This window comes from Anastrepha ludens, chromosome X (assembly GCF_028408465.1).
Source record: "Anastrepha ludens isolate Willacy chromosome X, idAnaLude1.1, whole genome shotgun sequence".
Taxonomy (NCBI): domain Eukaryota; kingdom Metazoa; phylum Arthropoda; class Insecta; order Diptera; family Tephritidae; genus Anastrepha; species Anastrepha ludens.
In genome coordinates, this window is record NC_071503.1 from 15,134,857 (window position 1) to 15,201,804 (window position 66,948).

The window sequence follows — 66,948 nt, forward strand, 5'->3', positions numbered from 1 at the left end:
CCGCAGTCAAATTTAGGTCGGCTGTCATAGAGTAACTATATGGATTGGTAACGGTCGGATACCCTCCATAAGGCATATTTAAGTTAAAGTTAACATTTGGATGTGAAAATCCTGAAGCAATCGATTTTGGCAAACTGTGCAAATTGTGCATTGATGTATATGCAGAAAAGTGTTAAGATGAAGATATAGCCGAGACTGTTTTGCTGTTTGAGGTTAAGTTGGGCAGCATGGTCGTCATGCCGTTTGTAGTGGAAGGATCATATACAGAAATGTTATCACGTTAGCAAGGTTAGGGACGACATTGAATGTGGTCGACGGAATGTGTGTTCTTGTTATACCTGCAGTTTGGTTGCATTGTAGTTCTATAGGTTGTGGAACGCTACATGCGTATGGCTATGCTGCACTGTAAAAGTGTGTAACCATAATCCCCGAGGTGCCTGAAGTGCAAATGGTGCAGTTTGACGGACAGGTGTAGATGCGTGTCGATCTGGCACGGTGTCCGCAGTAAACGTTTGGGTGCCAATTGTTACAGCATGGCCAATTTTGTCAGCCTCATCTAATAGAAACTCGACTGCGCTTATTGTAGCAGCGTCCGCGTTTCCCCGCGGCGATGCAGCTTTATACACATCATCCATTTTTACAGCTTATTAAACGGAAATCTCTTGAAAACAATTTTTTCACAATGTTGACTACGGCAGTGTGACGCGCGGCTAAATTCCTTTTTTTCCAAGCTCTTATGCAGTAAGTAAGAGTGCGTTTGTTTGTTTCGAAAGGCTGAAAACTTTATACAAATAAATAAATTTAAAATTAATATATGGAAAATACAATTACAATTAATATGTGAAAAATTTGTCTCTTACAATGGTTTTATGCGCACCCATGCGCTCTCATTCTCCCTTCACCCGCTTCAAAACTTCATTTATGTTTCTTCGTGTTTAGTCTTTGGCCGAGCGAATGAGTTTATATGCTCGTCAAAAAGATTTCGGGCGCTGTTTGTAACAGCTGGAGCTGAACTTCAAAAATTTATTGGCATTCTGTTCTTCACGTCAGTCTATCGACATACATTTGCTCGCTCATATTAGGGAAAACATTGATTTGAAATAATAAGGAATACGATGAGTGGAAATAAATTTGATGAACTTCAAAAGCGACTACATTTTAACGATAATTCGACCGCCATTCCCCAAGCTCAGCCTAGTTATGATCGATTATTTAAAGTGAAAACACTCTTCAAACACTTTAATGAAAGATTTCAAGCTGTTCCCATGCTTCAAAGGCTGTACGTTAATGAATAATGGGGAACAAAACATTTCTCTATATGCGAATTGACTATGCGAGTTAATCGTGTGCCAAACTGCAAGTTCTCTTCTAATGCTGCACTTGCTACAAAAAATGGTTGTGTGCCTATTCCGAATTAACCAATTCTTGTCTCGAGATACAGATCCTCAATTGCAAAGAGGGACTCGTGGGGATCGAAAAATAAGGGAAATATCGAAATAGATTGCCCAAATGTTGCGTGGATTTGATGGCCTTATTGGCCGTTACCATTTACGTATGAAGAAAGTGGAAAAATCGCATATTTTATCATATCTTGGATACGGCAATGGTAAATACGTATATTTTATATCATACATTAAGGATACACATGCTGTCAGCTGCCTAACTTTCGTAGTGAAATCACTGAATCAATGTTTTTATTTGGTTCTATTTCGTAGTGAAGTCACTTAATCAATATATTTATTTGGTTCTCCCCAGTCCCCTGATCGGTGTCGAAGAAAACCTATGACCGAACATATGTATGTTCCTTGTTACGACCAAATTGGTCGCTGGTGTAAAATGTTAGATCGATAGTCCGAAAAAATGTCAAAAATGAGCGGTTCAAGTCTGAAGCTCGGGCATTATGTTCAAAATGTAACATTGATTTATGCAACTCAAGTACAAAAACAAATATTTTGGAGTGCCACAACCAAAAATAAAGAATAAAATAAGAATTAAAACCCAATACAAAAAAAAGCGCTAAAAGGCGCTTTAGGTATTTTTACTAGTACAAGGTAAAGTGAGAGTCTAATAAAGAAATGGACCTCATATTCGTTCATTTTGACCCAAAATTAGTCTAAAATGATTTTTGGAACGTAATAGAAAAATCGGAATATTTGAGGGGCCGTCACGCTGCACATGCTGCTGCTTCTGCGCCTATAAAGGTATTTTGTTTCTGTAAAATTTGGAAGCATGAAGAAGAATATTTGGAATATTGACTTCTTCTTCCTCTTCTTAATTGGCAGGATAACCGCTTACGCGATTTTGGCCGAGTTTAACAAAGCGCACCAGTCGTTTCTTTCTCGTGCTAACCAGCTCCACTTGAACACATTAAGTGAAGCCAAGTCCTTCTCCATTTGATCTTTCCAACGCAGAGGAGGTCTTCCTGCTGCTACCGCATCCAATACTTTCAGAGCAGGAGCGTTTGTATCCATTCGGACGATATGACCCACCCAACGTATCCGCTGGATCTTTATTCGCTGCGTTATGTCTATGTCGTCGTAAAACTCATACAGCTCATCGTTCCATCGTCTGCGATATTCGCCGTCGCCAACGTGCAAAGGTCCAAAAATCTTACGCAGAATCTTTCTCTCGAACACTCCAAGCGACGCTTCATCGGATATTGTCATCGTTTACGTTTCTGTGCCATACGTTAGGAAGAGCAAGATGAGAGCCTTGTAAAGTGTTAGTTTTGTTCGTCGAAAAAGGACTTTACTACTCAATTGCCTACTTAGTTCAAAGTAGCACTTGTTGGCAAGAGAGATTCTACGTTGGGTTTCCGGGCTGACATTGTTATCGGTGTCAATACTGGTTCCTAAAAAAACGAAGTGTTATCTTTCTTATAAAATATTGTGCCTGAGCGATTAAGTTCTGCGACTGGTACGATCTTTTCCAAAATCAGGTTAAAGAAGTCACACGACAGCGAGTCACCCTGTCTGAAACCTCGTTTGGTATCAAACGGCTTGGAAAGGTCCTTCCCAATTCTGACGGCGCTCCTGGTATTAAGCAACGTCATCTTGCATAGTCATATTAGTTTTGCGGGGATACCACATTCAGACATCCCGGGATATAGGTAACTCTTTTTCGTGCTGTCCAATGCAGCGTTGAAGTCGACGAAAAGATAATGTGTGTCGGTTCTCCTTTCATGAGTCTTCTGGTCGATGGTGGACTTTCCAGGTCTAAAGCCACGCTAATAAGGCCGAATCAGCTGGTTGATGGTGGGATTCAGTCTTTCACACAATACGCTTGCTAAAACCTTATAGACGATATTTAGAAAACTAATCTCCCGATAATTTGCACAGATTCGACTATATTTTGCATAGAAGCTGATGCATGCACCTTACCAGCTCCTCGCCGCCGTGTTTGAATAGTTCAGTCGGCAGTCCGTCGACTCCCGTGGTTTTGTTTTTCTTTAACCGCGTTATCACTTTATCGACTGGGGACAGCAAATTTCATTTTATAAATAATGAATAAAGGGCATACATTTATGTACGAGGAGTGTTCAAAGAGTATCGCAAATTTTGTGTTTTTTCAAAAATTATTTATTTATTCATTAATATCTATTTTGTCCCTTTCAAAGTAATCCCCATGTCATATTATATACTTGTGCCAACGTTTTTTCCAATCTTCGAAGCACTTCAAAAAGTCATTTCTTTTAACTTGTTCAGCTCCTCCTTCGATGCCGTCTTTATCTCGTCAATCGTAGCGTAACGTCGTCCTTTCATGAGTCTCTTTAGTTTCGGGAAAAAGAAAAAGTCACAGGGAAAAAGATGGCTGCGGCATCATAAGTGTTGTTTTTCGCCAAAAAGTCACGCACAAGCAATGATGTGTGAGCAGGGGCGTTATCGTGATGCAAGAGCCAATTTTTGTTCTTCCACAAATCCGGGCGTTTCTGGCGGATTGCTTCGCGCAAATTGCGCATAACTTGTAGGTAATATTCCCTATTGACCGCTTTACCCTGTGGCAAGAACTCATGATGCACAACGCCCCTGCAATCGAAGAAAACGGTAAGCAAAACTTTTACATTCGACCGAACCTGGCGCGCTTTTTTCGGTCTTGGTTCGAGCGGCAACTTCCATTGAGATGATTGAGCTTTGGTTTCCACGTCATAACCATAAACCCACGATTCGTCACCAATTACGACCCTCTGGAGCAACATCTCATTAGCAATGTTCATGCGATGCTGCTTTTGGTCGAAATTGAGCAGTTTTGGTACGAATTTGGCGGCGGCCCGTCTCATGCCCAAATCTTTGGAAAAATCGAATGGCACGAGCCAGTCGATATGTCTAGGTCCTCAGCAACTTCTCTAACGGTGATTCGACGGTTGGCCATTACTATTTTCTTCACTTCATCAGTTTTTTCGTCTGTTGTTGAAGTGCTCGGGCGTTCGGCACGCTTTTTGTCGTTCACATTTTTTCGGCCTTCTGAGAACATTTTGTACCACCAAGAAACGTTGCTTTCGTCCAAAGCAGCTTCCCCGTATGACACAGTCAACATTCGGAATGCATCCGCGCACTTAATTTCGGTTTTCACACAAAATTTGATACAGGTCCTTTGATCCATCTATTTGAATAGGTAAAAATCGAAGACGAGCCAAAACACGTGCAAGCAAAACAGCTGTCAATAATTAACTGAAATACGCAATACGTTTTGAACACACCTCGTACATATATTTATAAGATCTTAATATGTCTGCAGTAGAGGAACCTGCACGCGTCTTCGGACATAAACGCGGCTCTACCCAGATGCTATACTTTTGTGCGGGGATTGCTATAGTGGAGGGCGATAGGGAGGGCGAACGACGCAATATTTTTTATTTTTCGCTTGTCATTTGTAAACTTCATTCGTATACATTTCATCATGGAACGCTACATACTTGAGCAACGCTTGCAAATCATTGAATTTTATTATAAAATTGCGTATTCTGTTAAGAAAGTTTAAAGTCGAAAAATCATCTTCAGTGATGAAGCTCACTTTTGGCTCAATGGCTTTGTCAATAAGCAAAATATGCGTTACTGGGCAGAAAGCAATCCACACGTGATTCATGAGGCACCGTTGCATCCCGAAAAAATCACTGTTTGGTGCGGTTTACATGCCGGCGGCGTAATTGGCCCATATTTTTTCGTTGACGAGAACGATCGCCACGTTACTGTGAATGGAAATCGATACCGCGACATGATAAACGATTATTTTTGGCCGCAATTGAATGGTATGGACTAAGACGACATGTGGTTTCAACAGGACGGCGCCACAAGTCACACAGCACACGCTACAATTGATTTGTTGAAGAGTAAGTTCGATGAGCGCATTATTTCCAGTGATTTGACGCCTCTAGACTATTTTCTTTGGGATTATGTGAAGTCATTGGTCTACAGTAACAAGCCGGCGACGATTTGTGAGCTCAGAGTCAATATTGAACGCGAAATTGCTGGAATTTCGGCCGATTTATGCAAAAGAATGGTCGAAAATTGGGTTCAACGATTGGACTTCGTAAAACGTGCACGCGGTGGTCATGCAAAAGAAATCGAATTTCATACTTAAATGTATATGTTCAAACTCGATAATAAAAAAAAATTAGTTAAAAAAGTCAAACCGTTTGTGTTTTATTCAAAAAAGTTCAAAAGTTGAAGCGCTCTTACTGAAAAACGCTTTATTAGTGCGTGCCCACATACCATTCGTGTGACGGCACCTTTGAAATGTTTCTGATATTTTAATTTAAACCTCCTTATAGATAAATACAGATATGTATGTAAATGTGTGTATATGTATGAAGCTTTATCTAAGGGAAAAGCTTAATTTGTATAAATATATACAGCAGAAACTCGATTCTTGCGCGTAATGAAAACCGGGCTCAGTGCAAGTTTCGACGTTGTCGAAAGTACTGAGGTTCTTTTTTCCACAATTTAATTTAATAATGCTTTTATTATAAAGGGTGGTTAAGTTTCAAGGGCCGGTGTTGATTTTGAATAAAATACAATTTTCAAGGAAATTATTGTCATTTCTCTTTATTATGATAATATTGGTATGGTTCAATTATGCATGGAGCAAAATATTGGCCAAATGGCCGCGGCATACCTCCATCCGATGGTCCAAATTTTCGATGACGCTGAGGCATAATTGAGGTTCTATGCCGTTAATGTGCCGAATTATCTTATCTTTTAGCTCTTGAATTGTTGCTGGCATATCGATGTACACCTTTCCTTTCAAATAACCCCAAAGAAAGAAGTTCAGCGGTATCAAATCACATGATCTTGGCGGCCAATTGGCATCGCCGCGACGTGAGATTATTCGGCCTCAAATTTTTCGCGTAAAAGAGCCATGATTTCGTTAGCTATGTGACAAGTGGTACTGTCCTGTTGAAACCACATAGCGTCCACATCCATATCTTCCAATTCGGGCCATAAAAAGTTCATTATCATCTCACGATAGCGAACACTATTCACAGTAACTGCCTGACCGGCCTCATTTTGGAATATATACGGCCATGAACCGCACCAAACAGTTACTCTTTGTGGGTGCATTGGTTTTCGGCAATCACTCTTGGATTATCATTCGCCCAAATGTGGCAATTTTGCTTATTGACGAATCCACTGAGGTGAAAATGTGCCTCATCACTGAAGAGGATTTTCTTCGAAAATTGGTCATTCACTCTTGCCATTTCCTGCCATCATTCTGACCATTGGCGACGCTTGAAATGGTCAAGAGGCTTTAGTTCTTGAGTCAATTGCACCTTGTAAGAGTGTAAATGCAAGTCTTTATGCATAATGTTCATCAACGACGAGCGTGAGAGGTGCAATTGTTGGGCACGCCGACGAGTTGAGGTGGACAGCTCTTCAACCACACTATCGCAAGCAGCAGCAATATTTTCTGCAGTACGAGCTGTAAGAGCATGCACTGGAGTTTTCACATCTCCTACAGACCCGGTTTGCTCAAACTTTTGCACAATTTTTCCGATTGTACACACATTTGGACGATTAAATGACCGAAAAAATCACGAAGTGCGCGATATGCATTTTGATTTGAACGCCCGTTTTCATAATAAGCCCGAATAACTTTAACGCGTTGCTCGATTGTACATCTTTCCACGGTTTAAATTGAATTAGTCTGAAATTGACAAATATCAAATGAAATGCAGAAATAAACTTGACGTTTAGGTGTGGTTCACATTCAACATCGGTCTTTGAACTTTAACCACCCTTTTTAATTAAATACACTATAAGGGAATAAGTCACATTTTTTTAGTTTCTTTTGTTTTGGTATCCCTTAATTATTGTTTCTATCTAAACTTAAAATATTTAAAATTTTTCTTTCTTTTGGGGTTTGAATAATATTTAGAAGTCAAGACCAGTCGAGCTCACGAACACCCGCTGGTTGGGATTTTCCAGCCAAATATAGGGTTTTTCAGTAAGAGCGCTTCAACTTTTGAACTTTTTTGAATAAAACACAAACGGTTTGACTTTTTTAACTATTTTTTTTTTTATTATCGAGTTTCAACATATACATTTAAGTATGAAATTCGATTTCTTTTGCATGACCACCGCGTGCACGTTTTACGAAGTCCAATCGTTGAACCCAATTTTCGACCACTCTTTTGCATAAATCGGCCGAAATTCCAGCAATTTCGCGTTCAATATTGGCTTTGAGCTCACAAATTGTCGCCGGCTTGTTACTGTAGACCAATGACTTCACATAACCCCAAAACGGGACGGCTTGTTAAATGGACCGTAAAATGGCCGTAATGCTCTTAAAGTATCAGCAACAGAACGATTATTTTCATAAAAAATTTGCACGATTTGCAATCGTTGCTCAAGTGTGTAGCGTTCCATGATGAAATGTATACTAATGAAGTTTACAAATGACAAGCGAAAAATAAAAAATATTGCGTCGTTCGCCCTCCCTATCGGAAAAAAGTTGAAGCGCACCTATTGAACAACCCATAATGCAATCACACTATTACGTTTGAAATCCATTACAGATTTTGTTTTTTCGCGTTTGTTCGGTAAAATGTCGTGCATCAGCTACGCGAGCGGTCTGAAGTTGGTTACACTTTGAATGCCGAACCCTGTAATTTTTATATGTGTACTGCTTGCATTTCCCCAAAACTCTGAGCCAATTTCTATATTGGTGTTATACGAGTAATTATTTTGTACTTATATATTAGTATCTTATTTTCTAGTAAAAGCGCTGCATTTTTTCACAAAAGCCAATGAAGTTGTTAAAATCTAGTTTTGATTTCGCGTCGTTTTTGTCCGATGTGTAACTTCCAGTTATAATCATACCCAAGTATTTTGCTTTGTGTCGTGGAAAATTTTTTCATTTTTTATGAATGTTGGATTGTTTTTTCTCTTGTTAGTGTATGTGATGTGCACTGTTTTATATTCGTTTATTTTAATTCCCCAATCCTCGAACCATTAAATGGTGTTGTTAAGTAAGTCCTGAAGTTTACAAGCAGCCATCCTTGGATCGGTGTCTGATGTTAGCAAGACAGTGTCATAGTTTCACAAATGGAGTGACCTACAGATTGTCTGCCGAAGGGCAACCGCTATTAGAAGAATATTTTTCTTTATTTTAGTGTTCCACGGAGATTTGAACCGACGTACTCCGAATTCCAAATGGTGGTCACGCACCAACAAATTCGGCCACGGCTTTTCATTTATTTTTAGTAGTTTTTTGGGAAATAATTTAAGGATAGTTGAAGAAGTCCTGTAGGCCATACTGTGTCAAAAGCTTTGGCTACGTCGAGTACAGCTTCACACGTTTTTGCCTGAATCCGAATTGGTAGTAAGGTATTATTTTATATTTTTGTATAATGGGCTCGACTCTGTCAAAAAGCAGCTTTTGAAATATTTTCGATGGAACTGGCAGTAGACTTGAAAAAGTTCCTTATATATTAGTAGAAATGCCCCTTCTCTGGAAGTTATCTTAAAATTTTACCAGTTATTGCGTCGTTTCCTAGATACTTCTTACGATCGTTGCTCTCCCATATGCATTATTTTATTTCTTCTAATGAGACATTTTTTAGTTTTCATGAATTTTTTTTTGCGTTAGTCGGAGAAAGGTTTCCATTGAGCGTATTATTGGAGAAAGTACTTTTGAAGTATTTTGCGAGAACTTTATCCTTGTCAAGATTCGGTCTAATCCAGCGACCATCATCTCTCCTGATAGGTGGTTCGTATAAAATTTTATTTTCGATTTTATGTGTAGCCTTCCATAGTGAATAATTTTTGGTTATACCAAGATTTTTGATGTGTCTCTTAAGCTTTGGGTATTTATTGTCAAATAGCATTTGTTTGACTTCTTTTGCTGCTGCCTTCAGCTAGCTTATTTGCCACCGTTTACGTAAGCGGTTTGATTTTGATTTTTTCTTGGATGTGTGCAGTTATCTTATAGCTCGCGGAACTAAATATATCCCAGCAAGTTTTTTTCCTATATATGTTTCTGTTTGAGAACTCCTGCGTATATGTGCTCTGATATATCACTATTATTGGGAAATGGTCAGCTGACAATTCAGTGAACGATTTAATTGACATACCTCCGTGGTTAACTTTTTTTGTTATAAAAAAGTTGATCAGTAGTGCGGTTCACTATCTTTTAACGATTCTTTTAATTCATTGTATACCTACATGTATATAAATTCATATATTTGTATTTGTGCAATATGATTATAAGTTGAACTTGCCTAACGTAGTATACTCAGTTGTTTTTAATTTAATTAATGCATGCTTCATATTTCATGAGCTGCACAAGCTGACAACAAGGATTTTTCGGCTTGTGCCTACATTGTTTGTCCGCACACTCAGTGGAATCAAATTACATTTCTCTTTGTTGCTAAAATTTGTTAAATAAACGTTAAGTAAACATGTGTTATAGAATATGTAGAAATAAGTAAAATAAGTGTAAAAATTTCGACCATACCTTAATGATCAATCAATAAATATTTGACAATACAACCTGCCGGTTATCCAGCATTGGTTATCAAACATAAAAACGTCTTTTATTTATTACATGGCGATCCTGCCAGCTTGAACATTGATTTTGCTAAGCTGTTAAATGCAAGTTTCTTGCACAACCAAAGTGCAAAACGTTGCATGAGTGCTTACCATATCTGCACCAAAAATTGCAATATATTTGCAAGTGCCCTAAAAAGCAACAAAAATTCTCAAAATAAATTCACTGATCCTGACGTGATCAGCCAAAACGATCCGTCAGTTGCGGAAGGAAGAACCTGATTAAGCCAATACAACCAGAAGAAACATAGATGTCCAACCCAGCGCAAGGGCCGCAACCAATCTCTTTGGAGGAATACAGAAGACGGAACGGCCTTAACATAAAACCAACAGAAGTTTCCATCCCAAAGGTGAGCAAACCAAAAAGAAGAGGAGGCTACACCACCAGACTAAAGAGGGAATTAAGCTTACTCATCAGGGAGATAAACCAGCAACCACCACCATCCTGGGAGAAATCTAGCGCAATCTGGGGGCGCATAACCCAACTAGAATTCCTGCTCCAGCAGAGAAAACAAATCAAGTAAATGTATATCTTTTAAATAAAACACTATGCATGATTGAATAGTTAGAGTCTGTAAGCGTTAACCGCTCGAGACAAAAATAATTCTCCAACAAATTTTTTTTCCTATTAATATAGAAACAATTTAAAAAAAAAAATGTATTGTATATAAAATTAAAACTTTCGACATTTGGCAAAGCTAATAATAAATAAATCCAAAATTTTTTCTCTATAAAAGAATTACCCAAAATGTTTTTAAAATAAATTAAATATGAAATAATGAAAAATTATTTTTAATTAAATTGTTTATATAACTATATAAGGCTCCCCATAATAATTTATTGTTCTGAACATTCCAATACTAATTTTAAAGACATATCCAAATATGGGACTTTTGGATGTAAAGACGTAGACTCAACAGCAAACGTTATTAACAAGGTAGACGTTATTTCGCCGGACTTAGAAATAATCACAATTTTATTAATTATAATGGTAGCTTTAAGTAATGAGTGCAAACATTTGTATAAAAATTTATAGAATGCACAACAAGTGCTTAAAGAAAAAATACAGTAATAGCATAGCAAGCAACTTAGAACAAGTCTAAAAACTATAATATTTTTTTAGAAAAAAAAAAAACTTAACAGATGGACAAATGGTTAATTAGACAAAAAAAATTACATTTAGAAAGGGACAACTTTACAAAAGCACATAAATGCATAAGTCAGAATAGATATATTATTAGATAGATATTAATACATTAGAATCAATTATTGTAGAAAAATTATCCAAGAGAATTATAGCAAATTTACTAATATACATCAAGAAGAAACACGTGACTTATTTTGGTAATTAAGAGACTTATTGGTAAAAATAATAGCCAAGTATAATATATATTAAACAAGATATATCTCATTCACTAAGTGAACCAATAACACTTAACTTCAACGAAATTATGTTAACGATCACATTAGAAGCAGTTTCAGAAGAAACAACAGATTCCGATACGAACATAGATTCTGATCAAGAAGTCGAAATGGCACAAAACATAGTAGAATTTCTAAACACAGCCGCAAGGCTAGTGACTGATTTCGACGGTAAGCCAGAAAATTTAAGTTCATTTCTAGATGCTCTAGCACTTCTAGATACAATGAAAGGTGAACACGAAACCACAGCTATATCACTTATTAAAACAAAGTTAAAAGGAAACGCGAGAAACCTAATTGCAGCGGAAACCACTATTGCAGCAGTTATTGCCACACTTCAAAGGACAGTCAAAGGACGGCCAAAATAATGAATATAAGCAAAACAGTAAGCCAGCTAACAATTACTGTAACGAGATCGAGACTCTTACAAAATCATTAGAAAATGCTTATATTACGGATGGATTATCTACTGAATTAGCCAGCAGGTATTCTATTCAAATAGCCGTAAAAGAAATGACCAAAAATTGCAGACTTGAAAAAGTGAAATTGATTATGGAAGCAGGTCAATTCAATAACATGAATGAGGCAATAAGTAAATTTATAGGAAGTTGTACCGAAACTACTGGTCAACAAAATACCAAAGACCATTTAATAATAGATTTCCAAGAAACGCCAGATTTTAGAGAAGAAACAATTTCTCAAATAATCAAAATAGAGCAAAATATAATGGCAACTACAGCAATAACAGTTTTGGCAATAGTAACCAGAACTACGGAAATAGCAATAGAGGTCGCCTCAGACCAAATAGACAAAATCAAAACCGGAACGTAACAAACAATGTCAGATGTACTCAGTCCGAAGAAATTAATCCGGAAAACTACAAATTTCCTCAAAGATATATTCACTCAACCTTAGTTATAGTATTTTCGTACAATTGAAAATATCATACTCAAATACAGTTAAAACATTATTAGTAATCACAGGAGCTGATATATCCTTATTAAAATATAATAAATCCACTTTTCAAAAAATCAATACTGGACAAATAACAAACTTAAGCGGTATAGGACAAGGCAAAATTAGATCCATTGGTACGATATTTTTCGATTTAAAATTCAGAAACCACCTAATACCGCATGGATTTCACGTTATACATGACAATTTTCCAATACCTTGCGATGGCATAATAGGCATGGATTTTATGAAAAAATTCAATTGCATATTGAACTTTACACAAAACCATGATATCCTAATATTAAGACCGGATAATTTGTCACATAACATAGAAATACCGATATCAACAACGTATAACGATGAAATAACCATACCACCACGGTCAGAAGTAATACGCAAAATTAATTTACCATATTCTCTAGAAGACACACTAGTCCCTGGTAAAAACAAACAATGCCTATATCCGTATGATGAATACCTCTCATAACTGATAGCACAAATGACAGACATAGAAAATCGGAAATTCTTAAAAAATTGACAAAAAATTTTCCGACACCACATGAAAAACAGTTAACAAAACTTTGCTCCGGATACAGCGACATTTTTGGGTTAGACGCCGAACCAGTTACAACTAATAATTTTTACAAACAAGAATTAACGGTTAGAGACACACAACCAGTATTCATAAAAAATTACCGTATACCCCACACACACAAGGAGGAGATCGAAAAACATGTGAACACACTCATAGAAGACCAAATAGTTGAACCATAATTTTCTGAGTACAATAGTCCAATCCTACTAGTACCAAAAAAGTCACTACCAAATTCAGTTGAAAAAAGGTGGAGACTAGTAATCGACTATAGACAAATAGACAAAAAGTTAAATTCCCATTACCAAGAATAGACGATATTTTGGATCAACTCGGAAGAGCTAAATACTTTTCCTGTTTAGACTTAATGACCAGATTTCATCAAATAGAACTTGAGACAAAATCTTGGGATATAACATCTTTTTCAACCAATTCATATAGATTCACTAGATTACCGTATGGTCTAAAAATAGCCCCTAATTCATTCCAAAGAATGATGACGATTGCTTTCAGCGGCTTAAAACCTCAGCAAGCTTCTTATATATGGATGATTTAGTAGTCCTTGGTTGCTCTGAACAACATATGCTTTCGAATTTAAAAGACGTTTTCAATTTATGTCGAAAACATAATCTAAAATTACACCCAGAAAAATGTTCATTTTTTATGCACGAAGTAACTCACCTCGGGCATAAATGTACAAATAAGGGCATACTTCCAGACGATAACAAGTACTCTGTAATTAAAAATTATCCAACAGCCACAGACGGAGATAGTGCAAAAAGATTTGTAGCATTTTGCAATTACTACCGAAGATTCATTAAAAACTTCGCAGAATATTCAAGACACCTGACAAAATTGTCAAAAAAGGGAGTTGTCTTCGAATGGACAAAAGAATGCAATGATGCATTTAAATATCTAAAAAAGGCACTAATGAGTCCTACACTATTGCAATATCCCGATTTTAAAAAACCGTTTTCCTTAACAACAGACGCAACCAAAAACACCTGTGGCGCAGTACTAACTCAGGAGTATGAAGGAAACCATTTTCCAATAGCATATGCCAGAAGTTTCACAAAAGGAGAAAGCAACAAATCGACTATAGAACAAGAATTAGCCGCCATACATTGGGCAATAACATATTTCAGACCCTATATCTTCGGTACAAAATTTCTCGTAAGGTCTGATCATAGACCACTGTCTTACCTATTTGCTATGAAAAATCCAAGTTCTAAATTAACATGAATGAGACTAGAAGAGTACGATTTTATGAGTATCTTAGAGGAAAAGACAATCGCATTGCGGAAACTCTGTCGCGCATAACAATAACTGATTTAAAACAAATAAATGAGAATAATAACAAAATATATAAAATAGTGACAAGATCTATGTCTAATAAAAACGCTAGTCCAAATACACAGCAGCATAACAATCATAATAATGATAAGCCCAGTATATATGTTCCTATAAACAACACTGACGTCAGGAAATTTTTTAAATTAAAGATCACTCCCACGAGATGCTACATCAAACGGGGAAAATCTATAAAAGTATATATACAAATTAATGACTTGTTTGTTAACGGAAAAATGTCTTTCGAGACACTCTTTTCTAGGCTCGATAAAGTGGCCGACATACATGGAATTAAAAATTTGCAAGTGGCACCAAGCGAGAAAATTTTCGAATTTATCTCGGTAAATGATTTTAAAAATAAGGGCAATGAAATATTAAATAAAGTAAAAGTAGCGCTACTAAACGAGGTGAACGACATTAAAGACACTAAAGCTGTAAATGATATTCTAAGACAATATCACGACGATCCAATTCTTGGAGGACACTGCGGAATCTTAAGAACACTCATGAAAATAAAAAAACATTACTTTTGGAAGGGTATGGCAAAAGATATTACTAAATACGTGAAGACTTGTGACAAATGCCAGAAAACAAAAATAACAAAGGACCAAAAAAGTCCAATGACTCTAACACCAATACCGTTAAGTTACGATAATATGGGATTTGACAAAATATTTGGTCACAATACCAATACAAAACAAAAACGCAACAACGGTTGCAAAAGCAATCTTTGAACATTTTATTCTTACCTACGGTCCAATGAAGACGTTCATTTCAGACATTATTGTCCATACGAATTAGTTTTCGGAAAAATACCCAACGAATTTCGTCAATTCAAAGATATATACAAAATAAGACCACTCTATAACATATACAATTACGCTAAGGAAGTTAAATTTAAATTAAAAATAGCACATAGGAGAGCTAAAATTATGTTAGAACAATCTAAACTTAAGCAAAAAACTAATTATGATTGGAATACATTAGATTACAACTTTAGTATAGGAGACCAAGTTTAGCTTCCTAAACTAGAACCCCAATATGGAGGGCCTTATAAAATTAAAACAATAGATAATAATAATCATAATGTAATAATAGTTTATAAGAAATCCCTAAAAGAACAAAAAGTTCACATAAATAGACTTAAGATATACCAACAATAATTATATATACACATAGTACCGCGCGGTCCTCAACAAATAAATAATATAATGTTAATTACAATATAATTATATTATAAATCTTTCATTAGAACACTTAAACTTAAATTTGTACATAATATTAATCATTTTTTTAAACGAATGTTCATACAATGCAGTTGTATGAGCATTCTTCTAAAGAAGGGAGGTGTAGTATGGTTATAAGTTGAAGATGCCTGACGTAGTATTTTGTTTGTTGTTTTAAATTTAAATTTAACTAATGCATGCTTCATATTTCAAAGGTTCATTACATGAGCTGCACAAGCTGACAACAAGCATTTTTCGGCTTGTGTCTAAATTGTTTGTCCGCACATTCAGTGGAATCAAATTACATTTCTCTTTGTTGCTAAAATTTGTTAAATAAACTTTAAGTAAACATGTGTTATAGAATATGTTGAAATAAGTAAAATAAGTATAAAAACTCGACCATATCTTAATGATCAATCAATAAATATTTGACAATACAACCTGCCGGTTATCCAGCATTGGTTACCAAACAGAAAAACGTCTTTTATTTATAACATTTGCATATGCCTTCTTCCTGTGTGCATGGTAATGAACCATTTCTCTGTAGAGAATAGGACGATGATAGGAAAAGTAGGAAATGAAAGGGAGTGTTTCGAGGGTAATGTGTCTTGAAAAAGTCAAATCGATGATGGTGCTTCTTAGTGTTGTTGACTTATTAACGTCTGATGCACAATCGAAATTGAACATATCTTTCATGAATTTGATATACGTTTCGTAATTTTTCGCGTTTGTGTAAATGTAACTTGATCAATTCCACTGCAATTCCATTTACCTCCTTCTCTATATCCATACAAAATATCTATCAAACAAATAAAATAAAAATTTCTTTTGAAAAATGCAACCATTCCACTAGTATTGTATTTTCTTATGACGTTGTCACGTTAAACTATCGTCAGTGAACCGACTTTACAGACAACCTCTTTTTTTGTCTACAGTATTTGCCGTTTGCCCTAACGATTTTCCTATTCACTAGCTTATGTTAACTAACACTAAACAGCTGCCTTCTTCTATTTATTCAACTTATGGAGAGTAGCTTCTTTGTCAAATTAAATATCAGAATGAGCAAATAGTTGTGTGCTTGAGTGTTTCTTCAATTCTTCAAGAATTGTCTAAAGATTGGATCTCGTTAAATTCGTGCCACTAGATCGACGAAAATTCTTTATTTCGCGGTACAAATTGGCACCAGATTTGCCGGAAATGTTGTACATTTTTTATAAACTGGCCATTTGTTGTACGCTTATTGCGCAATATTGTTTGTTTGAAATTTCTATTTTTCCCTTTTTTTGTACTGCATGTAGGTATGCGCAAGTCACGCCCATGTCCCCACGCAGCCAGTTTGCGAGCTATGGAAAGCAGTGTTCCTGTGCCGAATACAATTTTATCATAATCCAGCCAACGTAGCGAAGTGCCTGCCACCACCGTCACAGCCAGTGATGTACAGATCGCCGGAGCCACCACTAGAGCAACGGCGGCTGCCGCTTCACGCTAAGACAAAACGTTGTGGTCCTACAGAAGCGCCTAACCGTGCTGGGGAACAGCTTGTCGACCGTACATGCCGTAATAAGGGAACAAAATTTGCGTAATGAAATAGTCAGAGTAGATGAACCAAACAATTAAGTGCACCGAACAATAATATTGCCGCTAAGACTTCAGTCTCACAGGTAGGGAGGACAACAAGTACACAGCCTGGAACTGTACAATTGCCAGAGTTGCAGTCATCATCGTTAGCTAACTGCAGTAGATTACCGATTCCCGTTATTCCACGCCGTTCAGTGTTACACAGAGGTCAGGTCCAAGCTGTTGATTTGTCTTTATCATTGCCATTTGGTTTTGCCGTCAATAACCATGAAGATGAAAAACGGTGGTCCTTTTGTTGCGCATTCGAAACTCGAATTGTATGAAACGACGTGCAGTTTCAAAGCTGGCCGTGTTAGACGTTGATGAAGGTGAATCAGGCTGATTCACGAGGGTGGGGAGTCTGCTTATTCAGTTACGCAGTCTACTTATTTAAGTTATTTTTCGTTAAGTTTTGCTCTTGTAAATTTGCCGTTTATCATTTATCCACGTTATGTAATTCGTTCTAAATCGTTCTTAATGTACCGTAAATGCAATTTGTGAAACCGTTCACTTAACATTGTATATAAACAGGACGAGAACATACTTTAAGCAGTCGCCGGTCAGCCAGGAAAGTGGAAGAACGCATCACGGTAAGTATTTATTAATTATTATATGTGTAATCTATGTATATGAACTTGTGAATTTCAAATTTTTAGAAATAAACGGAACCATAGCGGAATTGTCTATAGATTGGATCTCGTTAAATTCGCGCCACTAGATCGGCACACAATTAAAGATTTCTTTTGCCGCTTGGGTCATAGAAAACGTCACCCTTGCGTAAAACATTGGACCTACCCCTGAAGAGCCCCTAACGGAATTCGAGAGGCATTTGTCTGCTCTTATAAGGGAAGTATACATGAATGGGCACGATTCAACAGCTGAAAATATTTCACTAGAGGCGGTAAGTTTCATGAAGTGTATGTTTTTAAGTTTAAACCCCTTGTAGGTAAATTTTTACGAAATTTAACTGGGATGGAAGTGGGATGTGAAAGCGTGATTTCGGAAGACCCGTTGACTTTGCTACCGCGGAAGTCTTCAACAATCGTACGAATGCTATCTATCGTATATAGATGAGAAAATAATTCCCCAGTTTCATATTTTTATGTATTTATCTTAGTACTTGAAGTTCCTTTTTATTTAAATTTATTGAACAAGTTATGCTAATGTGACTTAATTAAATGAATTGAAATTTATTGTTTGCGGTTTTAAAACTTTTGAATCTCCGTAAAATTATTATATTTAAACTTATATACATACATTATATACACATATGTACATAGACATACCTATATAAAAGCTAACGCTGCCAAAATTAACACTGCTTAAATCCATACTTCCCACAATATCCCAGTCAACAGCCCATGTAACACCAAGAAATCCGAAAATGCACTTGAAGGCCAGCAAACACGAGCAACCTAAGTTAAGCTGACAACGTATCTGTACTTTCCGTGGAATCGCCTTCGGTGGCGTAGGTTAGCTTTAAGATTATTAAATTTTTGTGAGTTATTTCTTTTTTAGTCAATAAAGTGCACACAACGGCATAAGCCGGAAAAAAAAAATTTTGTGTTTTTGTTTATTAATAATACTTGTAAAAAGTTAACTTAAATAAGTATAAATATGTACCTGTAACCTAAAAACTCATGTAAATTTAATTTAAAGACTGAACTCTGGTTATTTAATCTGTATGTAATTTTATTCTGTAAAATGTTTTAACAATATACAATATATAAAAATATTTTAGTTTTATATTCGAGTGTTCGTATAAATGTATATACAGAATAATTATAAGTAATAATAGTATTATATTTATGTAAAAATATAGCAATAAGTCCGTCTTGGATACGTTTAGCTGTTGGGGATGGTGCATGTTGATTTCAAAACTGCTGTTTGTTATGGGCTCTGTGAATTCATTTTCGGTCTGGTATATTCCTTCTCTTAAACGAATGTTATGCATAACTGAGCACGCGTTCACAACTGGTCCAGTAAATCCTGGATCATACGTATATAAAGGTCCTTAGTTGAGATAAGCACCGCCAAATTGCCTTGAGAACGAGACAAATTCTCTCAACGGGGTTACTAGTTTTGCACAATGCATTATATAGGAATTTCGAACTGCTTTCTGGTTGGTTTGTTAGAGAAGTCATCAGCCAAGGCTCCAAAGGGTACCCGGAATCACCTGCAACCAATTTTTGATTTTCAATTCCCCTATTTTTGTTTAAATATATTTACTGATAGATTAAAAAGCCTACCAGTCAAAAATATGTTATGGCTTCTATTTTCAAAATTCCGCACTGCAGAGGGACTCCAAATATATAATCCGTAAAACGGTGAAGTTGCTGAAGTAAAAATTTTTTTGCCGCTTGCCGCTCCACTAGGGTCATAGGAAACCTCACCTTTGCGCAAAACATGGAGCAGTTGATTGCATCTGTTACGCAATGTATGCTACGGCTAACGGACGACTGGCTCATGGATATTCCCCATTGCTCACCTACGGGTCGTTGATAACATCCGGTTGCAAAAAATCGCAGTGGAGCCAGAACCTAGTAATTAAAAGACAGAATTTGTAATGGAATTAACTTGAAGATTACAAAATTTACCTGTTTTTCAGTCGAAATGGCGGTTATTCTGGGACCCCTAAGATGGTTGTCAAGCTGAAAAATTAGGTCCTCAGTCAAGTCTGGAGTTAACCGGAATATTTTTAGAACTCTCCTGCAGCCAAATGGAAAGGATTGGTCACATCCCGGAGCAAACGTCGATTCACTGTTTGCGGTTTCATTACCTCCTCTCCACGCGATAAGCCGTTTTTTTAACAAGTTTTTATTAATGTAATTTCAAAATTTTTATTTAAACTACTAATTCTTTTTTCTCGTTTAATTGGACCACAAAATAGTTGTTGTTGTTTAGTTTGAGATAATCTATTACATGTTAATCAAACAGCTAATTTTTTCTTGTCGATTTGGCTTACCGAATAGCAAAATCGTTAAAATTGTCGTTAAGGAAAGATAACAATGCGAATATTGTCAAAATGTGTTAGTGAATCGCACTACAGTTCCTTCAAATGTTGGCGCCAAGCCGTTTTCATTGCAACCGATTATTTTCAGTTTACTTGTGCTTTCCATCTATTTTGTTAACGAGCAATATCATAATATTCATTATATTTGACATTTGTGTGAAAACCTGCTTCATTATTTCCTTTAATTATTTGATGTCGTCATTTGATGTTGTTTCAGAATTTATCACGCCCGTTTGTAGTTTTTGAGATGTAACTTGGACATATGACATTGTCGTTTTGACATAATGTGAATCAATTTGCCGGTTTAAAGAGTTTTGCTGTTTATCAACATTCAATTCTTTGTTGCGCTGCTCTGAGTATTACTTGATTTTGCATGCTTTGTACACTCCGCATCCTTGTAGCTCGCTGTGTGCTTGCCTCCGCAAAGGGCACATTTTATGTTGCTGCAGCTTTCACACAATCTATAGTTTTGTGATTACCTCTGCATTTTACACAAACTGGAGTTTTTGTGCAAACGTTTTTAGTGTACCTGTATTTTTGACAATTTGTATATTGTGGAATTGTGTTCTTTTGATGAGGCAGTTCAAACCTGTATTTATTCAATTAATTTCTTTACAGGTATTATTTGCTCCTTACTTCATCTCCAATGAGAACAAAGGCAGCTGTTTCTTGGTGCCTTTTTGCATAATACTTTAAATATTTGTCACTTCATAACCTAATTCCAATAATTTCCTGCGTAATTTCGTCTTTATTATGAATACTCTTTCTTCCTTTCATTTAAAAGTAAAATACTAGGTTTCATTCTGCTTTAATAACACTAGTTTACAATTTTTCACTTTCAAAAATGGTCCTCGACCAAAAAGCGTTTTTTAAACTAATTTAAGGTCGCTGAAACCAAAAATTAATTAAAATTTTTTTTTTCAAAGAACGGTTTCCGAGATATTCCCAAAAACCCTGTTTTTCGGGCAATAGTGCAGTTATTACCTGCAATATCGAAAACAGTGCGCGCTATTTCTTTGAAGTGCATAAAATTCGAAAGGCAGACATATAACCTATAACACAGAATTTCAACAATGCCTTGACAGTTCCGAAGCTAAAACTTGGAAAGCTTTCCAAAAAGTTGTTCATGCATTCTTGGGAAACAACAGCGGCAACAACGACCGTCAATTGAGTCATACAATGATGAAATTCTTTAAAACTATTGGTTAGTATTGTAAAACGTACATACTCCAAAATATATTGTATTTATCATGTATGTAAATTGATTGGAAAATTGTTGTAAAATTTACAATTAACTCTGTTTTTGCTAACATGTGCTCGCATGTCGTTAAAAATGCATCTACTTCTCAGTCTTTGGATTTTTTTCCTCCGAATTTGGGGCTGAAAGTGATGAACAAAGCGAGCGATTTCATCAAGATATTGCTACGATTGAAAAGGGATCACGGAATGATGAGCGACTACTGCTGGATGCAACTTCGTGAAGATTCCGTGCAACATAAAAGAAGAAGTTTGAGAGTAAAAACGTATTTTCGACCTCAAACATAGCCAAGTCAAAAGCTGCAAAATCACACGTGTTGACTTTATAGGTCATAACTTCTACAATTTTTCGTCGATTCAGACAAACTTAGGCTTAAAATGTAGGTGAGAAAATTGTATTTCAGAAAACCTATCTTTTGTCGATATAAAAAATTTTTTGTTCCAGAAAAAAGTTAATAAACTTTGATAATTTAGTAAAAAACGTCAAAAATGCCTTTTTTTTAACTTTCAACAGCTGTTTTGCGAAAACTACGACTTCCATTGACACGAATTATATATTGTCATGTAGGTTATATGTGTGCCTTTCGAAATGTATGCACTTCAAAGAAATGGCGCGCACTGTTTTCGAGATTGCAGGTATTAACTGCACTATTGCCCAAAAACCAGGTTTTTTGGGAATATCTCGGAAACCGTTCTTTGAAAAAAAAAATTTAATTAATTTTTGGTTTCAGGGATGCTTCTCTGCCAGCGTCGTGGACCATTCGTGAGTAGGAGTTAAGTTATACGCAGAACTTTGTGGTGTTTTACTGACTAAATTGCTTTGTTTGGTGTATGATGATTTGGAGAACTTAGCAGAATGCATCTGCGCATCTGTACTCTTAGCATCACAATATCAGAGCAGCTGTACTCTCAGATTCACAAGATCAGGAAGGAAAATACATGTGAGGAGCAGGAGTTTTTATGGGTAAATTACCTCACCGTAGATGGTTTATCAAAACTCAAGCAAGCAATGATAAGAGTCAAGTCTGGACTTAACCGGAATATTTTTAGAACTCTCCTGCAGCCAAATGGAAAGGATTGGTCACATCCCGGAGCAAACGTCGATTCACTGTTTGCGGTTTCATTACCTCCTCTCCACGCGATAAGCCGTTTTTTTAACAAGTTTTTATTAATGTAATTTCAAAATTTTTATTTAAACTACTAATTCTTTTTTCTCGTTTAATTGGACCACAAAATAGTTGTTGTTGTTTAGTTTGAGATAATCTACATGTTAATCAAACAGCTAATTTTTTCTTGTCGATTTGGCTTACCGAATAGCAAAATCGTTAAAATTGTCGTTAAGGAAAGATAACAATGCGAATATTGTCAAAATGTGTTAGTGAATCGCACTACAGTTCCTTCAAATGTTGGCGCCAAGCCGTTTTCATTGCAACCGATTATTTTCAGTTTACTTGTGCTTTCCATCTATTTTGTTAACGAGCAATATCATAATATTCATTATATTTGACATTTGTGTGAAAACCTGCTTCATTATTTCCTTTAATTATTTGATGTCGTCATTTGATGTTGTTTCAGAATTTATCACGCCCGTTTGTAGTTTTTGAGATGTAACTTGGACATATGACATTGTCGTTTTGACATAATGTGAATCAATTTGCCGGTTTAAAGAGTTTTGCTGTTTATCAACATTCAATTCTTTGTTGCGCTGCTCTGAGTATTACTTGATTTTGCATGCTTTGTACACTCCGCATCCTTGTAGCTCGCTGTGTGCTTGCCTCCGCAAAGGGCACATTTTATGTTGCTGCAGCTTTCACACAATCTATAGTTTTGTGATTACCTCTGCATTTTACACAAACTGGAGTTTTTGTGCAAACGTTTTTAGTGTACCTGTATTTTTGACAATTTGTATATTGTGGAATTGTGTTCTTTTGATGAGGCAGTTCAAACCTGTATTTATTCAATTAATTTCTTTACAGGTATTATTTGCTCCTTACTTCATCTCCAATGAGAACAAAGGCAGCTGTTTCTTGGTGCCTTTTTGCATAATACTTTAAATATTTGTCACTTCATAACCTAATTCCAATAATTTCCTGCGTAATTTCGTCTTTATTATGAATACTCTTTCTTCCTTTCATTTAAAAGTAAAATACTAGGTTTCATTCTGCTTTAATAACACTAGTTTACAAATTTTTCACTTTCAAAAATGGTCCTCGACCAAAAAGCGTTTTTTAAACTAATTTGAGGTCGCTGAAACCAAAAATTAATTTAATTTTTTTCTTTCAAAGAACGGTTTCCGAGATATTCCCAAAAACCCTGTTTTTCGGGCAATAGAGCAGTTATTACCTGCAATATCGAAAACAGTGCGCGCTATTTCTTTGAAGTGCATAAAATTCGAAAAGCAGACATATAACCTATAACACAGAATTTCAACAATGCCTTGACAGTTCCGAAGCTAAAACTTGGAAAGCTTTCCAAAAAGTTGTTCATGCATTCTTGGGAAACAACAGGGGCAACAACGACCGTCAATTGAGTCATACAATGATGAAATTCTTTAAAACTATTGGTTAGTATTGTAAAACGTACCTACTCCAAAGTATATTTATCATGTATGTAAATTGATTGGAAAATTATTATAAAATTTACAATTAACTCTGTTTTTGTTAACATGTGCTCGCATGTCGTTAAAAATGCACCTACTTCTCAGTCTTTGAATTTTTTTGCTCCGAATTTGGGGCTGAAAGTGATGAACAAAGCGAGCGATTTCATCAAGATATTGCTACGATTGAAAAGGGATCACGGAATGATGAGCGACTACTGCTGGATGCAACTTCGTCAAGATTCAACATAAAAGAAGAAGTTTGAGAGTAAAAACGTATTTTCGACCTCAAACATAGCCAAGTCAAAAGCTGCAAAATCACACGTGTTGACTTTATGGGTCATAACTTCTACAATTTTTCGTCGATTCAGACAAACTTAGGCTTGAAATGTAGGTGAGAAAATTGTATTTCAGAAAACCTATCTTTTGTCGATATAAAAAATTTTTTGTTCCAGAAAAAAGTTACTAAACTTTGATAATTTAGTAAAAAACGTCAAAAATGCCTTTTTTTAACTTTCAACAGCTGTTTTGCGAATACTACGACTTCCATTGACACGAACTATATATTGTCATGTAGGTTATATGTGTGCCTTTCGAAATGTATGCACTTCAAAGAAATGGCGCGCACTGTTTTCGAGATTGCAGGTAATAACTGCACTATTGCCCAAAAACCAGGTTTTTTGGGAATATCTCGGAAACCGTTCTTTGAAAAAAAAAATTAAATTAATTTTTTGTTTCAGCGACCTCAAATTAGTTCAAAAAACATCTTTTGGTCGAGTACCACTTTTGGTGTAAACTAGTGTAATTTAATGATTACAGTATAATTGTGTGAGTCGAGTGGCTGTAATTTAACTTAATTTTTATTCAAAGCTTTAAGTTCATATTTGCAATCTGGAATGGTGCTTAGTGTCTGCATTAACTTGCCAATGCATTCTACACTTTGTATGTAAACCGGGGGAGGCTTTCGTTTTTAAACTATAGGGCGTCAGTTTTCTGCAGCGCTTGGATTTTTTCTGCTACTGTTAACGGCTTCTTTTATATTTTCCTGAGCTCTGTATAGAATCATTTCGCTTACTTGGAGAGTTGCGTTATCGCTTTTGTGTAGTTTGATGTGAATACCACTCATGTAGTTATTGCAGCTGAGCAGAATGACGTGGAGTGGTTATACGTGTGCTTGTTGTTGGGAGTCGGCTCGCGTAGTAGCAGTGCTTTTAATGTTGTTGTATGAGTTACAAGTTGTGTTAAATGTAGACCAGTGATCGCTTCGTTATCGCGAGGTAGTTAAGGAATGATTTTAGTCCCAAATAATAAATAAAAATAGTTAAGTAAATTCTAAGTATAATCATGTCGGGCTGAACAAATCCAAACATATTTATTTTAAGAATAACAAAAGATAAACATATGATAAACATATGTATTTTAAGAATGCCACAATATAAACATAGTGTCAGAAAAACAAGAGATGAATATGTTTTTCCTAAACAGCAAACAAAGAAAACTACAAGACGTGCACCTGAAACAGTAAGATGAGGTATAAGTATAAATACGACTGTCAAATATGTTGGCAGTCAATCCAGTACAAACATAGTGTTAAGAACTACCTTAAAATTAAATTCAAAAAAATAAATTTTATATTTTTTCAAAGACAAGCAAGTCTTTAACTATCAACCAAGTCTGTAACTGGCGATCCTGCCAGGAGTATCATATACTTTAATGCTCCAGTGATCGGAGCAAAAAATAGTCATCCTTGTCGCAGCAAGGACATACATACGTAATCCTTCATAATAAAGGACAAAATTTTATGTAAAAAAATAAAGGCTGTAAGGAAAGGAAGGGAAAATACAGTGAACAAAGAAATAAAAAATTTAGTGATGGAAAAACTATTCGAGTTTCTTCTATTAAAAAAATAAAAACAGTGATCTAATTCTCATAGAAAGGAGCAGATGAGAAAATGTTTGGAGAAACGTATTAAACGAAGAAATTTGGACACCATTAACGTTATGGAACAAATCGACGTGAACACCATGATTCAGCAGATGGGAAATTTGCACGTAATGCTTCAGAGTAGCCAAGCAGAAAATGCAACATTAAGAGACCGGATATATCAGATCCAAGTTACCCCAGCAACGATTCCACAAGCAGCAGAACGATTAGAACCAGTCAACATAACTTATACCAATCCAACCGATATCAACCTGGACGTTTTTAAAGCACTACCGGTATTTGACGGCAACATTTCGGTCTACCGCGTATGGAGGGAAGATGTCTCTAGACTTACTTATGGAATTAGTAATCATAGGAATTCCGACAGATACGGAGAAGCTCTATCAATTACAAAAACTAAAAAACAAGGTGCAGCAGCTGACGTGTTGACCAACCATAACACAATATTTAATATTGATGCAATCAGGAATAGATTGGACTATACCTCTGCTGATCAACGGCCTTTATATGTGTTGCAGGACGAGATGAAGAGACTCACACAAAGTAAACACAATTTAAGTTAATTCCATGACAACGTAAATAAATCACGTCAAAAATATCTATGTCTGGTCATAGCCAAGAAGTGATTAAAGTTATGACTGACGAGGCAACACAAGAAGCGGTAAGAATGTTTAAGGATGGAATAAATAAGGCATATATCTGTTCCACGCTATACAGAAATCCTATAAGGGATTTAGAGCATGCATTTGCAGTAGCCCGTACCATAGAACACGAAGACGAACATCGAAAGATACGTCTAGGCTATGCACAACAGAACATTCATCCAACCAACAATAAACACTACTATGAGAAACAACATCACCAGATACGTCCCATGTATCAGCAGAAATACAACTATAACCAGCCGCCATCACAATTACCAAAACCAGAGGCCAGGACACAACGTCTGGAAACACAACATTCAGGCAACCAACTCAGCATCAGAACAACTACTACGACGTGAATAGAAACAATAAAAATTAGAAAAGAACAAGAGGTAACAGTGACCAGTTCACCAACCAATACCAACAACCAAAACTCATGCGGAACAACAACTTAACAACCATGAGGAAGACAAAGATCATAAATCGGATAAGGATGCAGATAAAGATAAAGACAAGAATGCAAAAGATAAACCGAAACACAGTGCCAAGTACAACAAAGATAAGGACAAAGAAAAGGAGAAGGTGAAGGAAAAGGAGAAAGAAAAAAACAAAGATAAAGAGAAGACAAAGGAAACCAGCAAAGATTATGAAAAGAGTAGCGGAGACAAAGGCGTCAAGGAACTAACATTAATTCGGTATAAATCGGGATGATTTAATTTAGGAAGGGGAGAGTTAAGGAAAGATTTCATTCACAAATAAATAAAACTAGTTAAGTAAATTATAAGTATAATCAGGTGGGCCTGAACAAATCCAAACATATGTATTTTAAGAATAACAAAAGATAAACATATGATAAACATATGTATTTTAAGAATATCAAAACGTAAACATATTGTAAGAAAAACAAGAGATGAACATGTTTTTCTTAAACAGCTACAAAGAAACTAATATACAAGTCGTGTACCTGAAACAGTAAGATGAGGTATAAGTATAAATACGACTGTCAAATATGTTGGTAGTCATTCCAGTATTAGCATAGTGTTAAGACCTACTCTAAAATTAAATTCATAAAAATAAATTTTTATATCTTTTCAAAGACAAGCAAGTCTTTAACTATCAACCAAGTCTTTCACTAGGTTCGCTAGAATTGGGTTTTGACGCAAGTTTTATCGAATTTGCTTGCTCTTTTGGTGGACTGCAGTAATTTTTCCAGAAGATTTTCCGCACAATGGGATTATTTTACCTGTTTATTTAAACAATTTTTTATTAAAAGAGGATTCTTTGTTTTGACAAAAAATGAACTTACCTCTGGAGCCAACGTTCTGTGAAAATATTCTTGAAATAAAGCTTAAGTCATCCAAGCACTTTTATTTACTTTGTACACAACAATCAGTAAAATTTTTTAATGAACGCGGATTCCCCGATTTTCCAACAACCATTATTTTTACTTTTGAAACATAATAGTTTTGTTAAATTTGTCCAAAAATGGGTCGATGGAATTACTCTTATTTGATAATTTTCTCTGCAAATTTTTTGCCATCGTATTCCATGCCCCGTTTTTAATTTTGCAACCCAACCACTGCTAGCGTCGAAACCTCCAGGCTTTTCCTGAACTTTGGCATGTAATAACTCGGTTTTCTCTTTTAGCATATCACTTGTAATTGGTATGTGTTTGGCCTTTGTTTGGCGGATTCGAATCGCGTAAAAAACTTCTTTATGGACTGTTATTGGACAGTATTGTATTTATAGACAGCGTAAATATTCGCTTCGCCATTATGAGACCACACCATGCACAAGTTAATGCAAAACTGTCATTTCATCAGCAAATTAATTAGACGGTACTTCCCCCATATTCTGAGTCAGCTGATTCAACTAAAAAAATGTCATTACCAGAATGACATCGTCAATACCAGAATGACGTGAAAAGAGCAAAAGAGAAAGACAAAACAAAAAACGTTGGAAGTATCGAGGTAACATTTTTTTAATGTCGCAGGTTACGAGTATGTTCAAGTTTTGAGTTTCTACTATAAAGGGTGATCAGATTGGAGGTACTTTTTTCAATAGGGGTTTTTGACACATCACGCGTGACTCCTGCTAAACTAATTACATAATTTTTTTAGTATTCAGTGACATTTCATAATAGAAAAAACTTTTACAACGTTTACAAATCCTACAATTGTATTATGAAAGCGACGCTATGTGAAAAGTGTTCATCGCGCGCTAAGGCCAACTTACGATGTACATAATTGTCCTACTTGTTTGGCTTAATAACTACGTCAATAAGCAAAATTGCCGCATTTGGAATGAAGAGCAACCCGAAGCGAATCAAAAACAGCCATTACATCCATTGAAAACCACCGCTTGGTGCGCCCTATGCCCTGCGATGGCATTGATCTTCAAAGACCAGGCTGGCGCTAATGTAACATGAAAGGCGAACGCTATCGTGCCATGATGAATGACTTTTCAATGCCGGAAATTGCTATTTTCCATACAGCCCGTGAAACAATGGATTTACTGCGTCATCCTTTCGGTGAGCAATTTATCTCTGGCGTCGGACCAGTGGATTGGCGAACTAAATCGTGTGATATCACACCTTTGGACTTTTAATTGTCGGCATACATATGGAAAAGTTTAAATGCTTTGTGGATAAACCAGCTCCGATTGAGGCATTGGAAGCCAACATTCCCAAAGTTATTTACGAGACACGGACCGAAGTCCTTTAGCTAGTCATTCAAAATTGGTGTTTACGGATGGCCGAATTTTGGCGCAGTTGTGGCTGATTGCGAATGTCTGCAGAAAAAATAATAAAAGTTACTCAATCAATTTGAATTTTCGTTGTTTTATTTAAATTTAAAATCCGATAGCTAGATGCAACCTAAACATTTCGTTGAAATTTTAATGCTCAGTTGGACTGGATTAGTTCTAAAATGTACTTATTGCTCTTAAGTTAAATGAATTTGTTTTTAATAAGACATTCTTTTAAGAATTATGTTTTGTTTAGAAAAACATTTTGTGTTTTGAGGTTCATGCAAGTACGAAAATTTCGTGTTAAAAAGTTTTGTAGTGAACCGTGTTATTTCAAAATAGTGTAAAACAAAACGTGTAAAAGGAGAGATGGATGTACAATTAATAGTTGGGATGCTCCCCTGCCAGCGTCGTGGGCCATTCGTGAGTAGGAGCTAAGTTATACGCAGAACTTTGTGGTGTTTTACTGACTAAATTGCTTTGCTTGGTGTATGATAATTTGGAGAACTTAGCAGAATGCATCTGCGCATCTGTACTCTTAGCATCACAATATCAGAGCAGCTGTACTCTCAGATTCCCAAGATCAGGAAGGAAAATACATGTGAGGAGCAGGAGTTTTTATGGGTAAATTACCTCACCGTAGATGGTTTATCAAAACTCAAGCAAGCAATGATAAGAGTCAAGTCTGGACTTAACCGGAATATTTTTAGAACTCTCCTGCAGCCAAATGGAAAGGATTGGTCACATCCCGGAGCAAACGTCGATTCACTGTTTGCGGTTTCATTACCTCCTCTCCACGCGATATGCCGTTTTTTTAACAAGTTTTTATTAATGTAATTTCAAAATTTTTATTTAAACTACTAATTCTTTTTTCTCGTTTAATTGGACCACAAAATAGTTGTTGTTGTTTAGTTTGAGATAATCTACATGTTAATCAAACAGCTAATTTTTTCTTGTCGATTTGGCTTACCGAATAGCAAAATCGTTAAAATTGTCGTTAAGGAAAGATAACAATGCGAATATTGTCAAAATGTGTTAGTGAATCGCACTACAGTTCCTTCAAATGTTGGCGCCAAGCCGTTTTCATTGCAACCGATTATTTTCAGTTTACTTGTGCTTTCCATCTGTTTTGTTAACGAGCAATATCATAATATTCATTATATTTGACATTTGTGTGAAAACCTGCTTCATTATTTCCTTTAATTATTTGATGTCGTCATTTGATGTTGTTTCAGAATTTATCACGCCCGTTGGTAGTTTTTGAGATGTAACTTGGACATATCACATTGTCGTTTTGACATAATGTGAATCAATTTGCCGGTTTAAAGAGTTTTCCTGTTTATCAACATTCAATTCTTTGTTGCGCTGCTCTGAGTATTACTTGATTTTGCATGCTTTGTACACTCCGCATCCTTGTAGCTCGCTGTGTGCTTGCCTCCGCAAAGGGCACATTTTATGTTGCTGCAGCTTTCACACAATCTATAGTTTTGTGATTACCTCTGCATTTTACACAAACTGGAGTTTTTGTGCAATCGTTTTTAGTCTACCTGTATTTTTGACAATTTGTATATTGTGGAATTGTGTTCTTTTGATGAGGCAGTTCAAACCTTTATTTATTCAATAAATTTCTTTACAGGTATTATTTGCTCCTTACTTCATCTCCAATGAGAACAAAGGCAGCTGTTTCTTGGTGCCTTTTTGCATAATACTTTAAATATTTGTCACTTCATAACCTAATTCCAATAATTTCCTGCGTAATTTCGTCTTTATTATGAATACTCTTTCTTCCTTTCATTTAAAAGTAAAATACTAGGTTTCATTCTGCTTTAATAACACTAGTTTACAATTTTTCACTTTCAAAAATGGTCCTCGACCAAAAAGCGTTTTTTAAACTAATTTAAGGTCGCTGAAACCAAAAATTAATTTAATTTTTTTTTTTCAAAGAACGGTTTCCGAGATATTCCCAAAAACCCTGTTTTTCGGGCAATAGTGCAGTTATTACCTGCAATATCGAAAACAGTGCGCGCCATTTCTTTGAAGTGCATAAAATTCGAAAGGCAGACATATAAAAAATAAAATAAATAATTGGCGCGTACACTTCTGTTAGGTGTTTGGCCGAGCTCCTCCTCCTATTTGTGGTGTGCGTCTTGATGTTGTTCCACAAATGGAGGGAGCTACAGCTTCAAGCCGACTCCGAACGGCAGATATTTTTATGAGGAGCTTTTTCATGGCAGAAATACACTCGGAGGTTTGCCATTGCCTGCCGAGGGGCGACCGCTATTAGAAAAATGTTTTTATTAATTTTGCTTTCACCGAGATTCGAACCAACGACCTCTCTGTGAATTCCGAATGGTAATCACGCACCAACCCATTCGGCTACGGCGGCCGCCAGACATATAACCTACATGAAAATATATAACTCGTGTCAATGGAAGTCGTAGTTTTTGCAAAACAGCTGTTGAAAGTTAAAAAAAGGCATTTTTGACGTTTTTAACTAAATTATCAAAGTTTATTAACTTTTTTATGGAACAAACAATGTTTTGTTTTGGCATAAGATAGGTTTTCTGAAATACAATTTTCTCACCTAAATTTTAAGCCTAAGTTTGTCTGAATCGACGAAAAATTGTAGAAGTTATAACATATTATGTGAATGAAGACAATTTCATCGTCTGTCGTATATCCTTTTGATGTATACAATACGGTTTCGAACAAAAGTAAATCATGCGAGCCTGCGTATTGAGTCACGCAAAATAACTGTTCTTAGGCTCACTATAATTAAAAACAATATTTATTTTATACAAATAGTATAGTATTGTGTCGCAGAATAGGCTTATTTGCCCATTGTACCAATTCCAGCTAAATAAGAGGTATGACCATTGTACGTCTGTATATATTTTTCGGTGGCGCCATATTTCTGCAAGTATAAATTTGTGCACGACGACAGAGGAAAAGAGACGGACTCTGTTGTCGAGTAAGGTCTGGTCGTAAGGCGCGGAATACATAAGTGAAAGAAAGAGAGCAATAGAATAATAAGATGATGAAATTATACAGGCTCCCTTTCGTAAGTCCGTGAGGCGGTCGGGCAGTTGAGATTGCGCCTTGCACTAGAGCAGAACTTACGTTGTTTTTCTTTGTTTATATCTGTGTTATAAGAAATGTGCAAGCACGCACCAGATAAATTCTGTTTTATTTGTGGTTTATATATCTTCAAATAAAGTACTCGAAAAAAGCTGACCATGCATATATTAGCAGCTTACGAGCAATATTTTGGTTTACGAGCAAAAAGTATGGAGAAAACGTGGACTCCAAACGTGAACCACCAACACCAAAAGCAGAGTCCCTCAGTTATCAAGGAATAACAGCTTCGATTTCGAATGTCAGCAGTTCCCCAAGCACATCGAGTCAGAAGGCAGAGCCAATTAATCAGAGAACATTAAACCATTTATGTCTACGAATATCAAAGAAACTTATGAGACAATGAAAGAGCTACTTCCATTAATTGACTACAGTTCGTATAACTGGAAAATATACTGTGACTTGAAAGTTGTCGCTCTACTTACTGATCTGCAGGGTGGCTATACCAAATACAGTTGTGTTTTGCGTCTTTGGGATAGCAGAGCGGATGACAAACATTTCACTCAACAAGTTTGGCCGAAGCGTGTGGAGCATGTCGTGGGAAAAAACAACGTTATCAAAAAAGCACTTGTTGAGAATTTTTTCCCCCCCTTTGCATATAAAACTTGGGCTAATGAAGAATTTTGTGAAAGCTTTGGCAAAAAAACCGGAAAACACAGCCCTTAAATACTTGAAAACCAAGTTCCTAAGATTGTCAACAGAGAAAATCAAAGCGGGTATATTCGTCGGTCCATAGATAAAGAAATTGTTTACGGACACAAAATTTCAACAATGCCTTGACAGTTCCGAAGCTAAAACTTGGAAAGCTTTCCAAAAAGTTGTTCATGGATTCTTGGGAAACAACAGGAGCAACAACGACCGTCAATTGAGTCATACAATGATGAAATTCTTTAAAACTATTGGTTAGTATTGTAAAACGTACATACTCCAAAATATATTGTATTTATCATGTATGTAAATTGATTGGAAAATTATTGTAAAATTTACAATTAACTCTGTTTTTGTTAACATGTGCTCGCATGTCGTTAAAAAAGCACCTACTTCTCAGTCTTTGGATTTTTTTCCTCCGAATTTGGGGCTGAAAGTGATGAACAAAGCGAGCGATTTCATCAAGATATTGCTACGACTGAAAAGGGATCAAGGAATGATGAGCGACTACTGCTGGATGCAACTTCGTCAAGATTCCGTGCAACATAAAAGAAGAAGTTTGAGAGTAAAAACGTATTTTCGACCTCAAACATAGCCAAGTCAAAAGCTGCAAAATCACACGTGTTGACTTTATGGGTCATAACTTCTACAATTTTTCGTCGATTCAGACAAACTTAGGCTTAAAATGTAGGTAAGACAATTGTATTTCAGAAAACCTATCTTTTGTCGATATAAAAAATTTTTTGTTCCAGAAAAAAGTTACTAAACTTTGATAATTTAGTAAAAAACGTCAAAAATGCCTTTTTTTAACTTTCAACAGCTGTTTTGCGAATACTACGACTTCCATTGACACGAACTATATATTGTCATGTAGGTTATATGTGTGCCTTTCGAAATGTATGCACCTCAAAGAAATGGCGCGCACTGTTTTCGAGATTGCAGGTAATAACTGCACTATTGCCCAAAAACCAGGTTTTTTGGGAATATCTCGGAAACCGTTCTTTGAAAAAAAAAAATTAAATTAATTTTTGGTTTCAGCGACCTCAAATTAGTTTAAAAAACGTCTTTTGGTCGAGTACCACTTTTGGTGTAAACTAGTGTAATTTAATGATTACAGTATAATTGTGTGAGTCGAGTGGCTGTAATTTAACTTAATTTTTATTCAAAGCTTTAAGTTCATATTTGCAATCTGGAATGGTGCTTAGTGTCTGCATTAACTTACCAATGCATTCTACACTTTGTATGTAAACCGGGGGAGGCTTTCGTTTTTAAACTATAGGGCGTCAGTGTTCTGCAGCGCTTGGATTTTTTCTGCTACTGTTAACGGCTGCTTTTATATTTTTCTGAGCTCTGTATAGAATCATTTCGCTTACTTGGAGAGTTGCGTTATCGCTTTTGTGTAGTTTGATGTGAATACCACTCATGAATTGTTGCAGCTGAGCAGAATGACGTGGAGTGGTTATACGTGTGCTTGTTGTTGGGCTTTTGAAGCTTGCCGTGCTTGTTGGATAGGTCGCACGGGTTAGGGTTTTGCTTTCTTCACCCCATGGAGTCGGCTCGCGTAGTAGCAGTGCTTTTAATGTTGTTGCACGAGTTACAAGTTGTGTTAAATGTGGATCAGTGATCGCTTCGTTATCGCGAGGTAGTTAAGGAATGATTTCATTCACAAATAATAAATAAAAATAGTTAAGTAAATTCTAAGTATAATCATGCCGGGCTGAACAAATCCAAACATATTTATTTTAAGAATAACAAAAGATATACATATGATAAACATATGTATTTTAAGAATGCCACAATGTAAACATAGTGTAAGAAAAAAAGAAAAGGTTGTCTGTAAAGTCGGTTTACTGACGATAGTTTAACGTGACAACGTCATAAGAAAATATTGATGGAATGGTTGCAATTTTCAAAACAAAATTTTAATTTTATTTGTTTGATAGATATTTTGTATGGATATAGAGGAGGAGGTAAATGGAATTGCAATGGAATATATGAAAGATATCTTCAATTTCGATTGTGCATCAGACGTTAATAAGTCAACAACACTAAGAGGCACCATCATCGATTTGCCTTTTTTAAGACACTTCTCACTCGAAACACTCCCTTTCATTTCCTACTTTTTCTATCATCGTCCTATTCTCAACAGAGAAATGGTTCATTACCATGCACACAGGAAGAAGGCATATGCAAATACAAGTATGTGAATTTATATACCTACATATTCGCATATACATACATATATATGCTCACTCAAGTAGAACAGAGCCAGATGTCGAACGTTGCCGAACGCGGGGTCCGATTGTGCTCTTTGTCGTTCGTTCCGCGCTCTCGCTTGCAGTTCAAGCACATTAGCTTACATTTGCTTGCGTACGGAATAGATTCGTATATTTGATATGTTCACATGACTTGTATGTATCTTTACATATAGATTTGTTCTTTTTGAAAATTGCGCGAAATTGTATATGTATATGCATGTTTATATACATATATTAGTATACAACATATCTTATTAGGTATATGGTAAATATTACCAACCATTTTTTCCTTCATATATAATAAAAAAATAATAATAATAACATTAAAACAACAGGTATTGTTAACAAACTTGGTTTTATTTTAAATTCTTCAAGTAAATCAAATTACTGGAAAAATATAAATTTATTTATTCTATTCGCTATAGTAAGCCACCTGGAGTGAACAATTTTTTTGGGGTTTTTCTTTTTTAAGCTGTCGTTGCAATGTCCACTTATAATAGCACTACAAATATCAAATAGGTATTTTTGATCCGTACTTAAATCTTTTTCACTGGATATATCTAGTAGTGTGAATATAATTGGTTTATAATTGACGAAAGAAAGCTTCTCACAATCCTTCAATTTTTTCTCTATTTCACCGTTAAAGCTTTCAGACGTAGAGCCATCAATCTATTCAAATAAATGTCTAAGCGGTAGTTCATTGGCGTGTAATTGGCATATGAACCATTATAAGGGTTTTTGAAGACAATCTCCTCCAAAGGTTCAGACGATATCACTGGTATATGTATATAGGTTCTCAACGAACGCACAAGCACTAGATAGGAAACGGAAATAAGCACCAAAATGTGGGCAGTGTTATTTCTGACTAGAAATTGGCAACCACAAGGAAATATATATTTCCTACAAGTTTGCACCAACAACCAAGCGCTACATGGCAGGCAGTGCTATTTCTCACTGGAAATTAGGAACCACAAGGAAATATATATTTCTGACAAGTTTGAGCCAACAACGAAGCGCTACAAGGTATGCAGTGCTATTTCTCACTGAAAATTAGGAACCACAAGGAAATATATATTTCCTACAAGTTTGCACCAACAAACCAGCGCCACAAGGTATGCACTGCTTTTTCTCACTAGAAATCAGCACCCACAAGGAAAATTTATTTCCTACAAGTTTGCACCAACAACCAAGCGCCACAAGATATACAGTGCCTTTTCTGACTAGAAATTCGCACCCACAAGGAAAATATATTTCCTACAAGTTTGCACCAACAAACAAGCGCCACAAGGTATGCAGTGCTTTTTCTCACTAGAAATTAGCACCCACAACGAAAATATATTTCCTACAAGTTTGCACCAACAAAGTAGCGCCACAAGGTAGGCAGTGCTTTTTATCACTAGAATATAGAAAAAGGGCAACGCGTCACTTCCGTCAGCGTACACTTCCGGTGATTCACACGATTTTACTACCCATATTTTTCATACCATGGGCCTTATATATCGTTTCTTAAGGAGTAAACTCCAACAAGAGATGAATATGTTTTTCCTAAACAGCAAACAAAGAAAACTACAAGTCGTGTACCTGAAACAGTAAGATGAGGTATAAGTATAAATACGACTGTCAAATATGTTATCAGTCAATCCAGTACTAACATAGTGTTAAGAACTACCCTAAAATTAAATTCAAAAAAATAAATTTTATATTTTTTCAAAGACAAGCAAGTCTTTAACTATCAACCAAGTCTGTAACTGGCGATCCTGCCAGGAGTATCACATACTTTAATGCTCCAGTGATCGGAGCAAAAAATAGTCATCCTTGTCGCAGTAAGGACATACATACGTAATCCTTCATAATAAAGGACAAAATCTTATGTAAAAAAATAAAGGCTGTAAGGAAAGGAAGGAACTATTCGAGTTTCTTCTATTAAAAAAATAAAAACAGTAATCTAATTCTCATAGAAAGGAGCAGATGAGAAAATGTTTGGAGAAACGTATTAAACGAAGAAATTTGGACACCATTGACGTTATGGAACAAATCGACGTGAACACCATGATTCAGCAGATGGGAAATTTGCAAGTAATGCATCAGAGTATCCAAGCAGAAAATGCAACATTAAGAGCCCGGATATATCAGATCCAAGTTACCCCAGCAACGATTCCACAAGCAGCAGAACGATTAGAACCAGTCAACATAACTTATACCAATCCAACCGATATCAACCTGGACGTTTTTAAAGCACTACTGGTATTTGACGGCAACATTTCCGTCTACCGCGTATGGAGGGAAGATGTCTCTAGACTTACTTATGGAATTAGTAATCATAGGAATTCCGACAGATACGGAGAAGCTCTATCAATTACAAAAACTAAAATACAAGGTGCAGCAGCTGACGTGTTGACCAACCATAACACAATATTTAATATTGATGCAATCAGGAATAGATTGGACTATACCTCTGCTGATCAACGGCCTTTATATGTGTTGCAGGACGAGATGAAGAGACTCACACAAAGTAAACACAATTTAAGTTAATTCCATGACAACGTGAATAAATCACGTCAAAAATATCACCGTCTGGTCATAGCCAAGAAGTGATTAAAGTTATGACTGACGAGGCAACACAAGAAGCGGTGAGAATGTTTAAGGATGGAATAAATAAGGCATATATCCGTTCCACGCTATACAGAAATCCTATAAGGGATTTAGAGCATGCATTTGCAGTAGCCCGTACCATAGAACACGAAGACGAACATCGAAAGTTACGTCTAGGCTATGCACAACAGAACATTCATCCAACCAACAATAAACACTACTATGAGAAACAACATCATCAGAGACGTCCCATGTATCAGCAGAAATACAACTATAACCAGCCGCCATCACAATTACCAAAACCAGAGGCCAGGACACAACGTCTGGAAACACAACATTCAGGCAACCAACTCAGCATCAGAACAACTACTACGACGTGAATAGAAACAATAAAAATTAGAAAAGAACAAGAGGTAACAGTGACCAGTTCACCAACCAATACCAACAACCAAAACTCATGCGGAACAACAACTTAACAACCATGAGGAAGACAAAGATCATAAATCGGATAAGGATGCAGATAAAGATAAAGACAAGAATGCAAAAGATAAACCGAAACACAGTGCCAAGTACAACAAAGATAAGGACAAAGAAAAGGAGAAGGTGAAGGAAAAGGAGAAAGAAAAAAACAAAGATAAAGAGAAGACAAAGGAAACCAGCAAAGATTATGAAAAGAGTAGTGGAGACAAAGGCGCCAAGGAACTAACATTAATTCGGTATAAATCGGGACGATTTAATTTAGGAAGGGGAGAATTAAGGAAGGATTTCATTCACAAATAATAAATAAAACTAGTTAAGTAAATTATAAGTATAATAAGGTGGGCCTGAACAAATCCAAACATATGTATTTTAAGAATAACAAAAGATAAACATATGATAAACATATGTATTTTAAGAATATCAAAACGTAAACATATTGTAAGAAAAACAAGAGATGAACATGTTTTTCTTAAACAGCTACAAAGAAACTAATATACAAGTCGTGTACCTGAAACAGTAAGATGAGGTATAAGTATAAATACGACTGTCAAATATATTGGTAGTCATTCCAGTATTAGAATAGTGTTAAGACCTACTCTAAAATTAAATTCATAAAAATAAATGTTTATTTCTGCAAGTATAAATTTGTGCACGATTGGTAGTCAAATATATTGGTAGTCATTCCAGTATTAGAATAGTGTTAAGACCTACTCTAAAATTAAATTCATAAAAATAAATGTTTATTTCTGCAAGTACAAATTTGTGCACGACGACAGAGGAAAAGAGACGGACTCTGTTGTCGAGTAAGGTCTGGTCGTAAGGCGCGGAATACATAAGTGAAAGAAAGAGAGCAATAGAATAATGAGATGATGAAATTATACAGGCTCCCTTTCGTAAGTCCGTCAGGCGGTCGGGCAGTTGAGATTGCGCCTTGCACTAGAGCAGAACTTACTTTCTTTTTCTTTGTTTATATCTGTGTTATAAGAAATGTGCAAGCACGCACCAGATAAATTCTGTTTTATTTGAGGTTTATATATCTTCAAATAAAGTGCTCGAAAAAAGCTGACCACGCATATATTAGCAGCTTGCGAGCAATATTTTGGTTTACGAGCAAAAAGTATGGAGAAAACGTGGACTCCAAACGTGAACCACCAACACCAAAAGCAGAGTCCCTCAGTTATCAAGGAATAACAGCTTCGATTTCGAATGTCAGCAGTTCCCCAAGCACATCGAGTCAGAAGGCAGCGCCAATTAATCAGAGAGCATTAAACCATTTATGTCTACGAATATCAAAGAAACTTATGAGACAATGAAAGAGCTACTTCCATTAATTGACTACAGTTCGTATAACTGGAAAATATACTGTGACTTGAAAGTTGTCGCTCTACTTACTGATCTGCAGGGTGGCTATACCAAATACAGTTGTGTTTTGCGTCTTTGGGATAGCAGACCGGATGACAAACATTTCACTCAACAAGTTTGGCCGAAGCGTGTGGAGCATGTCGTGGGAAAAAACAACGTTATCAAAAAAGCACTTGTTAAGAATTTTTTCCCCCCCTTTGCATATAAAACTTGGGCTAATGAAGAATTTTGTGAAAGCTTTGGCAAAAAAACCGGAAAACACAGCCCTTAAATACTTGAAAACCAAGTTCCTAAGATTGTCAACAGAGAAAATCAAAGCGGGTATATTCGTCGGTCCATAGATAAAGAAATTGCTTACGGACACAGAATTTCAACAATGCCTTGACAGTTCCGAAGCTAAAACTTGGAAAGCTTTCCAAAAAGTTGTTCATGGAATCTTGGGAAACAACAGGAGCAACAACGACCGTCAATTGAGTTATACAATGATGAAATTCTTTAAAACTATTGGTTAGTATTGTAAAACGTACATACTCCAAAATATATTTATCATGTATGTAAATTGATTGGAAAATTATTGTAAAATTTACAATTAACTCTGTTTTTGTTAACATGTGCTCGCATGTCGTTAAAAAAGCACCTACTTCTCAGTCTTTGGATTTTTTTCCTCCGAATTTGGGGCTGAAAGTGATGAACAAAGCGAGCGATTTCATCAAGATATTGCTACGATTGAAAAGGGATCACGGAATGATGAGCGACTACTGCTGGATGCAACTTCGTCAAGATTCCGTGCAACATAAAAGAAGAAGTTTGAGAGTAAAAACGTATTTTCGACCTCAAACATAGCCAAGTCAAAAGCTGCAAAATCACACGTGTTGACTTTATGGGTCATAACTTCTACAATTTTTCGTCGATTCAGACAAACTTAGGCTTAAAATGTAGGTAAGACAATTGTATTTCAGAAAACCTATCTTTTGTCGATATAAAAAATTTTTTGTTCCAGAAAAAAGTTACTAAACTTTGATAATTTAGTAAAAAACGTCAAAAATGCCTTTTTTTAACTTTCAACAGCTGTTTTGCGAATACTACGACTTCCATTGACACGAACTATATATTGTCATGTAGGTTATATGTGTGCCTTTCGAAATGTATGCACTTCAAAGAAATGGCGCGCACTGTTTTCGAGATTGCAGGTAATAACTGCACTATTGCCCAAAAACCAGGTTTTTTGGGAATATCTCGGAAACCGTTCTTTGAAAAAAAAATTAAATTAAATTTTGGTTTCAGCGACCTCAAATTAGTTTAAAAAACGTCTTTTGGTCGAGTGCCACTTTTGGTGTAAACCAGTGTAATTTAATGATTACAGTAAAATTGTGTGAGTCGAGTGGCTGTAATTTAACTTAATTTTTATTCAAAGCTTTAAGTTCATATTTGCAATCTGGAATGGTGCTTAGTGTCTGCATTAACTTACCAATGCATTCTACACTTTGTATGTAAACCGGGGGAGGCTTTCGTTTTTAAACTATAGGGCGTCAGTTTTCTGCAGCGCTTGGATTTTTTCTGCTACTGTTAACGGCTGCTTTTATATTTTTCTGAGCTCTGTATAGAATCATTTCGCTTACTTGGAGAGTTGCGTTATCGCTTTTGTGTAGTTTGATGTGAATACCACTCATGAATTATTGCAGCTGAGCAGAATGACGTGAGAGTGGTTATACGTGTGCTTGTTGTTGGGCTTTTGAAGCTTACCGTGCTTGTTGGATAGATCGCACGGGTTAGGGTTTTGCTTTCTTCACCCCATGGAGTCGGCTCGCGTAGTAGCAGTGCTTTTAATGTTGTTGCACGAGTTACAAGTTGTGTTAAATGTGGATCAGTGATCGCTTCGTTATCGCGAGGTAGTTAAGGAATGATTTCATTCACAAATAATAAATAAAAATAGTTAAGTAAATTCTAAGTATAATCATGCCGGGCTGAACAAATCCAAACATATTTATTTTAAGAATAACAAAAGATATACATATGATAAACATATGTATTTTAAGAATGCCACAATGTAAACATAGTGTAAGAAAAAAAGAAGAGGTTGTCTGTAAAGTCGGTTTACTGACGATAGTTTAACGTGACAACGTCATAAGAAAATATTGATGGAATGGTTGCAATTTTCAAAACAAAATTTTAATTTTATTTGTTTGATAGATATTTTGTATGGATATAGAGGAGGAGGTAAATGGAATTGCAATGGAATATATGAAAGATATCTTCAATTTCGATTGTGCATCAGACGTTAATAAGTCAACAACACTAAGAGGCACCATCATCGATTTGCCTTTTTTAAGACACTTCTCACTCGAAACACTCCCTTTCATTTCCTACTTTTTCTATCATCGTCCTATTCTCAACAGAGAAATGGTTCATTACCATGCACACAGGAAGAAGGCATATGCAAATACAAGTATGTGAATTTATATACCTACATATTCGCATATACATACATATATATGCTCACTCAAGTAGAACAGAGCCAGATGTCGAACGTTGCCGAACGCGGGGTCCGATTGTGCTCTTTGTCGTTCGTTCCGCGCTCTCGCTTGCAGTTCAAGCACATTAGCTTACATTTGCTTGCGTACGGAATAGATTCGTATATTTGATATGTTCACATGACTTGTATGTATCTTTACATATAGATTTGTTCTTTTTGAAAATTGCGCGAAATTGTATATGTATATGCATGTTTATATACATATATTAGTATACAACATATCTTATTAGGTATATGGTAAATATTACCAACCATTTTTTCCTTCATATATAATAAAAAAATAATAATAATAACATTAAAACAACAGGTATTGTTAACAAACTTGGTTTTATTTTAAATTCTTCAAGTAAATCAAATTACTGGAAAAATATAAATTTATTTATTCTATTCGCTATAGTAAGCCACCTGGAGTGAACAATTTTTTTGGGGTTTTTCTTTTTTAAGCTGTCGTTGCAATGTCCACTTATAATAGCACTACAAATATCAAATAGGTATTTTTGATCCGTACTTAAATCTTTTTCACTGGATATATCTAGTAGTGTGAATATAATTGGTTTATAATTGACGAAAGAAAGCTTCTCACAATCCTTCAATTTTTTCTCTATTTCACCGTTAAAGCTTTCAGACGTAGAGCCATCAATCTATTCAAATAAATGTCTAAGCGGTAGTTCATTGGCGTGTAATTGGCATATGAACCATTATAAGGGTTTTTGAAGACAATCTCCTCCAAAGGTTCAGACGATATCACTGGTATATGTATATAGGTTCTCAACGAACGCACAAGCACTAGATAGGAAACGGAAATAAGCACCAAAATGTGGGCAGTGTTATTTCTGACTAGAAATTGGCAACCACAAGGAAATATATATTTCCTACAAGTTTGCACCAACAACCAAGCGCTACATGGCAGGCAGTGCTATTTCTCACTGGAAATTAGGAACCACAAGGAAATATATATTTCTGACAAGTTTGAGCCAACAACGAAGCGCTACAAGGTATGCAGTGCTATTTCTCACTGAAAATTAGGAACCACAAGGAAATATATATTTCCTACAAGTTTGCACCAACAAACCAGCGCCACAAGGTATGCACTGCTTTTTCTCACTAGAAATCAGCACCCACAAGGAAAATTTATTTCCTACAAGTTTGCACCAACAACCAAGCGCCACAAGATATACAGTGCCTTTTCTGACTAGAAATTCGCACCCACAAGGAAAATATATTTCCTACAAGTTTGCACCAACAAACAAGCGCCACAAGGTATGCAGTGCTTTTTCTCACTAGAAATTAGCACCCACAACGAAAATATATTTCCTACAAGTTTGCACCAACAAAGTAGCGCCACAAGGTAGGCAGTGCTTTTTATCACTAGAATATAGAAAAAGGGCAACGCGTCACTTCCGTCAGCGTACACTTCCGGTGATTCACACGATTTTACTACCCATATTTTTCATACCATGGGCCTTATATATCGTTTCTTAAGGAGTAAACTCCAACAAGAGATGAATATGTTTTTCCTAAACAGCAAACAAAGAAAACTACAAGTCGTGTACCTGAAACAGTAAGATGAGGTATAAGTATAAATACGACTGTCAAATATGTTATCAGTCAATCCAGTACTAACATAGTGTTAAGAACTACCCTAAAATTAAATTCAAAAAAATAAATTTTATATTTTTTCAAAGACAAGCAAGTCTTTAACTATCAACGAAGTCTGTAACTGGCGATCCTGCCAGGAGTATCATATACTTTAATGCTCCAGTGATCGGAGCAAAAAATAGTCATCCTTGTCGCAGTAAGGACATACATACGTAATCCTTCATAATAAAGGACAAAATCTTATGTAAAAAAATAAAGGCTGTAAGGAAAGGAAGGAACTATTCGAGTTTCTTCTATTAAAAAAATAAAAACAGTGATCTAATTCTCATAGAAAGGAGCAGATGAGAAAATGTTTGGAGAAACGTATTAAACGAAGAAATTTGGACACCATTGACGTTATGGAACAAATCGACGTGAACACCATGATTCAGCAGATGGGAAATTTGCAAGTAATGCATCAGAGTATCCAAGCAGAAAATGCAACATTAAGAGCCCGGATATATCAGATCCAAGTTACCCCAGCAACGATTCCACAAGCAGCAGAACGATTAGAACCAGTCAACATAACTTATACCAATCCAACCGATATCAACCTGGACGTTTTTAAAGCACTACTGGTATTTGACGGCAACATTTCCGTCTACCGCGTATGGAGGGAAGATGTCTCTAGACTTACTTATGGAATTAGTAATCATAGGAATTCCGACAGATACGGAGAAGCTCTATCAATTACAAAAACTAAAATACAAGGTGCAGCAGCTGACGTGTTGACCAACCATAACACAATATTTAATATTGATGCAATCAGGAATAGATTGGACTATACCTCTGCTGATCAACGGCCTTTATATGTGTTGCAGGACGAGATGAAGAGACTCACACAAAGTAAACACAATTTAAGTTAATTCCATGACAACGTGAATAAATCACGTCAAAAATATCACCGTCTGGTCATAGCCAAGAAGTGATTAAAGTTATGACTGACGAGGCAACACAAGAAGCGGTGAGAATGTTTAAGGATGGAATAAATAAGGCATATATCCGTTCCACGCTATACAGAAATCCTATAAGGGATTTAGAGCATGCATTTGCAGTAGCCCGTACCATAGAACACGAAGACGAACATCGAAAGTTACGTCTAGGCTATGCACAACAGAACATTCATCCAACCAACAATAAACACTACTATGAGAAACAACATCATCAGAGACGTCCCATGTATCAGCAGAAATACAACTATAACCAGCCGCCATCACAATTACCAAAACCAGAGGCCAGGACACAACGTCTGGAAACACAACATTCAGGCAACCAACTCAGCATCAGAACAACTACTACGACGTGAATAGAAACAATAAAAATTAGAAAAGAACAAGAGGTAACAGTGACCAGTTCACCAACCAATACCAACAACCAAAACTCATGCGGAACAACAACTTAACAACCATGAGGAAGACAAAGATCATAAATCGGATAAGGATGCAGATAAAGATAAAGACAAGAATGCAAAAGATAAACCGAAACACAGTGCCAAGTACAACAAAGATAAGGACAAAGAAAAGGAGAAGGTGAAGGAAAAGGAGAAAGAAAAAAACAAAGATAAAGAGAAGACAAAGGAAACCAGCAAAGATTATGAAAAGAGTAGTGGAGACAAAGGCGCCAAGGAACTAACATTAATTCGGTATAAATCGGGACGATTTAATTTAGGAAGGGGAGAATTAAGGAAGGATTTCATTCACAAATAATAAATAAAACTAGTTAAGTAAATTATAAGTATAATAAGGTGGGCCTGAACAAATCCAAACATATGTATTTTAAGAATAACAAAAGATAAACATATGATAAACATATGTATTTTAAGAATATCAAAACGTAAACATATTGTAAGAAAAACAAGAGATGAACATGTTTTTCTTAAACAGCTACAAAGAAACTAATATACAAGTCGTGTACCTGAAACAGTAAGATGAGGTATAAGTATAAATACGACTGTCAAATATATTGGTAGTCATTCCAGTATTAGAATAGTGTTAAGACCTACTCTAAAATTAAATTCATAAAAATAAATGTTTATTTCTGCAAGTATAAATTTGTGCACGATTGGTAGTCAAATATATTGGTAGTCATTCCAGTATTAGAATAGTGTTAAGACCTACTCTAAAATTAAATTCATAAAAATAAATGTTTATTTCTGCAAGTACAAATTTGTGCACGACGACAGAGGAAAAGAGACGGACTCTGTTGTCGAGTAAGGTCTGGTCGTAAGGCGCGGAATACATAAGTGAAAGAAAGAGAGCAATAGAATAATGAGATGATGAAATTATACAGGCTCCCTTTCGTAAGTCCGTCAGGCGGTCGGGCAGTTGAGATTGCGCCTTGCACTAGAGCAGAACTTACTTTCTTTTTCTTTGTTTATATCTGTGTTATAAGAAATGTGCAAGCACGCACCAGATAAATTCTGTTTTATTTGAGGTTTATATATCTTCAAATAAAGTGCTCGAAAAAAGCTGACCACGCATATATTAGCAGCTTGCGAGCAATATTTTGGTTTACGAGCAAAAAGTATGGAGAAAACGTGGACTCCAAACGTGAACCACCAACACCAAAAGCAGAGTCCCTCAGTTATCAAGGAATAACAGCTTCGATTTCGAATGTCAGCAGTTCCCCAAGCACATCGAGTCAGAAGGCAGCGCCAATTAATCAGAGAGCATTAAACCATTTATGTCTACGAATATCAAAGAAACTTATGAGACAATGAAAGAGCTACTTCCATTAATTGACTACAGTTCGTATAACTGGAAAATATACTGTGACTTGAAAGTTGTCGCTCTACTTACTGATCTGCAGGGTGGCTATACCAAATACAGTTGTGTTTTGCGTCTTTGGGATAGCAGACCGGATGACAAACATTTCACTCAACAAGTTTGGCCGAAGCGTGTGGAGCATGTCGTGGGAAAAAACAACGTTATCAAAAAAGCACTTGTTAAGAATTTTTTCCCCCCCTTTGCATATAAAACTTGGGCTAATGAAGAATTTTGTGAAAGCTTTGGCAAAAAAACCGGAAAACACAGCCCTTAAATACTTGAAAACCAAGTTCCTAAGATTGTCAACAGAGAAAATCAAAGCGGGTATATTCGTCGGTCCATAGATAAAGAAATTGCTTACGGACACAGAATTTCAACAATGCCTTGACAGTTCCGAAGCTAAAACTTGGAAAGCTTTCCAAAAAGTTGTTCATGGAATCTTGGGAAACAACAGGAGCAACAACGACCGTCAATTGAGTTATACAATGATGAAATTCTTTAAAACTATTGGTTAGTATTGTAAAACGTACATACTCCAAAATATATTTATCATGTATGTAAATTGATTGGAAAATTATTGTAAAATTTACAATTAACTCTGTTTTTGTTAACATGTGCTCGCATGTCGTTAAAAAAGCACCTACTTCTCAGTCTTTGGATTTTTTTCCTCCGAATTTGGGGCTGAAAGTGATGAACAAAGCGAGCGATTTCATCAAGATATTGCTACGATTGAAAAGGGATCACGGAATGATGAGCGACTACTGCTGGATGCAACTTCGTCAAGATTCCGTGCAACATAAAAGAAGAAGTTTGAGAGTAAAAACGTATTTTCGACCTCAAACATAGCCAAGTCAAAAGCTGCAAAATCACACGTGTTGACTTTATGGGTCATAACTTCTACAATTTTTCGTCGATTCAGACAAACTTAGGCTTAAAATGTAGGTAAGACAATTGTATTTCAGAAAACCTATCTTTTGTCGATATAAAAAATTTTTTGTTCCAGAAAAAAGTTACTAAACTTTGATAATTTAGTAAAAAACGTCAAAAATGCCTTTTTTTAACTTTCAACAGCTGTTTTGCGAATACTACGACTTCCATTGACACGAACTATATATTGTCATGTAGGTTATATGTGTCTTTCGAAATGTATGCACTTCAAAGAAATGGCGCGCACTGTTTTCGAGATTGCAGGTAATAACTGCACTATTGCCCAAAAACCAGGTTTTTTGGGAATATCTCGGAAACCGTTCTTTGAAAAAAAAATTAAATTAAATTTTGGTTTCAGCGACCTCAAATTAGTTTAAAAAACGTCTTTTGGTCGAGTGCCACTTTTGGTGTAAACCAGTGTAATTTAATGATTACAGTAAAATTGTGTGAGTCGAGTGGCTGTAATTTAACTTAATTTTTATTCAAAGCTTTAAGTTCATATTTGCAATCTGGAATGGTGCTTAGTGTCTGCATTAACTTACCAATGCATTCTACACTTTGTATGTAAACCGGGGGAGGCTTTCGTTTTTAAACTATAGGGCGTCAGTTTTCTGCAGCGCTTGGATTTTTTCTGCTACTGTTAACGGCTGCTTTTATATTTTTCTGAGCTCTGTATAGAATCATTTCGCTTACTTGGAGAGTTGCGTTATCGCTTTTGTGTAGTTTGATGTGAATACCACTCATGAATTATTGCAGCTGAGCAGAATGACGTGAGAGTGGTTATACGTGTGCTTGTTGTTGGGCTTTTGAAGCTTGCCGTGCTTGTTGGATAGATCGCACGGGTTAGGGTTTTGCTTTCTTCACCCCATGGAGTCGGCTCGCGTAGTAGCAGTGCTTTTAATGTTGTTGCACGAGTTACAAGTTGTGTTAAATGTGGATCAGTGATCGCTTCGTTATCGCGAGGTAGTTAAGGAATGATTTCATTCACAAATAATAAATAAAAATAGTTAAGTAAATTCTAAGTATAATCATGCCGGGCTGAACAAATCCAAACATATTTATTTTAAGAATAACAAAAGATATACATATGATAAACATATGTATTTTAAGAATGCCACAATGTAAACATAGTGTAAGAAAAAAAGAAGAGGTTGTCTGTAAAGTCGGTTTACTGACGATAGTTTAACGTGACAACGTCATAAGAAAATATTGATGGAATGGTTGCAATTTTCAAAACAAAATTTTAATTTTATTTGTTTGATAGATATTTTGTATGGATATAGAGGAGGAGGTAAATGGAATTGCAATGGAATATATGAAAGATATCTTCAATTTCGATTGTGCATCAGACGTTAATAAGTCAACAACACTAAGAGGCACCATCATCGATTTGCCTTTTTTAAGACACTTCTCACTCGAAACACTCCCTTTCATTTCCTACTTTTTCTATCATCGTCCTATTCTCAACAGAGAAATGGTTCATTACCATGCACACAGGAAGAAGGCATATGCAAATACAAGTATGTGAATTTATATACCTACATATTCGCATATACATACATATATATGCTCACTCAAGTAGAACAGAGCCAGATGTCGAACGTTGCCGAACGCGGGGTCCGATTGTGCTCTTTGTCGTTCGTTCCGCGCTCTCGCTTGCAGTTCAAGCACATTAGCTTACATTTGCTTGCGTACGGAATAGATTCGTATATTTGATATGTTCACATGACTTGTATGTATCTTTACATATAGATTTGTTCTTTTTGAAAATTGCGCGAAATTGTATATGTATATGCATGTTTATATACATATATTAGTATACAACATATCTTATTAGGTATATGGTAAATATTACCAACCATTTTTTCCTTCATATATAATAAAAAAATAATAATAATAACATTAAAACAACAGGTATTGTTAACAAACTTGGTTTTATTTTAAATTCTTCAAGTAAATCAAATTACTGGAAAAATATAAATTTATTTATTCTATTCGCTATAGTAAGCCACCTGGAGTGAACAATTTTTTTGGGGTTTTTCTTTTTTAAGCTGTCGTTGCAATGTCCACTTATAATAGCACTACAAATATCAAATAGGTATTTTTGATCCGTACTTAAATCTTTTTCACTGGATATATCTAGTAGTGTGAATATAATTGGTTTATAATTGACGAAAGAAAGCTTCTCACAATCCTTCAATTTTTTCTCTATTTCACCGTTAAAGCTTTCAGACGTAGAGCCATCAATCTATTCAAACAAATGTCTAAGCGGTAGTTCATTGGCGTGTAATTGGCATATGAACCATTATAAGGGTTTTTGAAGACAGTCTCCTCCAAAGGTTCAGACGATATCACTGGTATATGTATATAGGTTCTCAACGAACGCACAAGCACTAGATAGGAAACGGAAATAAGCACCAAAATGTGGGCAGTGTTATTTCTGACTAGAAATTGGCAACCACAAGGAAATATATATTTCCTACAAGTTTGCACCAACAACCAAGCGCTACATGGTATGCAGTGCTATTTCTCACTGAAAATTAGGAACCACAAGGAAATATATATTTCTGACAAGTTTGAGCCAACAACGAAGCGCTACAAGGTATGCAGTGCTATTTCTCACTGAAAATTAGGAACCACAAGGAAATATATATTTCCTACAAGTTTGCACCAACAAACCAGCGCCACAAGGTATGCACTGCTTTTTCTCACTAGAAATCAGCACCCACAAGGAAAATTTATTTCCTACAAGTTTGCACCAACAACCAAGCGCTACATGGCAGGCAGTGCTATTTCTCACTGGAAATTAGGAACCACAAGGAAATATATATTTCTGACAAGTTTGAGCCAACAACGAAGCGCTACAAGGTATGCAGTGCTATTTCTCACTGAAAATTAGGAACCACAAGGAAATATATATTTCTGACAAGTTTGAGCCAACAACGAAGCGCTACAAGGTATGCAGTGCTATTTCTCACTGAAAATTAGGAACCACAAGGAAATATATATTTCCTACAAGTTTGCACCAACAAACCAGCGCCACAAGGTATGCACTGCTTTTTCTCACTAGAAATCAGCACCCACAAGGAAAATTTATTTCCTACAAGTTTGCACCAACAACCAAGCGCCACAAGATATACAGTGCCTTTTCTGACTAGAAATTCGCACCCACAAGGAAAATATATTTCCTACAAGTTTGCACCAACAAACAAGCGCCACAAGGTATGCAGTGCTTTTTCTCGCTAGAAATTAGCACCCACAACGAAAATATATTTCCTACCAGTTTGCACCAACAAAGTAGCGCCACAAGGTAGGCAGTGCTTTTTATCACTAGAATATAGAAAAAGGGCAACGCGTCACTTCCGTCAGCGTACACTTCCGGTGATTCACACGATTTTACTACCCATATTTTTCATACCATGGGCCTTATATATCGTTTCTTAAGGAGTAAACTCCAACAAGAGATGAATATGTTTTTCCTAAACAGCAAACAAAGAAAACTACAAGTCGTGTACCTGAAACAGTAAGATGAGGTATAAGTATAAATACGACTGTCAAATATGTTATCAGTCAATCTAGTACTAACATAGTGTTAAGAACTACCCTAAAATTAAATTCAAAAAAATAAATTTTATATTTTTTCAAAGACAAGCAAGTCTTTAACTATCAACCAAGTCTGTAACTGGCGATCCTGCCAGGAGTATCATATACTTTAATGCTCCAGTGATCGGAGCAAAAAATAGTCATCCTTGTCGCAGTAAGGACATACATACGTAATCCTTCATAATAAAGGACAAAATCTTATGTAAAAAAATAAAGGCTGTAAGGAAAGGAAGGAACTATTCGAGTTTCTTCTATTAAAAAAATAAAAACAGTGATCTAATTCTCATAGAAAGGAGCAGATGAGAAAATGTTTGGAGAAACGTATTAAACGAAGAAATTTGGACACCATTGACGTTATGGAACAAATCGACGTGAACACCATGATTCAGCAGATGGGAAATTTGCAAGTAATGCTTCAGAGTATCCAAGCAGAAAATGCAACATTAAGAGCCCGGATATATCAGATCCAAGTTACCCCAGCAACGATTCCACAAGCAGCAGAACGATTAGAACCAGTCAACATAACTTATACCAATCCAACCGATATCAACCTGGACGTTTTTAAAGCACTACTGGTATTTGACGGCAACATTTCCGTCTACCGCGTATGGAGGGAAGATGTCTCTAGACTTACTTATGGAATTAGTAATCATAGGAATTCCGACAGATACGGAGAAGCTCTATCAATTACAAAAACTAAAATACAAGGTGCAGCAGCTGACGTGTTGACCAACCATAACACAATATTTAATATTGATGCAATCAGGAATAGATTGGACTATACCTCTGCTGATCAACGGCCTTTATATGTGTTGCAGGACGAGATGAAGAGACTCACACAAAGTAAACACAATTTAAGTTAATTCCATGACAACGTGAATAAATCACGTCAAAAATATCACCGTCTGGTCATAGCCAAGAAGTGATTAAAGTTATGACTGACGAGGCAACACAAGAAGCGGTGAGAATGTTTAAGGATGGAATAAATAAGGCATATATCCGTTCCACGCTATACAGAAATCCTATAAGGGATTTAGAGCATGCATTTGCAGTAGCCCGTACCATAGAACACGAAGACGAACATCGAAAGTTACGTCTAGGCTATGCACAACAGAACATTCATCCAACCAACAATAAACACTACTATGAGAAACAACATCATCAGAGAAGTCCCATGTATCAGCAGAAATACAACTATAACCAGCCGCCATCACAATTACCAAAACCAGAGGCCAGGACACAACGTCTGGAAACACAACATTCAGGCAACCAACTCAGCATCAGAACAACTACTACGACGTGAATAGAAACAATAAAAATTAGAAAAGAACAAGAGGTAACAGTGACCAGTTCACCAACCAATACCAACAACCAAAACTCATGCGGAACAACAACTTAACAACCATGAGGAAGACAAAGATCATAAATCGGATAAGGATGCAGATAAAGATAAAGACAAGAATGCAAAAGATAAACCGAAACACAGTGCCAAGTACAACAAAGATAAGGACAAAGAAAAGGAGAAGGTGAAGGAAAAGGAGAAAGAAAAAAACAAAGATAAAGAGAAGACAAAGGAAACCAGCAAAGATTATGAAAAGAGTAGTGGAGACAAAGGCGCCAAGGAACTAACATTAATTCGGTATAAATCGGGACGATTTAATTTAGGAAGGGGAGAATTAAGGAAGGATTTCATTCACAAATAATAAATAAAACTAGTTAAGTAAATTATAAGTATAATAAGGTGGGCCTGAACAAATCCAAACATATGTATTTTAAGAATAACAAAAGATAAACATATGTATTTTAAGAATATCAAAACGTAAACATATTGTAAGAAAAACAAGAGATGAACATGTTTTTCTTAAACAGCTACAAAGAAACTAATATACAAGTCGTGTACCTGAAACAGTAAGATGAGGTATAAGTATAAATACGACTGTCAAATATATTGGTAGTCATTCCAGTATTAGAATAGTGTTAAGACCTACTCTAAAATTAAATTCATAAAAATAAATGTTTATTTCTGCAAGTATAAATTTGTGCACGATTGGTAGTCAAATATATTGGTAGTCATTCCAGTATTAGAATAGTGTTAAGACCTACTCTAAAATTAAATTCATAAAAATAAATGTTTATTTCTGCAAGTACAAATTTGTGCACGACGACAGAGGAAAAGAGACGGACTCTGTTGTCGAGTAAGGTCTGGTCGTAAGGCGCGGAATACATAAGTGAAAGAAAGAGAGCAATAGAATAATGAGATGATGAAATTATACAGGCTCCCTTTCGTAAGTCCGTCAGGCGGTCGGGCAGTTGAGATTGCGCCTTGCACTAGAGCAGAACTTACTTTCTTTTTCTTTGTTTATATCTGTGTTATAAGAAATGTGCAAGCACGCACCAGATAAATTCTGTTTTATTTGAGGTTTATATATCTTCAAATAAAGTGCTCGAAAAAAGCTGACCACGCATATATTAGCAGCTTGCGAGCAATATTTTGGTTTACGAGCAAAAAGTATGGAGAAAACGTGGACTCCAAACGTGAACCACCAACACCAAAAGCAGAGTCCCTCAGTTATCAAGGAATAACAGCTTCGATTTCGAATGTCAGCAGTTCCCCAAGCACATCGAGTCAGATGGCAGAGCCAATTAATCAGAGAGCATTAAACCATTTATGTCTACGAATATCAAAGAAACTTATGAGACAATGAAAGAGCTACTTCCATTAATTGACTACAGTTCGTATAACTGGAAAATATACTGTGACTTGAAAGTTGTCGCTCTACTTACTGATCTGCAGGGTGGCTATACCAAATACAGTTGTGTTTTGCGTCTTTGGGATAGCAGACCGGATGACAAATATTTCACTCAACAAGTTTGGCCGAAGCGTGTGGAGCATGTCGTGGGAAAAAACAACGTTATCAAAAAAGCACTTGTTAAGAATTTTTTCCCCCCCCTTTGCATATAAAACTTGGGCTAATGAAGAATTTTGTGAAAGCTTTGGCAAAAAAACCGGAAAACACAGCCCTTAAATACTTGAAAACCAAGTTCCTAAGATTGTCAACAGAGAAAATCAAAGCGGGTATATTCGTCGGTCCATAGATAAAGAAATTGCTTACGGACACAGAATTTCAACAATGCCTTGACAGTTCCGAAGCTAAAACTTGGAAAGCTTTCCAAAATGTTGTTCATGGAATCTTGGGAAACAACAGGAGCAACAACGACCGTCAATTGAGTTATACAATGATGAAATTCTTTAAAACTATTGGTTAGTATTGTAAAACGTACATACTCCAAAATATATTTATCATGTATGTAAATTGATTGGAAAATTATTGTAAAATTTACAATTAACTCTGTTTTTGTTAACATGTGCTCGCATGTCGTTAAAAATGCATCTACTTCTCAGTCTTTGGATTTTTTTCCTCCGAATTTGGGGCTGAAAGTGATGAACAAAGCGAGCGATTTCATCAAGATATTGCTACGATTGAAAAGGGATCACGGAATGATGAGCGACTACTGCTGGATGCAACTTCGTCAAGATTCCGTGCAACATAAAAGAAGAAGTTTGAGAGTAAAAACGTATTTTCGACCTCAAACATAGCCAAGTCAAAAGCTGCAAAATCACACGTGTTGACTTTATGGGTCATAACTTCTATAATTTTTCGTCGATTCAGACAAACTTAGGCTTAAAATGTAGGTAAGACAATTGTATTTCAGAAAACCTATCTTTTGTCGATATAAAAAATTTTTTGTTCCAGAAAAAAGTTACTAAACTTTGATAATTTAGTAAAAAACGTCAAAAATGCCTTTTTTTAACTTTCAACAGCTGTTTTGCGAATACTACGACTTCCATTGACACGAACTATATATTGTCATGTAGGTTATATGTGTGCCTTTCGAAATGTATGCACTTCAAAGAAATGGCGCGCACTGTTTTCGAGATTGCAGGTAATAACTGCACTATTGCCCAAAAACCAGGTTTTTTGGGAATATCTCGGAAACCGTTCTTTGAAAAAAAAATTAAATTAAATTTTGGTTTCAGCGACCTCAAATTAGTTTAAAAAACGTCTTTTGGTCGAGTGCCACTTTTGGTGTAAACCAGTGTAATTTAATGATTACAGTAAAATTGTGTGAGTCGAGTGGCTGTAATTTAACTTAATTTTTATTCAAAGCTTTAAGTTCATATTTGCAATCTGGAATGGTGCTTAGTGTCTGCATTAACTTACCAATGCATTCTACACTTTGTATGTAAACCGGGGGAGGCTTTCGTTTTTAAACTATAGGGCGTCAGTTTTCTGCAGCGCTTGGATTTTTTCTGCTACTGTTAACGGCTGCTTTTATATTTTTCTGAGCTCTGTATAGAATCATTTCGCTTACTTGGAGAGTTGCGTTATCGCTTTTGTGTAGTTTGATGTGAATACCACTCATGAATTATTGCAGCTGAGCAGAATGACGTGAGAGTGGTTATACGTGTGCTTGTTGTTGGGCTTTTGAAGCTTGCCGTGCTTGTTGGATAGATCGCACGGGTTAGGGTTTTGCTTTCTTCACCCCATGGAGTCGGCTCGCGTAGTAGCAGTGCTTTTAATGTTGTTGCACGAGTTACAAGTTGTGTTAAATGTGGATCAGTGATCGCTTCGTTATCGCGAGGTAGTTAAGGAATGATTTCATTCACAAATAATAAATAAAAATAGTTAAGTAAATTCTAAGTATAATCATGCCGGGCTGAACAAATCCAAACATATTTATTTTAAGAATAACAAAAGATATACATATGATAAACATATGTATTTTAAGAATGCCACAATGTAAACATAGTGTAAGAAAAAAAGAAGAGGTTGTCTGTAAAGTCGGTTTACTGACGATAGTTTAACGTGACAACGTCATAAGAAAATATTGATGGAATGGTTGCAATTTTCAAAACAAAATTTTAATTTTATTTGTTTGATAGATATTTTGTATGGATATAGAGGAGGAGGTAAATGGAATTGCAATGGAATATATGAAAGATATCTTCAATTTCGATTGTGCATCAGACGTTAATAAGTCAACAACACTAAGAGGCACCATCATCGATTTGCCTTTTTTAAGACACTTCTCACTCGAAACACTCCCTTTCATTTCCTACTTTTTCTATCATCGTCCTATTCTCAACAGAGAAATGGTTCATTACCATGCACACAGGAAGAAGGCATATGCAAATACAAGTATGTGAATTTATATACCTACATATTCGCATAAACATACATATATATGCTCACTCAAGTAGGACAGAGCCAGATGTCGAACGTTGCCGAACGCGGGGTCCGATTGTGCTCTTTGTCGTTCGTTCCGCGCTCTCGCTTGCAGTTCAAGCACATTAGCTTACATTTGCTTGCGTACGGAATAGATTCGTATATTTGATATGTCCACATGACTTGTATGTATCTTTACATATAGATTTGTTCTTTTTGAAAATTGCGCGAAATTGTATATGTATATGCATGTTTATATACATATATTAGTATACAACATATCTTATAAGGTATATGGTAAATAGTACCATACATTTTTTCCTTCATATATAATAAAAAAATTAATAATAATAACATTAAAACAACAGGTATTATTAACAAACTTGGTTTTATTTTAAATTCTTCAAGTAAATCAAATTAATAATAATCAATAAGAAGGCATATGCAAATACAAATACGTGAATTTATATATGTACATATGCGCATATACATACGTATATACGCTCACTTAAGTAGGAGAGAGCAAGATGTCGAACGTTGCCGTTCGTTTGCTTTGTTCGTTCCGCACGTTCGCTTGCAGTTCACTCAAGGTAACGGCAATGAGCAAGGTAACGACAAATGAGCAAGGTAACACTAATGAGCAAGGTAACACTAATGAGCAAGGTAACGACAAATGAGCAAGGTAACGACACATTTTTTCGTGCGTGCAGCCGGCTAAATCGAATTATAAGACGTTATCACGTCAAAAAAGGTGTGTGTGTCAGCTCCGACACGCGACTGGAGTTTACTCCTTAAGAACGATTACCGTGATATTTAAAAATATATTTAATATGCAAAAGGAGTAAATGAAGACCTTTTCTAAATTACTGGAAAAATATAAATTTATTTATTCTATTCGCTATAGTAAGCCACCTGGAATGAACAATTCTTTTGGGGTTTTTCTTTTTTAAGCTGTCGTTGCAATGCCCACTTATAATAGCACTACAAATATCAAATAGGTATTTTTGATCCGTACTTAAATCTTTTTCACTGGATATACCTAGTAGTGTGAATATAATTGGTTTATAATTGACGAAAGAAAGCTTCTCACAATCCTTCAATTTTTTCTCTATTTCACCGTTAAAGCTTTCAGACGTAGAGCCATCAATCTATTCAAACAAATGTCTAAGCGGTAGTTCATTGGCGTGTAATTGGCATATGAACCATTATAAGGGTTTTTGAAGACAGTCTCCTCCAAAGGTTCAGACGATATCACTGGTATATGTATATAGGTTCTCAACGAACGCACAAGCACTAGATAGGAAACGGAAATAAGCACCAAAATGTGGGCAGTGTTATTTCTGACTAGAAATTAGCAACCACAAGAAAATATATATTTCCTACAAGTTTGCACCAACAACCAAGCGCTACATAGTAGGCAGTGCTATTTCTCACTGGAAATTAGGAACCACAAGGAAATATATATTTCTGACAAGTTTGAACCAACAACGAAGCGCTACAAGGTATGCAGTGCCATTTCTCACTGAAAATTAGGAACCACAAGGAAATATATATTTCCTACAAGTTTGAACCAACAAACCAGCGCCACAAGGTATGCAGTGCTTTTTCTCACTAGAAATCAGCACCCACAAGGAAAATTTATTTCCTACAAGTTTGCACCAACAACCAAGCGCCACAAGATATGCAGTGCCTTTTCTGACTAGAAATTCGCACCCACAAGGAAAATATATTTCCTACAAGTTTGCACCAACAAACAAGCGCCACAAGGTATGCAGTGCTTTTTCTCACTAGAAATTAGCACCCACAACGAAAATATATTTCCTACAAGTTTGCACCAACAAAGTAGCGCCACAAGGTAGGCAGTGCTTTTTATCACTAGAATATAGAAAAAGGGCAACGCGTCACTTCCGTCAGCGTACACTTCCGGTGATTCACACGATTTTACTACCCATATTTTTCATACCATGGGCCTTATATATCGTTTCTTAAGGAGTAAACTCCAACAAGAGATGAATATGTTTTTCCTAAACAGCAAACAAAGAAAACTACAAGTCGTGTACCTGAAACAGTAAGATGAGGTATAAGTATAAATACGACTGTCAAATATGTTGGCAGTCAATCCAGTACTAACATAGTGTTAAGAACTACCTTAAAATTAAATTCAAAAAAATAAATTTTATATTTTTTCAAAGACAAGCAAGTCTTTAACTATCAACCAAGTCTGTAACTGGCGATCCTGCCAGGAGTATCACATACTTTAATGCTCCAGTGATCGGAGCAAAAAATAGTCATCCTTGTCGCAGTAAGGACATACATACGTAATCCTTCATAATAAAGGACAAAATCTTATGTAAAAAAATAAAGGCTGTAAGGAAAGGAAGGAACTATTCGAGTTTCTTCTATTAAAAAAATAAAAACAGTAATCTAATTCTCATAGAAAGGAGCAGATGAGAAAATGTTTGGAGAAACGTATTAAACGAAGAAATTTGGACACCATTGACGTTATGGAACAAATCGACGTGAACACCATGATTCAGCAGATGGGAAATTTGCAAGTAATGCTTCAGAGTATCCAAGCAGAAAATGCAACATTAAGAGCCCGGATATATCAGATCCAAGTTACCCCAGCAACGATTCCACAAGCAGCAGAACGATTAGAACCAGTCAACATAACTTATACCAATCCAACCGATATCAACCTGGACGTTTTTAAAGCACTACCGGTATTTGACGGCAACATTTCCGTCTACCGCGTATGGAGGGAAGATGTTTCTAGACTTACTTATAGAATTAGTAATCATAGGAATTCCGACAGATACGGAGAAGCTCTATCAATTACAAAAACTAAAAAACAAGGTGCAGCAGCTGACGTGTTGACCAACCATAACACAATATTTAATATTGATGCAATCAGGAATAGATTGGCCTATACTTATGCTGATCAACGGCCTTTATATGTGTTGCAGGACGAGATGACGAGAATCACACAAAGTAAACACAATTTAAGTTAATTCCATGACAGCGTGAATAAATCACGTCAAAAATATCTATGTCTGGTCATAGCCAAGAAGTGATTAAAGTTATGACTGACGAGGCAACACAAGAAGCGCTAAGAATGTTTAAGGATGGAATAAATAAGGTATATATCAGTTCCACCCTATACAGAAATCTTATAAGGGATTTAGAGCATGCATTTGCAGTAGCCCGTACCATAGAACACGAAGACGAACATCGAAAGTTACGTCTAGGCTATGCACAACAGAACATTCATCCAACCAACAATAAACACTACTATGAGAAACAACATCACCAGAGACGTCCCATGTATCAGCAGAAATACAACTATAACCAGCCGCCATCACAATTACCAAAACCAGAGGCCAGGACACAACGTCTGAAAACACAACATTCAGGCAACCAACTCAGCATCAAAACCACTACTACGACGTGAATAGAAACAATAAAAATTAGAAAAGAACACGAGGTAACAGTGGCCAGTTCACCAACCAATACCAAGAACCAAAACTCATGCGGAACAACAACTTAACAACCATGAGGAAGACAAAGATCATAAATCGGATAAGGATGCAGATAAAGATAAAGACAAGAATGCAAAAGATAAACCTAAACACAGTGCCAAGTACAACAAAGATAAGGACAAAGAAAAGGAGAAGGTGAAGGAAAAGGAGAAAGAAAAAAACAAAGATAAAGAGAAGACAAAGGAAACCAGCAAAGATTATGAAAAGAGAAGCGGAGACAAAGGCGCCAAGGAACTAACATTAATACTCTAAAATTAAATTCATAAAAATAAATTTTTATATCTTTTCAAAGACAAGCAAGTCTTTAACTATCAACCAAGTCTTTCACTAGGTTCGCTAGAATTTGGTTTTGACGCAAGTTTTATCGAATTTGCTTGCTCTTTTGGTGGACTGCAGTAATTTTTCCAGAAGATTTTCCGCACAATGGGATTATTTTACCTGTTTATTTAAGCAACTTTTGATTAAAAGAGGATTCTTTGTTTTGACAAAAAATGAACATACCTCTGGAGCCAATGTTCTGTGAAAATATTCTTGAAATAAAGCTTAAGTCATCCAAGCACTTTTATTTACTTTGTACACAACAATCAGTAAAATTTTTTAATGAACGCGGATTCCCCGATTTTCCAACAACCATTATTTTTACTTTTGAAACATAATAGTTTTGTTAAATTTGTCCAAAAATGGGTCGATGTAGGTACTCTTATTTGATAATTTTCTCTGCAAATTTTTTGCCATCGTATTCCATGCCCCGTTTTTAATTTTGCAACCCAACCACTGCTAGCGTCGAAACCTCCAGGCTTTTCCTGAACTTTGGCATGTAATAACTCGGTTTTCTCTTTTAGCATATCATTTGTAATTGGTATGTGTTTGGCCTTTGTTTGGCGGATTCGAATCGCGTAAAAAACTTCTTTATGGACTGTTATTGGACAGTATTGTATTTATAGACAGCGTAAATATTCGCTTCGCCATTATGAGACCACACCATGCACAAGTTAATGCAAAACTGTCATTTCATCAGCAAATTAATTAGACGGTACTTCCCCCATATTCTGAGTCAGCTGATTCAACTAAAAAAATGTCATTACCAGAATGACATCGTCAATACCAGAATGACGTGAAAAGAGCAAAAGAGAAAGACAAAACAAAAAACGTTGGAAGTATCGAGGTAACATTTTTTTAATGTCGCAGGTTACGAGTATGTTCAAGTCTTGAGCTTCTACTATAAAGGGTGATCAGATTGGAGGTACTTTTTTCAATAGGGGTTTTTTGACACATCACGCGTGACTCCTGCTAAACTAATTACATAATTTTTTTAGTATTCAGTGACATTTCATAATAGAAAAAACGTTTACAACGTTTACAAATCCTACAATTGTATTATGAAAGTGACGCTATGTGAAAAGTGTTCATCGCGCGCTAAGGCCAACTTACGATGTACATAATTGTCCTACGTTTTTGGCTTAATAACTACGTCAATAAGCAAAATTGCCGCATTTGGAATGAAGAGCAACCCGAAGCGAATCAAAAACAGCCATTACATCCATTGAAAACCACCGCTTGGTGCGCCCTATGCCCTGCGATGGCATTGATCTTCAAAGACCAGGCTGGCGCTAATGTAACATGAAAGGCGAACGCTATCGTGCCATGATGAATGACTTTTCAATGCCGGAAATTGCTATTTTCCATACAGCCCGTGAAACAATGGATTTACTGCGTCATCCTTTCGGTGAGCAATTTATCTCTGGCGTCGGACCAGTGGATTGGCGAACTAAATCGTGTGATATCACACCTTTGGACTTTTAATTGTCGGCATACATATGGAAAAGTTTAAATGCTTTGTGGATAAACCAGCTCCGATTGAGGCATTGGAAGCCAACATTACCAAAGTTATTTACGAGACACGGACCGAAGTCCTTTAGCTAGTCATTCAAAATTTGTGTTTACGGATGGCCGAATTTTGGCGCAGTTGTGGCTGATTGCAAATGTCTGCAGAAAAAATAATAAAAGTTACTCAATCAATTTGAATTTTCGTTGTTTTATTTAAATTTAAAATCCGATAGCTAGATGCAACCTAAACATTTCGTTGAAATTTTAATGCACAGTTGGACTGGATTAGTTCTAAAATGTACTTATTGCTCTTAAGTTAAATGAATTTGTTTTTAATAAGACATTCTTTTAAGAATTATGTTTTGTTTAGAAAAACATTTTGTGTTTTGAGGTTCATGCAAGTACGAAAATTTCGTGTTAAAAAGTTTTATAGTGAACCGTGTTAAAATAGTGTAAAACAAAACGTGTAAAACGAGAGATGGATGTATAATTAATAGTTGGGATGCTTCTCTGCCAGCGTCGTGGACCATTCGTGAGTAGGAGTTAAGTTATACGCAGAACTTTGTGGTGTTTTACTGACTAAATTGCTTTGTTTGGTGTATGATGATTTGGAGAACTTAGCAGAATGCATCTGCGCATCTGTACTCTTAGCATCACAATATCAGAGCAGCTGTACTCTCAGATTCCCAAGATCAGGAAGGAAAATACATGTGAGGAGCAGGAGTTTTTATGGGTAAATTACCTCACCGTAGATGGTTTATCAAAACTCAAGCAAGCAATGATAAGAGTCAAGTCTGGACTTAACCGGAATATTTTTAGAACTCCCCTGCAGCCAAATGGAAAGGATTGGTCACATCCCGGAGCAAACGTCGATTCACTGTTTGCGGTTTCATTACCTCCTCTCCACGCGATAAGCCGTTTTTTTAACAAGTTTTTATTAATGTAATTTCAAAATTTTTATTTAAACTACTAATTCTTTTTTCTCGTTTAATTGGACCACAAAATAGTTGTTGTTGTTTAGTTTGAGATAATCTACATGTTAATCAAACAGCTAATTTTTTCTTGTCGATTTGGCTTTCCGAATAGCAAAATCGTTAAAATTGTCGTTAAGGAAAGATAACAATGCGAATATTGTCAAAATGTGTTAGTGAATCGCACTACAGTTCCTTCAAATGTTGGCGCCAAGCCGTTTTCATTGCAACCGATTATTTTCAGTTTACTTGTGCTTTCCATCTGTTTTGTTAACGAGCAATATCATAATATTCATTATATTTGACATTTGTGTGAAAACCTGCTTCATTATTTCCTTTAATTATTTGATGTCGTCATTTGATGTTGTTTCAGAATTTATCACGCCCGTTGGTAGTTTTTGAGATGTAACTTGGACATATGACATTGTCGTTTTGACATAATGTGAATCAATTTGCCGGTTTAAAGAGTTTTGCTGTTTATCAACATTCAATTCTTTGTTGCGCTGCTCTGAGTATTACTTGATTTTGCATGCTTTGTACACTCCGCATCCTTGTAGCTCGCTGTGTGCTTGCCTCCGCAAAGGGCACATTTTATGTTGCTGCAGCTTTCACACAATCTATAGTTTTGTGATTACCTCTGCATTTTACACAAACTGGAGTTTTTGTGCAATCGTTTTTAGTCTACCTGTATTTTTGACAATTTGTATATTGTGGAATTGTGTTCTTTTGATGAGGCAGTTCAAACCTTTATTTATTCAATAAATTTCTTTACAGGTATTATTTGCTCCTTACTTCATCTCCAATGAGAACAAAGGCAGCTGTTTCTTGGTGCCTTTTTGCATAATACTTTAAATATTTGTCACTTCATAACCTAATTCCAATAATTTCCTGCGTAATTTCGTCTTTATTATGAATACTCTTTCTTCCTTTAATTTAAAAGTAAAATACTAGGTTTCATTCTGCTTTAATAACACTAGTTTACAATTTTTCACTTTCAAAAATGGTCCTCGACCAAAAAGCGTTTTTTAAACTAATTTAAGGTCGCTGAAACCAAAAATTAATTTAATTTTTTTTTTTCAAAGAACGGTTTCCGAGATATTCCCAAAAACCCTGTTTTTCGGGCAATAGTGCAGTTATTACCTGCAATATCGAAAACAGTGCGCGCCATTTCTTTGAAGTGCATAAAATTCGAAAGGCAGACATATAACCTACATGAAAATATATAACTCGTGTCAATGGAAGTCGTAGTTTTTGCAAAACAGCTGTTGAAAGTTAAAAAAAGGCATTTTGACGTTTTTAACTAAATTATCAAAGTTTATTAACTTTTTTATGGAACAAAAAATGTTTTGTATTGGCATAAGTTAGGTTTTCTGAAAGACAATTTTCTCACCTAAATTTTAAGCCTAAGTTTGTCTGAATCGACGAAAAATTGTAGAAGTTATAACATATTATGTGAATGAAGACAATTTCATCGTCTGTCGTATATCCTTTTGATGTATACAATACGGTTTCGAACAAAAGTAAATCATGCGAGCCTGCGTATTGAGTCACGCAAAATAACTGTTCTTAGGCTCACTATAATTAAAAACAATATTTATTTTATACAAATAGTATAGTATTGTGTCGCAGAAAAGGCTTATTTGCCCATTGTACCAATTCCAGCTAAATAAGAGGTATGACCATTGTACGTCTGTATATATTTTTCGGTGGCGCCATATTTCTGCAAGTATAAATTTGTGCACGACGACAGAGGAAAAGAGACGGACTCTGTTGTCGAGTAAGGTCTGGTCGTAAGGCGCGGAATACATAAGTGAAAGAAAGAGAGCAATAGAATAATAAGATGATGAAATTATACAGGCTCCCTTTCGTAAGTCCGTGAGGCGGTCGGGCAGTTGAGATTGCGCCTTGCACTAGAGCAGAACTTACGTTGTTTTTCTTTGTTTATATCTGTGTTATAAGAAATGTGCAAGCACGCACCAGATAAATTCTGTTTTATTTGTGGTTTATATATCTTCAAATAAAGTACTCGAAAAAAGCTGACCATGCATATATTAGCAGCTTACGAGCAATATTTTGGTTTACGAGCAAAAAGTATGGAGAAAACGTGGACTCCAAACGCAGAGTCCCTCAGTTATCAAGGAATAACAGCTTCGATTTCGAATGTCAGCAGTTCCCCAAGCACATCGAGTCAGAAGGCAGAGCCAATTAATCAGAGAGCATTAAACCATTTATGTCTACGAATATCAAAGAAACTTATGAGACAATGAAAGAGCTACTTCCATTAATTGACTACAGTTCGTATAACTGGAAAATATACTGTGACTTGAAAGTTATCGCTCTACTTACTGATCTGCAGGGTGGCTATACCAAATACAGTTGCGTTTTGCGTCTTTGGGATAGCAGAGCGGATGACAAACATTTCACTCAACAAGTTTGGCCGAAGCGTGTGGAGCATGTCGTGGGAAAAGCAACGTTATCAAAAAAGCACTTGTTGAGAATTTTTTCCCCCCCTTTGCATATAAAACTTGGGCTAATGAAAAATTTTGTGAAAGCTTTGGCAAAAAAACCGGAAAACACAGCCCTTAAATACTTGAAAACCAAGTTCCTAAGATTGTCAACAGAGAAAATCAAAGCGGGTATATTCGTCGGTCCACAGATAAAGAAATTGTTTACGGACACAGAATTTCAACAATGCCTTGACAGTTCCGAAGCTAAAACTTGGAAAGCTTTCCAAAAAGTTGTTCATGGATTCTTGGGAAACAACAGGAGCAACAACGACCGTCAACTGAGTCATACAATGATGAAATTCTTTAAAACTATTGGTTAGTATTGTAAAACGTACCTACTCCAAAGTATATTTATCATGTATGTAAATTGATTGGAAAATTATTATAAAATTTACAATTAACTCTGTTTTTGTTAACATGTGCTCGCATGTCGTTAAAAATGCACCTACTTCTCAGTCTTTGAATTTTTTTGCTCCGAATTTGGGGCTGAAAGTGATGAACAAAGCGAGCGATTTCATCAAGATATTGCTACGATTGAAAAGGGATCACGGAATGATGAGCGACTACTGCTGGATGCAACTTCGTCAAGATTCAACATAAAAGAAGAAGTTTGAGAGTAAAAACGTATTTTCGACCTCAAACATAGCCAAGTCAAAAGCTGCAAAATCACACGTGTTGACTTTATGGGTCATAACTTCTACAATTTTTCGTCGATTCAGACAAACTTAGGCTTGAAATGTAGGTGAGAAAATTGTATTTCAGAAAACCTATCTTTTGTCGATATAAAAAATTTTTTGTTCCAGAAAAAAGTTACTAAACTTTGATAATTTAGTAAAAAACGTCAAAAATGCCTTTTTTTAACTTTCAACAGCTGTTTTGCGAATACTACGACTTCCATTGACACGAACTATATATTGTCATGTAGGTTATATGTGTGCCTTTCGAAATGTATGCACTTCAAAGAAATGGCGCGCACTGTTTTCGAGATTGCAGGTAATAACTGCACTATTGCCCAAAAACCAGGTTTTTTGGGAATATCTCGGAAACCGTTCTTTGAAAAAAAAATTAAATTAATTTTTGGTTTCAGCGACCTCAAATTAATTTAAAAAACGTCTTTTGGTCGAGTACCACTTTTGGTGTAAACTAGTGCAATTTAATGATTACAGTAAAATTGTGTGAGTCGAGTGGCTGTAATTTAACTTAATTTTTATTCAAAGCTTTAAGTTCATATTTGCAATCTGGAATGGTGCTTAGTGTCTGCATTAACTTACCAATGCATTCTACACTTTGTATGTAAACCGGGGGAGGCTTTCGTTTTTAAACTATAGGGCGTCAGTTTTCTGCAGCGCTTGGATTTTTTCTGCTACTGTTAACGGCTGCTTTTATATTTTTCTGAGCTCTGTATAGAATCATTTCGCTTACTTGGAGAGTTGCGTTATCGCTTTTGTGTAGTTTGATGTGAATACCACTCATGTAGTTATTGCAGCTGAGCAGAATGACTGGAGTGGTTATACGTGTGCTTGTTGTTGGGC

General features: G+C 35.9%; 1 protein-coding gene and 1 long non-coding RNA gene across 2 annotated transcripts; one reads left to right on the forward strand and one right to left on the reverse strand.

Annotated features, from left to right (window-relative positions):
* Positions 1-18,962: 18,962 nt before the first annotated feature.
* On the reverse strand, positions 18,963-24,026 carry LOC128869293 (uncharacterized). The gene is made up of 3 exons (XR_008455251.1): positions 19,802-24,026; positions 19,454-19,744; positions 18,963-19,380 (listed from the first exon to the last, which is right to left on the reverse strand). It is a non-coding gene; the product is annotated as an uncharacterized LOC128869293 (long non-coding RNA).
* Positions 24,027-26,648: 2,622 nt separating this feature from the next.
* On the forward strand, positions 26,649-60,363 carry LOC128869767 (protein starmaker-like). Its single transcript, XM_054112372.1, has 10 exons — positions 26,649-26,979; positions 27,065-27,353; positions 38,131-38,378; positions 38,464-38,752; positions 45,070-45,317; positions 45,403-45,691; positions 52,362-52,609; positions 52,695-52,983; positions 59,738-60,019; positions 60,090-60,363. Exons 1-10 carry the CDS (start codon positions 26,649-26,651, stop codon positions 60,361-60,363), a joined length of 2,787 nt encoding a protein of 928 aa, XP_053968347.1.
* Positions 60,364-66,948: the final 6,585 nt, after the last annotated feature.

What these genes read in the sequence shown, in the direction of transcription:
- LOC128869767 (XM_054112372.1), top strand. Translation starts at nt 26,649, where the DNA reads ATGACTGACGAGGCAACACAAGAAGCGGTAAGAATGTTTAAGGATGGA. An exon ending in AAGGAACTAACATTAATTCG is followed by an intron (nt 27,354 to 38,130) that starts GTATAAATCGGG and finishes CACGCTATACAG; the next exon opens with AAATCCTATAAGGGATTTAG. An exon ending in TCTGGAAACACAACATTCAG is followed by an intron (nt 52,610 to 52,694) that starts GCAACCAACTCA and finishes AACAGTGACCAG; the next exon opens with TTCACCAACCAATACCAACA.